Source organism: Erythranthe guttata, chromosome 3 (genome assembly GCF_056151865.1).
Source record: "Erythranthe guttata isolate IM_541 chromosome 3, IM_541, whole genome shotgun sequence".
In the NCBI taxonomy this organism is placed as follows: domain Eukaryota; kingdom Viridiplantae; phylum Streptophyta; class Magnoliopsida; order Lamiales; family Phrymaceae; genus Erythranthe; species Erythranthe guttata.
In genome coordinates this window covers 10,437,987-10,510,075 of record NC_142535.1, presented here as the reverse complement: position 1 = coordinate 10,510,075, position 72,089 = coordinate 10,437,987, and the positions used below count along the sequence as shown (strand labels likewise).

The window sequence follows — 72,089 nt, the reverse complement described above, 5'->3', positions numbered from 1 at the left end:
GTCCATGCCTTACCTCGGGACCCGCAATGAGGCCTGGTAAACGAGATCATTCGTACCTCGGGACCCGGAATGGGCATGGGAAACGAGATCGTTCTTATTTCGGTGACTTGAGTGAGTTAAAACTACTCAACCCTAAAAGCCCATTAAGGGCGGAAGTCCCAAATAAGGAAAGAGTTAGGTAAAAAACCTTAAAAGGAAAGTCTTGAACTTCAAAAAATAATGTCTCTATAAAAAGGGAATTCACTCAAACTCTTACAACTAAACATTCTTTTTTAAAACACACAAAACAAAATATATCTATATTTTCATACTTGATCGTTAGAGCTTCTACACTGCAAAACCCCTCCTGATAGATATTACGATTGATCAAGATTCCGGTGAAGCTCAAAGTTGAGATCACATCATCACCATCATCATCTGACGTCCCACTGACCATCTTTACCTTGCGAAAATCTTAGCCGGATCATTTGCGCCGTCTGTGGAAAATCATAACACCACTTGCTAGAAAGCTTATGTAAAGAGCAAGTGATCGGATATGAGTAAGATGTGGAGAAGGAAGGAGAAAGTTCGCTCACAATAAATTGCAGAAGGAAATGGATGATGCCCAAAAGCGAAATGATCGGCCTCACCAGAAACACCGCATATCACACCCAATCACCCCACTGAGATCGGATCTGCGCGGTAGGAGGCAATGCCTCCCCCAAGAGACTCAAGCCAGAGGCCATTCGAGTTCACATGAGGGAAATAGAAAGCACACTTATGATAAGTACAGAAAGCATTGACAAAATACGTTACGAAAGTGTTTTTTCTGCAACATTCCCCGAATAACATAAATGAAAATAGAAAAGTTGTAAAAAAAAATTATCCAAGGAAGAGGCATTAAAAGTGTATGCCTTAGGAATGGGAGAGACATTTCACCATAAGAGCCAATTGGCTCGGGATCAACTTCACCCAACTCAGCCATAATCCTTGGGGCTTGACATCCCGACACAATCAGTGATGATCACTGATAAAGTGGACCTCGAAGCAAGGTCATGCAGTAAGTTTTGATAAACGGTCCTCTATTCTATCTCCGGATCCTCCTTCACATACCTTCAAATCCCGGCATCACATCCTCAAGCAGATCTTCGCTGAGCTCTTGCCCACCCAACACAAACTAGATCCCTGATTGGTTTAGACGTTTCTGGGCGAATTCGATAGTCGAAGTAAAGAAAAAAATGAGCCAAGCCATTTGCTTCTCGGGTGAATGTAGTAGACTCGACAGTCGAACAAATAACCTACACACAAACTCTTGTATGAGTTTCTCACCTTCGAAGGAATGGGGAATAATTTAGTCCGTGAGGCTTCCTTCTCCTCCAAGGCATGAAAGAATCTTCCAACGGGTGTACCTGCAACGCCGGCAGGTGATCCCGGCGGGAAAGCTCCGACGATCAAGTTAGTTCTGTGTTTTTAGGATATTGTTGTTATAATAAAAGAGTGTATGTGCCTAAGATGATCGTCTTTGGGGGGGGGGGGGGGGGGGTTCCCTCTATTTATAGATGTCTCTTTCTTGGCCTCCAAGGTTTCCTTTTCTAGGGTTTTTCCATCCTCAAGTTATGTTTCTTGGGCCTTTACAATTTGGGCCTGCTTAGGGTTCGTGCACCTCTTATTCCTCCGATATTGTACTTCGGTAACTCTCAACACCGGTTGCGAGTTACGGTATTCCGAAGTCTTAGGTCGCTATCATTTGGGTTATAGTTAGGTATCTTTTCTCATTGTGGTGAGTCAACCCTTCTTAGTTCGTACTTATTTGCTTCGGTCATCATGGCCCGTATCAACTACTCCCCTCTACTCCATAAATATAAGACGAGTTCGCTATTCCCTTCTCGTTTTATAAGTATGGCGTACGAGATATTAACTAGCGCCCCCTCTACTTTCGGCGGATATACATGTGCTTCTTCTTCATTAATGACTCTGACATCAGGCGTAGGCGGTTCGAGTTCCCTAGGTCATTATTGCGAGATTTCAACGGGCGCCTTTTTGCTAAACTCGAGGCGTCCCTTTTTCGAATCTTGCCCGTTCATATGAGCTGTCAAGATTGATTCTCTCATTTCTTCCCTTCCTATAAATATTCGCTCTCTGCAAATTTTCAAAATTTTCCTCCCTTCCTACCTTCGTGCTGTCCCCCTTGGTAGTTTTCCGACGATCTGCTTTTCGAAAAAGAGTCCTTGCTTCCCGTGTCCGCCTTTCTCCCCAGCAAAGGTACTTCCTCTTTTTTTTTTATAAGTTCTGTCTTTCCTTGCCATTCCTACGTACATGTCTTTGTTTTCCCCCGATCCTTTTGGTCAAAAAATGACTGTCGAGCACTCTTCCGGGGAGGGGGGTGAGTATCCTGCCCTTACCATTTCTTCTAATGAAGTTATGCCTATTCCTTCCTCTTTAGAGGAAGGACCCTTTTTCTCCCCTTCGGGTAAGATTTTGAGGGGTTCAAAAAAGAGGGTTAGGGATGATCTTCTGTCCTCGGTGAGGAGTGGTTCTCCTTCACTGTCCGAGGGGCGAGATTCGGATGATCAGTAGGGGCCTAGTACTCTGAGTGAGATAGATTTGGTTAACTTAGCTCGTGACATAGGTCTTCCCGCTGACACCGAGCTATTCCTCCCTTCTCGGGACGAACGCCCGCTGAATCCCCTCCCGGGTTTCAGTACTTGGTTTTCAGAACAATTTTACTTCGGCCTATCTTTTCCCATTTCACCCTGGTTTTCCAAAATTGCCTAAATATGCAATGTGTCTCTTAACCAATTTCACCCTCATGCTATAATCATCATGACTGGGTTTCGCATGCTCTGTGCTTGGTCCGGGGTGATTCCCACTCCGGCTCGGTTCCGAAGTGTCATGGTGTTGAGAAACTCCAGTCCGTTCCATATCTCGATTGCTGCTCGCCCGGGCTATAAAGTGCTAATGCCACCCAATAAGACAGATGGGTGGCAAGGCCATTACTTCTTTGCTAAGGACCCCATCGACACTCCTTATCTATGTTCTTGGGTCGCTACTTTGCCCGAGAGAAAGAAAGGTAAACCCTTACCTATTGATGATTGGTTGTTGAAAATGATTGCTCACTTTCAACTGAGCTATGGTCTCCCTGATACCCTTACGAGTTTCCCGCCGATGCTCCGCCACTTCTGTTTTCACGACAATGGCACACATGCTTTAACTCAAGCAGACTTAGGTAGGCATAGATACACTGTTGGTCTTACCTCGATTTTCTTTGTTCGGACTTTTATTTCGCTGTTTTTTACTCTGTTATACTACACTATTTAACACTGATGGTCGCTTACCCTATTTTCTTTATCTCATGGACATATCTAAGGATGAAGAGAATGTTCTGAGGCAGTAAACCGGCCACTCGCCCTTCCGAGCCGGAGCCTGGGTTTCAGGCATCCGACTTTCAGCGTCCGCTGGCTGTTGACTCCGACAAGAGGCAACCGGAAGATGGTGCCTCCAAGACAAAGACCGTAAAGAAGAGTGTTGGGCCTGCTCGCCTGCGAGGTGGATCGCGAACTGAGGATTCTGATCCTCCTCAGCAATCATCAGCCTTGGTCATGGCCTCTTCGTCGTCCCCTACTGCTGCTGAGGAGATCTTGGAAAAAGAGCCTTCCTCGAAGAAGAGGAAAGCAGATCAAGTCCTTGGGCCGATTGGCTCACATCCCCTCCCCAACTTTGCACTCCATCTCTGCCAGAACGTAGAGAATGCCATAGCCGTGTGTCGGGCTCTGGCTTTTCTGCGAGATGTTGCTTTTCTATCGCTCAATGAGCAAAGGTGACCGACTCGAGCTGCTGTTGCACAACATTACTCAGGTCGGTAACTGTCAAGCTTGTGTATACAAACAAAGCGATACTTTGTATTTTTCAACTGTTTTCGTCTGATTCTCCTTGTATGTATAGCATTTCGCTATTGCTTTCTCGGGTCCGCTAGGATGGGACGACGTCTCGCGCGAGGCGTATGACAATCAGAAGAAAGAAGTTACCCAACTTCGGAAGGAGATCCGAGCTCTGAAGGAGAGCTTAGCGTTGGCGGAGTCGTCTAAAGAGGGGTTGTTTGCGGAGGTGAGGCGAGAGCGGGAAGAGAAAAAGGTCCTGCAGGCAGAGAAGAACTCATTGGCGTCTCATAATGCCAGTCTGGAAGAGAAGCTAAAAGTGGTGACCAACGAGCTCTTTGCCGCCGGGGTGCAGGCGTCTTCCAACTTCACCGAGGGTGTGAAAGAAGGGCATATGCTGTTTCTGGGGTCGTCAGAAGGGTTCCGTTTTATACAGGAATTTGTTCGCCGCTTCTTTCATCGTCTATGGCGTTCAACAACCTTTACTTGGGAAGCCTCGAACTTAGCTCGCTTTTTCTTTTATGCTGCCATTAAGGCTGTTCAAAAACAGTTGGGCGGCGCTGGCATCGAGTTCCCGCTGATTGAAGCTGATCTGGCCGAAGACCTTCCGGACGACGAGATTCCGGGTTTCGAAGGGGATGTGAACGAAGACCCCGACCTAGAATGGTGGAAACAGGTGTACCGGGAACTCGTTGAGGGTTTCTCTCGGCAAGGAACATCATCGGTGATCATTACCGATTATGTTGGGGATGTAGAGACCGTTGAGGCGGTGGCCAGTCTGAACGAGGCGCGATCAAATACTGCCTTAACCCCATCTCCTCCTGCCGAAAACCCAAATGAGGCGAGGGCGGAGCCATCCGAGACGTGAGACGAGAATGCTTGAGCTATATGTTTATAGCTGTATTTTTGAACCATGTATTTTAAACCATGTACTTTTCGATTTCACCTCTATTCCCTGTCTCCGAACAATGCTTATATAATTTCGTATTTTTCCTTTAGCACCTCATTTATTTGGCTTATGTTTTATTCTATGTCTTTATTCATGTCTTTATGTACCTTAGTATTTTCATATATTCATCGTGTTGCTAGATAGTTGTCGATTCGAAGAACCCTTTCTTATCAGCTCGGTTATTAGTTCTTCGGACTTTCTGAATTGACCTTTCTGCAGACTTTAGTCATTCTTGTTTTAATGCGGCAGTCATTTTTAGACTTCAGTGATTCCTTCGAGTCTGCCTATTTGGATCATGTTGTGTCTTAATTTAGCTTGGTTCGATGGTTCATTTCATATTTAGGTCAACACGGTCGTCTGGCCTGGTATTAATTCGTCTCGATCTTTCGACTTACTATTAGGCTCGATTTAACGACTCGTTTCATAGTTAGGCTCGCTCGATTTCTCGACTCGTTAATAACTTGGCTCGATTTAACGACTCGTTTCGTATTTAGGTTCGCTCGATTTCTCGACTCATTAATAGTTTGGCTCGATTTAATGACTCGTTTCATAGTTAGGTTCGCTCGATTTCTCGACTCGTTAATAGTTTGGCTCGATTTAACGACTCGTTTAATAGAAAATAAATGACAAAGATTTTTATAATGTGAAAACCCTCCAAATAAGGAGAGAAAAAACCACGGGGCCTAGCCCAGCTCGGAAATCGTGTGTTTATTGATGGTACTTGATTACAAAATATGTTCTCCCTTTCTTCCTTTTTTTTTTTTTTTTTTTTTTTTTTTTTTTTTTTTTTTTTTTTAACGCGAATAAGCGTTTCAAATGGACTATGTTCCATGCTCGTGGAAGTGCTTTGCCTTCCATGTCTGCTAACTCGTATCCACCTCCAGCTAAGCATTTGGTGACCGCATACGGACCTTCCCAATTGGCTTCTAACTTGCCCGTGTTTTTGAGAGCGTCTGCTCGGCGAAGGACCAGATCGCCAATCTGGAAAGTGCAAGACCGGACTCCTCTGTCGTACTGGGCTTTGATCAAGTTTTTACTTCGTTCCATATGTAGGTAGGCCTCCTCCCGTAAGTCAAAGACTTCGTCCAAACGTTGTTTTTCTCGTTATCAAACGTTGCTATGCGGAGTGTGTCCATTGCCACCTCGACCGGGATAACGGCTTCAGTTCCATAAGTCAATCGAAACGGTGTTTCGCCAGTAGCTGTTATGGCAGTTGTCCGGTAGGACCATAGGACCGATGGTATCTCGTCTACCCAACTTCCTCCCAGCTCATCTATCCTTTTTTTGAGACCATTGACGATGGTTCGGTTCTTGGATTCCACTTGCCCGTTGGCTTAAGGATGTGCGACTGCCACGAATTTTTGTGTGATTTTCATTTCCTCGCACCAAGCTCGAATTTTCTTCCCATTGAATTAGGTGCCGTTATCTGACACAAGGATCCGAAGTAAGCCAAAACGGCAGCAGATATTCTTCCATATAAAGTGCATGACTTCATCCTCCGATATTTTTGATAAGGTCTCTGCTTCGACCCACTTGGTGAAGTAGTCCACCGCGACAATGAGGAACTTCTTCCTGCCTCTTGTTTGCCGAAAAGGTCCTACCAAATCGATGCCCCATTGCGCGAAGGGGCATGGAGCACTCATGATGATCATTTCCTCTCTAGGTTTATGGATGAGTGGGGCAAACTTCTGGCACTGTCTACATCGTTGGACATGGCGATGAGCATCTTTCTTCATGTCGGGCCAGTAATACCCAACTCGGTGTAATTTGTGTACGAGCGCCCGGGCTCCCCCATGCTCACCGCAGCCTCCTCTATGTACCTCGTTGAGGACATGCTCTACCTCTTTCTTTCCCAAACACCTCGCATCCCCCGTGGTGAAATTTCTTTTGTATAGTATTCCGTGTCGCACATAGAAATGCCGGGCTTTGTATGCCAAGCGATGCTGCTCTCTGGCCTTTCCAACCCGTTCTCCTCGAAAGTATGCGAATAACGGAGTTCGCCAATCGACTTCTTCTTCTTCGAGTATCTTGATTCCAGGGGTTGGGTTAGGAGCAATGAGAATGGATATCTTCCTTTCAACGCAGTCGACAACCGACGACCCAACTTTGGCGAGGAAATCAGCTCGCTGGTTGTTGTTCTTCGGGATCTGACGGACGGTACGGGCCTCAAAGGCTTCTTGCACAACCCTTGCTTTACTTACATAGCTCCGCATTCTGTCATTCTTTATTTCGTAGTCCCCTTGTAATTGATGTGTTACAAGCTGGGAATCAGAATTTACTTGTATTACTCGGGCGCCGAGTTCTTGGGCGATTTCCATACCTCGGATGACAGTCTCGTATTCTGCCTCATTATAGGAGACTCGTGGTAATTTAATAGCGAATTCAAGCTCCACTCCCGTGGGATCGATGATTATGACTCCTGCTCCTGCTCCTGACGCCGTAGAGGGCCCATCTACATAGACTTTCCATTCCTTCTCGATAGGTATTCTGGTAGTTTCTCGGAGAGAGTCCACCAGTGCTTGTCCTTTTACTGAAGTACGGGGCTGATACTGAATCTCGTATTGTCCCAACTCAACAGCCCATTTAACAATTCGCCTAGATGCCGTCGGTTGGCCTAGAGTTTGACGGAGTTGCAAGCTCGTGCGAATTACAATGGTGTGCGATAGGAAATAAGGCCGGAGCCGCCGCGTGGTAAGGACCAATGCCTAAGCAATTTTTTCGACTTCGGAGTATTTGGTTTCCGAGCTGGTTAAAATCTTGCTAATGTAGTAAACTAGCAATTGCCGGTTATTTACCTCTTTGAACAAGACTGAGCTAACAGCTTCATCTCCCACGGATAGGTATACGAAAAGTGTCTCGCTTCTTTCGGAAGTACTGAGGATGGGTAGGCGAGATAGCGATACCTTTAACGCCTCGAAGGCGAGCTGGCACTCGTCAGACCATTCGAACCGGACGACCTTTCTTAAGACTTTGAAGAAGGGTAAGCTTTTATCGGCCATTCGCGATATGAAGCGAGCCAAAGCCACCATTTTTCCTGCTAGGGACTGTACCTCTTTAATGGAACGAGGTGGCGTCATCCGGAGTATTGCCTCTACTTTGTCGTGATTCACCTTAATGCCTTCTTGTGTAATTACATATCCAAGAAATTTTCCAGCCTTAACCCCAAATGCACATTTTTCAGGGTTAAGCTTCATCCTATAAAGGCGAAGAGTGGCAAATGTTTCAGCCAAATTGGTGAGGTGTTTCGAATGTTTTTTGCTTTTAACTAGCATGTCATCCACGTAGACTTCTATACTACGCCCGAGCTGGACCTGGAACATCTTATCCATCAAACTTTGGTACGTAGCCCCTGCATTCTTTAAACCGAACGGCATCACCACATAGCAGTAGGTACCAGTAGTTGTGATGAAGCTGACTGCGGATTGGTCTTTCTCGTCCAATGAGATCTGGTGGTATCCTTGCGAGACATCCATCATGTTGAGTAATTCACACCCGGCCGTAGCGTCTACGAGCTGATCTATACGAGGTAAGGGTTAATCATCCATAGGGCATGCCTTGTTCAAGTCTCGAAAGTCAATGCACATTCGCCACTACCCAGTGGCTTTCGGGACCAGTACTGCATTAGATAACCATGTGGGGAACTGAACTTCCCGAATATGTCCGATGTTCAAAAGTCACTGGACCTCTCGCTTAATGATTTCATCTTTTTCAGTCCCGAAGTGTCGTCGCTTTTGTTTGATGGGTTTGCATTCGGGCTTCAGATTGAGCCTATGCACAGCGGTACGAGGTGCGATGCCCGCCAGGTTGCTCGATTGCCATGCGAAAACATCCATATTAGATCCCAACAATGTTACTAGCTCATCTCGGAAGGGCGGCTCCAAGTCCTTACTTATTCGGGTTTGTTTAGACGTCCCAGGGACCAGGTCGATTGTCATTAGCTCGTCCATTGGCTGTACATGGGTGAGTTTTGTTGGCCGAAAACCTACACGCAAGTGCACGTATCGTACAAGTAATAAAGTGGATTTTTAAGTCCAAGTATCGATCCCACAGAGAATATTTAATTACTTAATCCTAGACGCTAAATTCTAGCAATTGTTATCAAGCCCACCCTACACAGTCGAAAGATGATTAATAAACTAAAGCAATTAAAAAGACAAAAACAAGAAAGCAATTAAAACGAAGATTTAATCAGATAAAACGAGCCTAGGATTTTATTCTTCCCCCTATGTGATTATTATTCCCCCAATTCCTTCAATTATGCAAGCAATTAATCCGGATTATTAACCTGAGATGCTAAAATAATCATAACCCGCTTCCGCGTGTATCACGATTCTAATACTCTAGATTTAATTACTATATTCCTATGCAATTAATTCTAGAACACAGCATTAAGCACAAATCTCAATAATGGCTACCTAAGAGATTAACTATATTCCTATGTTAATACCACAAAAGCTCTTCTACCACAGTTCTAATTATTAACCCGATCTTCCGATTCATGCGATTAACAATAACATAAAAGCACATAAGTTGATCAAGTTCATGCACTTAATAAAACAAGTAGAAGAAATAATCCGGAATTAAAACTTGCATAAAATCATAGAATTGGGTTCATAAATCCCACATAGGGTTCCAAATAAAATCCTAGAAATAAATAATTTAGCTACTCATGATTGAAGCAAAAACGCAAATAAAATAAGTCATAAACGATAAATCTATGCTTAGAGTCTTCGAATTCTTCGTCTTCGTTATTGCTTTGTTGCTCTCGAAATTGCGTAAAAAGATCCCCAATTGTGTGCTTGGGTTGGTCTTATATAGGGTGAAGAACTTGGGGAAGAAGGCAGTTTCCTTGTGCAATTAAAATTCCTTTACTGCGCAACTTCGGAGTCTCGGACGGGGTCCCACAATTTGAACTAACACTGGGACGGGGGTCCGAGCTTTAAATCTTAAGAATTTTGATTTATTTACTTTTGGCCCATATTTTCTCCAAAATTGCAGTTTTGACCCCATACTTTTCCAATTCTTCAATTTGTACCTAAAATGCAATAAATCAACTTTTTAAGCACCAATTATCATTAAAACACACCAAAAGCTCAAATAAAAAGATAAGATAAAGTGTAAAAATATACACTTAACACACCCCCAAACTTGAACTTTTGCTTGTCCTCAAGCAAAATATACCAATAAGCAAATACCTCAACTATAACATCTCATCACATAGATCAATGATCAACTTCACGTTTTCAGAACTTGTAATTATAATGACAATTCTTAGGCATTCGCAAGCTCAAAATTCAACAACACTTAGTCACTCACCATTACCAAAAACCACAATTCATACAATTGCTTCAAGCATCCAATATTTGCAAATTAAAGATAGAAAGAATGTATACTTACATGGATATGCTTGACTCCAAATACTCACCAAATTATTCTACTCTACAAATATCGAACATTAAGCTATTGGGATCATTGGGGCTTTGTGGCTTTCATTTGTTAGGCTCTTTGGTTCGAGGTAGGAAATATGGGTATATGTAGCTATTTTTCTTGAATTTAGGTGATTACGCCAAAATTTGAAAGATAGGCGTTTGAAACAAGGAATTCACCTCTACGGACTTTAATAAACTCGATTCTCAAAAGTTCAAAAGTCTCCACTTTTGCTTTTGAGACAATGGATCGAGTTTTCAAAAATAATTCAACAACTAGTCCTTATTTCTCCCTTCTAGTCTTTTCTTCTTCTCTTTTTCTCTTTCTCTTTTTCTTTTTTTTTTTTTTTTTTTTTTTTTTTTTTTTTTTTTTTAATATATATATAGAAGCATAGATATTTGTCTTCTTTTTTTTTTTTTTCTTTTTTTTTTCTCTTTTTTTTTCGAAGAAGAAGGACCTTATAAAAATTTTCGACCGAACTTCAAGGGTTAATTTTTTTTCAAGAGTCTCCACTTTTCTACCTTATACACATGGCTAAAAGAAAGAACACCTTTTCTCCGAGGCTCAAATCAAGGTTCTAAGGGTAATTTCGATAAAAAAGTCGGCTTGAAAGGCTCAAACGGTTCAAAGAAGGCCCAAATCATATCCCAAATCACTCATTACTCAATACTTTGTATCATAAATTTCCTAAGGTGAGTTCTAAAACCGAACATAGCATGATCTAGCACAAATTGATTCCAAATTTAAAATACAAAACATTCAACCAAAGCAATGCACAAAATGTGATTCCTAGCAATAATTCGCTTCTAAGTTCCGTTGAATCGAAAGCTAAACAAACATCAAATCCTTATCACACAAAACAAGCAATTTCATCATCAAACATTGATCATCTCTCATCATCATAAATCATCGATGCATTCGACTCAAGCAATTTTTTTTTTTTTATATTCCGGAAAAAAAACGATAAAAGCAATAAAAACAAATAAAACCTAATGCATGCAAACTAAAACAAATAAGCACAAAAATAACATGTTTTTCACCCCCAAACTTAAAATTTTCGTTGCCCTCAACGAATTTAGCACAAAGTTTAAGGATAGAAAACACCTAATTTTTAGTCGGAGTCGATGTGATCGGGGTGCTCCTCCCTAGTTCTCTCACGCTCGTCCTCATTGGGCGGTGGCACTTTTCTTTCCCTTTCCCTTCCCTTTGGAAGATGATGCTTCGCTCGTGCGGCCTCTTTTGTTGGATGACATAGTTGAGAGAGAGGTTGGAATAGATTCGGTGAGAATTGGTTGACAATCAAACTCAAAATTTGGGTGGAGCAAATTGTCGAACACCTTGTGGGTGTGCCTTGAAAGAGTAGATTTTGGAGAATTTGGTTTGATTTTCTAGATTCCTTTTGTGTGTGAGAGTTTGAGAGAAGGAAAGAGGAGGGTTTAGGAAATAATGGGGGAAAAAAATCGATTTTTTTAAAGTTAAAACGCCCTAAAAATAGTCAGACGGTCGTCCCGGTTTTTGTGCTGATTTTCGGACGGCCGTCCCACAATTACACCTAGTTGTCGGACGGCCGTCCCATGGGCAGAGATGAAAATTTCTTCGTTCTGTTTCCTAGACGGCCGTCTGGGATTTTGCTTGCAATTTCGGACGGCCGTCTGGACCCCCTGACCACGTTTTCGACCCTGAGAATTAAAATTCAAATAGATTAATTAGAATGCATGCCTATGACAATAAAAACGAAACGAAAAATTAAAGAAAACTACGAAAACATAACGCTCGGGTTGCCTCCCGAGAAGCGCTAAGTTTAAAGTCTTCAGCCGGACGTTGCTTCTTTAATTTCAAGCAAAAGTGACCGAAGTCCCTTGGCAATATTCACTCGCTTCCCAATATGGTTTGAGCCGGCTCCGCTTCACGTTGAACGTACGATTTGAATCTCGCTCCTTTATTTTGACCACCTCGTGAGGAATAATTTCTTGGACAATACACGACCGCGACCACTTTGATTTGCGCTTCCTTGGAAATAACCAAAGACGGGATTTGCACAATAACACAAATTGTCCTTTGTGCAATTCCTTTTTGATTTTATCCTTACGACCACAATAGCTTGACTCATTCTTCTCTCGTGACTTGCTCGAGTCTTTGGGTGGCAACAACTTCCTTGCATTCTCATCGTCGTTAAGACCTCGACTCGTATGACTTTCTCTCGGAGGAGTTAAAATTGAGTCCATGAAGTAAACTTGCTCCGTCCGATTCCTGTTTCTGCCATCATCTCCCGCGCTCAAAGATACTTTCCCATTGTCCAAGTTCAAAACATCAAATTTTTCATGAGTTGTAAAATCCATAAGTTCAATAGAAAAACAATCATTATTATCACATGGATTTTTATTAGCACTAAAAACATTAAATTTGATTGTTTGATCATGAACAGTCATTGTAAGATCACCACTAGCACAATCAATTAGCGTTTTCGACGTGGCTAAAAACGGTCTCCCTACGATAAGAGGTATCTCCCTATCCTCATCTATATCAAGTATAACGAAATCGACAGGGAAGATAAATTTATTGACTTTCACTAGCACATTCTCTAAAATACCTTTTGGGTAAACTAAAGATCTAACGGCTAATTGAAGAGTTATAGCCGTCGGTTCAATTTCTCCTAACCCAAGATTTTTAAAAGTAGAGTACGGCATAAGATTAATGCTAGCGCCTAAATCAATGAGCGATCTAAAATTTTTACCTCCTATAGTACAAGGAATAGTAAACTTACCTGGATCGCCGAGTTTTTGTGGAAGAGGCCGAGTAAGAATTGCACTAATTTGCTCCGTGAGTTGGATCATCTCGTTCCCTTGCAATTTCTTACTTTTCTTCACGAGGTCCTTTAGGAACTTCACCCACTTTGGCATCTTTTGAAGTGCTTCAATGAACGGAATATTTATGCGAATTTCCTTCAACTTGGCCAAAAAAAATTTATATTCGGCATCGAGCTTCTTCTTTATAAACTTTTGAGGATAAGGAATTGGAGGGACTTGTGAAGCCACCGTTGATGGTGGCACTTCATGAGTTGATATTTTTTCCTCATTGACTTTCGGCTTCTCGATTACCGTGTTTCTCTTCTCTTTTCGTGGGGCTTCCTCCAATTGCTTACCGTTCTTCAAGGTGACTGCTTGGCACGTCTCGACCTCAATCTTTTTCGTTAGCAATCTTTGTGGATATGGGATTGGCTCGACCCATTCGGCTACAGTGACTTGCGGCTTGACTTGAATGTCTTCTTTTTTCTCGATCTTGACATCGATAGCTTGGCACGTCTCGAACTTTTGCTTTCGAGGATCTTCCATATTCGATGGCAATGCTCCTTGCGGACGGTTCTCTTGATTCAAAGCTAATTGAGCGAGTTGATTCTCCAAATTTCGCAACGAGGCTTGGGTAGCGGTCATGAATTGGGCCAATATCTCATCCGTGTTTGATTTTTGGGCCGGTGGATTGTTGCCTTGAAAGCTTTGTTGAGGAGGGGCTTGATTTTGGAATTGACCTAGAGGTCTTTGATATCCTTGGCCTTGTTGATTTCCTCCATATTGCCCTTGAGATCTCCACCCTTGATTTTGGAATTGGCGAGGCGCGTTGTTGACGTAGTTGAGCGACTCCACATCTTGTTGGCATTGGAGCGTGTAGTGATTTCCACCGCAAATTTCACAACATGGAGATTCAACGGCTTAGACTTGTTGTGGTGGATTTGCTTTGATATGATGTAGAAGGAGTTGATTTTGTTGAGCAATTTGGGTCACTTGAGCTTGAAGGCCCGTAATTGCATCTAATTCCAACACTCCGGGAACTTTCTTGGCTCCACTCACCGTCCTTTCGCTTGACTTGGCAAACCGATTTTGTGCAATTTGATTTAACATGATAAAAGCATCCGGTATCGATTGACTCATAAAATTACCTCCGGTTGATGCATCTAAAACGGTTTGTGCATTCTCATTAATCCCTTGGTAGAAGATGTGGATTTGCCGCCATTGTTCGACTCCATGTGTTGGACACTGCCGCAAAAGAGTTTTAAATCTGTCCCATGCCTCGTATAATTGCTCGCCTTGCTCTTGGTCAAAATTATGAATTTCTCGTCGGATTCTCTCGTCCTTCTCTGGTGAGCTGTAAACTTTCATGAAAAGGTTGAGGAGTTGAGGCCACGACGAGATAGAGTGGGGGGCTTGGGACATCAACCACTGGCGAGCTCTTCCTTGTAAGGAGTGCTTGAAGATAAATAATTGAAGCGCCTCTTGGGAAACGCCGTTTTGACGGTGGGAATTACAGGTATCTAGAAAATTGACAATGTGAAGATGGGGAACTTCACCCGCCAATCCACTAAATAGCCCGTTATTTTGGAGCATCTCAAGAGGCCTTGCTTGATCTCAAAATTGTGCGCCTCAATGGGTGGATATTGGATGCTCGGGCAGAATCCGTCATGAGTCGGGATTATGTAGTCTTGAAGTGCCCGTGGCCTAGCTGCTGGCTGTAATGGAAGTTGAAGGGGTGGGTCTTGGATTTGGTTCCCGTTGGCATTGAGTAAATTACCCTCAACGCGTCTGCGTTCTTCGTCCTCCATTCTATTGTTTGCGCTTTGAAGTCTCCTAGCGGCTCGAAAAGTGCGTTCGATTTCGGGATCAAACGGTTCTCTAGCAAGATCGAGTCTCCTGCGCATACAACGTACCTAAAACAAAAGTAAAATAAAACGAAAATTAAATGGGTGAATCGTGAAAATTGTTCAAATCTAGAGCTAGAATAAAATAAATAATTAAAATATTCCCCGGCAACGGCGCCAAAAACTTGTTGGCCGAAAACCTACACGCAAGTGCACGTATCGTACAAGTAATAAAGTGGATTTTTAAGTCCAAGTATCGATCCCACAGAGAATATTTAATTACTTAATCCTAGACACTAAATTCTAGCAATTGTTATTAAGCCCACCCTACACAGTCGAAAGATGATTAATAAACTAAAGCAATTAAAAAGACAAAAACAAGAAAGTAATTAAAACGAAGATTTAATCAGATAAAACGAGCCTAGGATTTTATTCTTCCCCCTATGTGATTATTATTCCCCCAATTCCTTCAATTATGCAAGCAATTAACCCAGATTATTAACCTGAGATGCTAAAATAATCATAACCCGCTTCCGCGTGTATCACGATTCTAATACTCTAGATTCAATTACTATATTCCTATGCAATTAATTCTAGAACACAACATTAAGCACAAATCTCAATAATGGCTACCTAAGAGATTAACTATATTCCTTTGTTAATACCACAAAGGCTCTTCTACCACAGTTCTAATTATTAACCCGATCTTCCGATTCATGCAATTAACAATAACATAAAAGCACATAAGTTGATCAAGTTCATGCACTTAATAAAACAAGTAGAAGAAATAATCCGGAATTAAAACTTGCATAAAATCATAGAATTGGGTTCATAAATCCCACATAGGGTTCCAAATAAAATCCTAGAAATAAATAATTTAGCTACTCATGATTGAAGCAAAAACGCAAATAAAATAAGTCATAAACGATAAATCTATGCTTAGAGTCTTCGAATTCTTCGTCTTCGTTATTGCTTTGTTGCTCTCGAAATTGCGTAAAAAGATCCCCAATTGTGTGCTTGGGTTGGTCTTATATAGGGTGAAGAACTTGGGGAAGAAGGCAGTTTCCTTGTGCAATTAAAATTCCTTTACTGCGCAACTTCGGAGTCTCGGACGGGGGTCCCACAATTTGAACTAAAACTGGGACGGGGGTCCGAGCTTTAAATCTTCAGAATTTTGATTTTTTCACTTTTGGCCCATATTTTCTCCAAAATTGCAGTTTGACCCCATACTTTTCCAATTCTTCAATTTGTACCTAAAATACAATAAATCAAGTTTTTAAGCACCAATTATCATTAAAACACACCAAAATCTCAAATAAAAAGATACGATAAAGTGTAAAAATATACACTTAACAACTTTATCTTCAGGATCGATTCGGGGGCGTTTTTCGTCTCCCATATCTTCCTTAGCGAAAATGCCGAGGCGTCCTTTTTCTGCCATCTTGACAACCTCGACATAACAGGATCTCGACTCGGCTTGGTCACCTTTAACTTCCCCTATTACCCCATTCACAGGGAACTTGAGCTTTTGATGTATAGTAGAGGGGACCGCCCGGAATATATGCATCATGGGTCGGCCTATCACGATGTTATACGAGGTGGGGGACCCTTCCACAATCACGAAATTGACGGTCTGTGTCCGCGTGTGAGGTGGCGTCCCGATGGTGACCGGGATTTTAACCTGCCAGATTGGTGTCAGAGATCCTCCCGTGAATCCGAATATCGAGGTCGTAACTGGGAAGATTGGAAGATCGAGCTCCATCTGTCGGGAACAATCATAGGAGATAACATCAACAGAGCTCCCCGAGTCGACGAAAGCGCGAGCAACGTCATATCCGCCCACGTTAATTCTGATAAGGAGAGGGTCGCAATGAAAATCATCAAGGTCTACGGTGTCCTCTGGTCCAAACGAGATAGGGGGATACTTATGACATGCCCTCGCAGAGATCTGACAGATCTCATGTTTGTTCTTAATATCACCGAGGTGGCGCCTCCTAGCTCGGTGGGTCTCTCCTCCCGTGGGTCCTCCCGAGATCATTTGGATATATCCTCGTTTTGGCATCGGAGGTGGGGATGGAAGGCATCGGAGGTGGGGGTGGAACCCGGGCCGGATTTTGTTCCCCGTCGGGAATCTATTTTTACAAAATCCCCGATTTTGTTGTCTCTGATAAGACGCTCCACCTCGTCTTTCAAATGCGAACATTCATCCGTTGTGTGACCATTCTCATTTTGGAAGCAGCAAAAGGTACCCAAAGAAGGACTTCGGTGGGGCTCCTCTCGGGCAAACCGGGGCCAACGCAAGTCATTTCTCTTCTCAACCGCGCATAAGACATTAGATAAAGGGGCTGTGAGGAGCAGATATGACTGATATCGAGGGCCTTTAACGTCTGGGGCGCCATTTCAGCCAAGAGGGGTTATTTCCCTTTCCTCGTCTCGCTTGACCTTAAGCTCATGGCCTGGTCAGATTCTTCTGTCTTTTGTTGCCGAGCCTCTTCTAGGTTGATGAATCTGGACGCCCTCCCTAACAAGTTGTTGAAATCAGGTGACTGTTCCAATGCCAGGGCTCGAAAAAATTCATCGTCTTTGAGTCCTTGCGACAGGGCAGCCATTAGTACTTCGTCACTAGTGGTGGGAACCTCTAGAGTCGCCGAGGTGAAACGCTTAATATAGTTTCGGAGACTCTCCTTCTCCCTTTGTCGAATGCTGAATAACGAAAGCGAATTTTTCTTGCATTTTTTCGAGCTGGCGAACTGATTCATGAAGGCTTTGGTAAACTTGTTAGAGTAGGTGACCAACAAGCCAACATGTGGTTGTGTTCTCTCGTATTTATTATGGTAATAAACGAACCTTTATTCGTATTAATGATAAATCACCTTGGCATTCTATATCTTTGTCCCTTTGTCACAAGCATAGATATAGTCCTTACAGTTATTACAAGTACTAGTAATTGATCGTTAGGATCGTGAGATATTAACTTAAGTATTATAACTATTAAACGTGTTCCTAGTCGAAGGGTTACGCCACCAATGAGGATATCGGCCTTTCCCATTAGAAGACTAGCACTTAGTGTATGTGTACAACATCTCATCAGTAAACGGTATTGTGATATCGGCATGCATAAGTGGGTGCTCTTAAGTTGACGAGTTCACTGAACTCCCTCACCTTAGAAATCTCTAAGTGGTTCCCAATAATCGAGTAGAGATATCTATGGTATAGTTGTACACCATTTGTCCTTATGACCTAGACATCACCGTGACTTCACTAGAGGACCAGCTGTATCGTGACCTGTCCCTGAGTTCCACCGAGGACCATCCCAAGGGCCAGTGTTCGTGCAGTCCGAAATCTAGTGGGAGGTCTGTGCATTGTAGTCGGGGATTCGATCGCTAGAATAGTCTTGGATGTCCTGTGTGTTCTGATAGTTTGTAATCATTCTAAGTCTCTGGCCAGAGCTGACTAAGTGATGATTAGAGAATTCGATTCTCTAAGTCATGCACGTAAGGATTACAACGCTTAGAACAATCGCACCGTCATTGAACAAATAAAGAGCTCTCGATGAACCAATGCCTCTAGTTCAATCGGGACATATGAATCGAAGGGACTGTACTGTACGTTAGCTATATCTGAAGGTTCTTGCAGGCACTTCATTTGTATCTAGGGAATCATGACGCGTAGTTGCTAGACGCCAATCTTGATTCGTTGGGTGATTAAGGTGAAACGAGTTTCATCTTAATCGTAACTCTAAGGGGACGAGTTTTGACCACAAAATGGTTGTGGGCCCACGGCTAGCTTACACCTGAACCATCGAGGGTCACACTGCTCGTGCACATGAGATCTTTGAATAAACGGTCAAAGGTAAAATATGTTTATCTTTGCATGATTGGAAGTCAATATGATTGGGTCCAACATTTGTAATTTGGAATTATGAATGAGAATAAGAAAAGGAAAAGAATAGGCGAACATCTTAGTGGACTTTCTAAATCGGGAAGTTTCAAAATTTAGAAAGTGCACTGAATTAGGGTTTCCACTTTTGGAAAGTTAGAAATCGAGAGTTGGCACTCGTAATGACGAGGACATTATAATGATTCCGAAAATGTAATCGTTACATATTTCCAATCATTAAATTGAGAGGGACGAGCAAGTAAAGGAACTAACGAACTTAAGCTGTTGGGCCCGGTCCAACTTAAGCCCGTTAGGGTTTTATGCAAGACACTATAAATACAAGATTTATAGGTCTTACAAATATACACAACACGTCCAAAAACCCTAGCCGCTCCCTCTCTCACGCTCGGCCATCTCCCCTCGGCCACCGCGCCGTCGTCGCCGGAAAATCGCCGGAATCGGCCATCCGTTGGCCGATCCCTTTCGGTATTCTTTTTCCTTCTTTCTTTTCTTCCGTTTTTCTAAGTATTACTTGTCTAGTGCCACGTATTTAGTAGATCGAAGTATACGAGGTGAAATCCAAGAGGAGGAAGATCGAAGAATCGAAGATGCGAGAAGGCAATTCTGAAAAACTGCTCTCGGATTTTCTGCGCTGTCCAGCGAGAAAATTCGCCATAAATCAAACATTGATCGGATGGACGTGAAATTTTGACACAAGCTTTAAGACTCATAAATATACATTCTTCCAGAAGGAATTGTCCATCCAGTAAATAAGAATGGAGATATTGAAGTCGGAACAAGGCTGTAATTTCAGATCAGCAAACAGGTTGGATCAATAGGAGTGGGAAGAGCAGCTGGCCATCTTCTCGAGTCTTCGTTCGATTGATGCTTCAAGGACAGCACGTGAATCACACGCGCCGCCGTAGCTCGGATCATCGCCGTTGCTGCCCCTGATTGCACGGATTGGTTTCCGTGGCAATCCAGCTTTGCTTAGTGCGCCTACCTCACGCTTCAAGAGGTAATGTTTCGAATCTATTGTCATTCGATTCGGTTACGTTTAAATTAATATATGCATGTTCGTTTTAATAAGAAAATTGTATGATTTTATGTGACTACATGAAATTGGTTTTATTATTGCGAGCATGATTATTTGATTTAAACGCGAGCATGCTAATTGATTTAATTTCGATTAAGTAATTAAGCATGTTGTTGTTTTAATTTTGCTGGAAGCGCAAAGGTACGCAATTAATTGATTTCAATTAACGGGCATGTGTTTATGTGTTTTAAACTCGTTTGAATCGCATAAAATTTTTATTTTCCGCTACGTACACGTGCCCGAAACCCAACAAAACTGTCCAAAGGAATGTATGCTTCCCGGCGGCAATAGGCCGAACCAGGCCTGAGCTGGTCCAGCCAGAGTAGTGACGAAAGCGCGGCACTTTACCCCCTCAGTAAGCTGGTGGAGAGAAGCCGTGTTGTTAAATCGTCTCAAGTGCTCAGCTGGATCTGACGTACCGTTGTATTCGAACAAAATAGGTCGATAGTTGGGTGGTATAGGATCATCGTTGATGTCTTTGGCAAACGGACTAGTTCCCTCGGGAGTCCGTATTAGGCCGCTTCGCAGGGCCTTCAGTTCGCTTATGTCTCGTCTTAAGCTGTCGACCTCGGTCCGGACATCCTGACTGTCACCTCTTTTACTTTCTGAGTAACTATCGCACTCGTTTTCAGCTCGCTCTTCGTTTGTGGGGCGCGTGAGGTCTCGTTTGGGTCTATTCTCTTGGGGTGAAGACTGGGCATAGTTCCTGATGGCCGCAGTGATCATAGCTTCTACCTTGCTCTTAGTATACACGCGCTCGTTTGTGGGGGCGGGGCCGGGATAGGAGATGCAACCGATTTCTTAGGAGCGAGGTCGCCAGGACGAAATTCAAATGAGTGACTATCAGAGAGGGGGAAAGTTTGGCCCTCTTTCATGGGTGTAATTGTGCTGCCTCCCGATCTACCTTTCCGAGCAGGTGATGATTCAGTAATGGGTGCCTCGCGAGCTGTTGCGTCTAATTCTTTTTGCATGTTCCGGATAATGGTGTCTCCTTGTTCCATTTTCTCTACGTCTATGGCTCAGATCTGGACTTCCGGGGGTAGATATGGTGTTTCTTCCGGAAGTTGTGTACTCAAGAATCCAGGTCTTTTCCCACAGACGGCGCCACTTGATTTAGTCCGTGAGGCTTCCTTCTCCTCCAAGGCACGAAAGAATCTTCCAACGGGTGTACCTGCAACGCCGGCAGGTGATCCCGGCGGGAAAGCTCCGACGATCAAGTTAGTTCTGTGTTTTTAGGATATTGTTGTTATAATAAAAGAGTGTATGTGCCTAAGATGATCGTCTTTTTTTTTGGGGGGGGGGGGGGGGGGGGGGGTTCCCTCTATATATAGAGATGTCTCTTTCTTGGCCTCCAAGGTTTCCTTTTCTAGGGTTTTTCCTTCCTCAAGTTATGTTTCTTGGGCCTTTACAATTTGGGCCTGCTTAGGGTTCGTGCACCTCTTATTCCTCCGATATTGTACTTCGGTTACTCTGAACACCGGTTGCGAGTTACGGTATTCCGAAGTCTTAGGTCGCTATCATTTGGGTTATATTTCGGTATCTTTTCTCATTGTGGCGAGTCAGCCCTTCTTAGTTCGTACTTATTTGCTTCAGTCAGAATGGCCCGTATCAGGGAAATAATCGGTAGCCCTCTTTGATTCCTTCATTAAAACTGCGGACACATGTAATCCAGCCTCAAAAGGCTCATGGTTGATTTCCTTAATCTTATCCCCCAGCTCGGCGTTCCGTATTTCCAACGATTCTTTCTCCGCCTTAAGAACCAATTTGTCCTCTTGTTCTCTCTACATGTCCTCAAATAAAACGTTTCTCGAAGACTCGTCTAAGGCTAAGCTCTCTTTTAATGCTTGAACCTCTTTTCGGAGTTGTATGACTTATTTTTTCCGTTTGACATATGCTTCGTGAAGAACTCCACCTCGGCCGTCTGGGCTCGAAAAGGCAATAGAAGATTCTTACAAACAAAGCATGTAAAGATCAGTACAAAAAATATCAAGAATGAGAGACGTTCCTCGATAAAAAAAATAGAGAGAGAGAGAGAGAGAGAGAGAGAGAGAGAGAGAGAGAGAGAGAGAGAGAGAGAGAGAGAGAGAGAGAGAGAGAGAGAGAGAGAGAGAGAGAGAGAGAGAGAGAGAGAGAGAGAGAGAGAGAGAGAGAGAGAGAGAGAGAGAGAGAGAGAGAGAGAGATAGAGAGAGAGAGAGACGTACACAAGCCAAACCTGAGTTATGGTATAAAGTAGCAGCTCGAAATGAGCATCATCATCCATGCATCTGCCGGAAATACTCCACATCTAAGGGGAATGCCACAACTCGACAAGCTTCTATGGCGTTCCTCGCGATTTGACAACGGTGAAGGGCAAAGTTAGGAAGAGGATGTGACCCGATGGGACCAAGAGGGTTGTCCATCCGCTTTTTCTTACTCGCCTCAGCCAGAGGAGTTTCATTCTCTTTAGCCAAAGTGAGTCGAAACGGGCTGGTTGTCGGTGCGGGAAATAGAGAAGCAACAGGCTCAAACCATGTTTGCAAAGTCTAGTTCAACCTCGGAGCAAATTGGGCCAGGAGGCTTCTTCCCGGCGGTTATAGATTTTGGCCCTTGGTCTTCTGAGATCCTTTTTCAAGGATCCGCTGCCAAGGGATGGTGGAAATCTGAAGCGTAGAAGTAAGGCTTGGCCTATCGGCCGAGTAGCGGCCTTTTTACCTCGGAACATGCTTTTCATCCTTAAATCTACAATAAAACGAGAAAAGAAGCTTGAAAATAAATTATAAAAAGGAAAAATAATTAGGGACCTACATATGCCAAAAATCCTACCAAGTGCAACTTGCGACATAACTTGGGTTTTGTTATTACGGAAGTAAAAGTGACGCGATAATGGAGTGCATTTAACGAGCAAAACTCAGGTAAGCCAAAATTCGGTTGGAAGTAAGTTATGGTTTGTCAACCAATCGTCAACAAGATGGGATTTGCCTCTCCTCTTCTCGGGTAAAGTAAAAGATTGAAGATATGGTGTATCTGAAGGATTTTTCACAAAGAAATAGTGACCTTTCACCCATCATTTTTGTTCGGACGCATTATGAACTTGAAATGAGGACGGGAAGAGATAGAGAAATGACTTGAGTTTTTTAAAACCATAACAATCGTGAAACGAATTGGGGAAGGTATGAATCCAGACCAGGCACAAGGCATTCGAAAATCGGTCATCATTACAATTGAATTATGATGAAATTGATTTAAAGATCCCTCGTAAATTTGCGCAATCTCGGTAAAGTAAGGGGAGATTGGAAATGAAAGACCATAATAAAACTGCTCAGAAAGCCAAGTGCTATAACACGGAGGAGGTATGTGAGGACGATCAAAAGGTAAAGGAAGGACTAAGTCGAAATCCGAGAGGAGATACATACATCCCTAATTAAATTTACGAGGTCAATATTCGTTAAGGTACTACGCCACTATTGATCCCGGGGGCTCCTTTCCTTGGAAAGACCTTGAGAACCTCCCTTAGGGAAATCTGGAAAATTTCCTCGAAGGAAGTACTGAGATTATTCCTTGCGGAGATCTTGAAGATTTTATATGGAAGAATCACGAAAACCTAAATTCTGGCCTAGGGGATGGAAGGGACTACCCTAAGAGGAGACACCGGGGTGTCAAAATCAGCGTCATCATCGCCCAAACAACGAAGAGGAGCAGTTTTATCGGCTAGGTTTGATAAAGAATGTCAAATTGGATTCGAATGCGAAATAACTATCTAATTTGGAAAAGAGTTATTAATGGACATTAGTGGAAATATCGAAAGAAATTATGAAAAAATAAGGGTTTTCTACGAACTGAAATTTTATTCAAGTGTAACGGCGCAAGGAACAAGAAGCATGAGCAAAACATTTGAATCACGTCAAATTTCAGCAGTCCAACGTCGTTTAGATTCCTAAAAGTTCGTTTTTACTATTTTGGACAAGTTTTAGAAAATTAATATCAAATCATAGAAAAATTAGGATTCCGTCAATTGGGTTGTTCCCAAAATTACGAAATCTGCTAAAATTAGGCTATAAGTCGTTTTTGCCGTTTTTAATTTTTTCTTAGTTTAATTAGGGTTTTCAATTTTATTAGTATAAATTATGACTATTCGTGGGTTGGGTTGGTTGATTATCGGCCATCTAACCAACCCGACCCACCAAACGACTTTTGTAAATATTAAGAACCTTTATCGACCCAACATATATGGGTTGGGTGGGGTTGGAAAATTAATTTTGTCGGTCGGTTATGGGTTGGTTGATGGGTAAAGCGTATCTAGAAAAACAATTCACACTAATATTTAAACATAATTAGTAAAACAATAATAAAATAAAAAATTAAAATTTCAACTTAACATAATTGTATAACAATAGTACAATAAAAATCCAAAAAAATGTGACCATGTGTCTTAAATTTAACATAAATAATTAAATATATCATAAAATTCAAAATACGGTAGAGCGAGCATATTTAAATTTTCTTTTTTCTTTTTTATTTATTTAGGATGAACTAATCAATAATTTAAAATGTACTTAAGTCCTCATTTTTCCAACTTCCAATGCTCAGAATGAAAAATAGAAACTTGCATCAATGATCTACCCGATAAATTAAATTTTACATAAAAATACAATAATAATAATAAATTTCATATATTAATCGTCAGGCAACAAAGTTGTCAAGAATATCAATTTAACCAACAAAAGTTCACCAAAGACCACATTCACAAACTTTTTAGGTCAAAGGCTTTTTTTAAAACAAAAATATTAAACTAAATAAAATACTATATAAAAATTTAATGTATAAATTTTAAATAAAAAATACTAATAATAATAAATAAATAAATTTGGTTGGCCGATAATACCCAACAAACTGGCTTTTTAGCATATTACAAACTAACAACCCGACCCAACTAACATGGGTTGGTTGACATTATCGACCCACCTTTGATGGGTTGGTTGATGGTTGATCAACATCCAAAAAATATTGGTAGAAAATGGGTTGGTTGGTGGGTAAAACTAACCCAATGAACACTAGTATAAATAGCTGTCTTAGGACTTTATTTTGAGAAGAATTTCGAATTTTAATGAAAACCTTTATAGTTTTCTCTATTTTCTGGTGGATTCCAGAGTTTTCGGTGGATTTCGAATATTAGTTTTTGGGTCAGTGAGGAATTTATTACGAATTTTCAAAACTCCCTCCCATGTTCTGGATTTTAAATTGAGTGATTGTGCCATTTTATTTATTTCTCCCCAATGGTCAAGCATCTTTCAAACTGTTAAGTGAGTGATTTAGACCCACGGTAGATGGTATGGTATTATTTTGGGGTTATTTGCATGAATAGTTTAAGAGGAATTAAATTTTAAAGTTTCTGCACTGAATCTGTCTGAATTTGCAGTAAGTCCATCATACCTAGTTATTTTCTAGTCATGCATGTAGTATGTATTTGTGTTAATTGTTTTATTAGGGTTTAATATAGTATGATCTCTCTCCCTCTGATTTAAAAAGAAAAAAAAATGACGTAAATTTATATCCACGAAAATCATTTTTTGTAAAAAAGTCTTCCGCTGAGATTACATATAATAAGAGTAATCGAGAGAGGGGTGCCACACATGGGTGGTATCAGAGCAACGATCCCGGAATTCTCCATACTACCTAAAGATCTTCACGATTCTCAAAGCACGACTCCAGCTGAGCACTCAGGCATGTATATGTTTTATGTGAATTCTTTATGGCTAATGTAAATTGTTTGTATATGTTTAAGTATTAAAATGTCGGGAGAAAGAACTCGAGCTCAAAATGTCGCTAACGATCCTCACAAAATGAACAAATCAACCGCCTTGTTAACCCACAAAACCGAAACCCTCATCCACCTCCTCCTCTTCCCCCACCTAGAAATACTGCCCCACAAGCCACCTACGAGCGATTCTTGAAAATGCATCCTACCGAATTCCACGGCGGCCCAAGTCCAACTGTTGCCGAGGAATGGATCAAATCCCTTGAAGTTATCTTCGAATACATGGTGATGAACGACAGCGACCGAATCCATTGCGCACTATTCTTGTTGAAAAACGAAGCCCGAAATTGGTGGGAAGGCGCAAAGAGTGGGATCGATCTAGCAAATACCAATTGGGAAGCTTTCAAAGTTATTTTCTTCGAAAAGTACTTTTCCAAGAATGTCCGAGCAGAAAAGCTTAACGAGTTTATCGAGCTCAAACAAGGAAATCTAACCGTTGCTGAATTCACTCGTCGTTTCTAGCAAGGAAGCCTCTACGCACTCTTCATATCCAAAGACGACACTGAGAAAATGAATCACTACCTAAGGGGCCTCAACCCGATAATCAAGCGCGACGTTCGACTAACCTCCGCTTCTACTTTCCGCAGAGTAGTGGATAAAGCCTTGGAAGTTGAACAAGATGAGATGGAAATCCGACAATGGAGACCTCCTCGCGATGCCTCTTCTCGACCAAGGAAGAAACCGTACCTCAACAACGCCAAAGGAAAGTAACCGATCAACCAAGCAACCGTGACCCCGAGCAACAAACTCTTTTGCCCTAAATGCAATCGAGAGCACTCAGACGATTGTGTTGCCGGAACCAACCACTGTTTTCGATGCAAGAAGCCCAGACACATGGTCCGAGACTGCCCTATCGCCCCGAGACAAGTGCCGGGACGAGTATTTTAAGAGGAATTATTTTTTAAACTTTAAGAGGAATTAATTTTTAAAGTTTCTGCACTGAATCTGTCCGAATTTGCATTAAGTCCATCATACCTAGTTATTTTCTAGTCATGCATGTAGTATGTATTTCTGTTAATTGTTTTATTAGGGTTTAGTATAATGTGACATCTCTCCCTCTGATTTAAAAAGAAAAAAATTTATACCCACGAAAATCATTTTTTTTTAAATGTCTTCCGCTGAGATTACATATAATAAGAGTAATCGAGAGAGGGGTGCCACAGAAAATGTGAGAGATTGAGTCATTCTTTGTGCCACAAAGGTGGCAGTGAGTTGAATTAACGGGGAAGATGAGGCCAAGTCTGGATTGGGTAGGAATGATATTGTTTATGATCTTCCAGAAAAGAAGCTTATGCATGTTGTGAAGTTTGGCGCTCCAAAGTTGTTGGGGATCGGGTACGTGTACGCAGCGGAAAACAAAAAAAATATATGAAAAACGATTTCATTCATATAAACACTACTCGATAATAGCAATTAATTACGTACCTTAACGCTTCTAGCGAAATATAAATTACAACATGCGTATTAATTCGATAATTAAAACATGTAGCATGCTCGCAATAAAACATAATTCACATACAAACGATTTCACGAAAACGTTCAAGCAAAATCATACATAAAAAAATTCATGAAAACGTTCAATGTTTAATTTAATCTAATTAAATTAAAACCTAATTCATAATGGATCCGAAATGTTACCTCTTGAAGCGTGAGGCGAGTTCTCGGACTGAAGCAAACTGCCACGGAAACTAATCCGTGCAGTCAGAAGGAGAAGTGGTGGCGGACGCGCGGATCAGCGGTGGCGCGTGAGATCCACGTGCTTTCTTCGGGCGGCGCATGAGAGCGCGTGCGTCGGTGGTTCGACGGCGGCGTTTCGGCAGATTGACTCATTTCTCTTCCTCCTCTCGGATTTCACCTCGTATACCAAGTTCTACTTAATACGGACGCAAAAGTTAGAATTAACGGAAGAATAAAGAAAAAAAGAATAGTTCTACCAATGTTAATCGGCGCGTGGGGCACCGATTTCCGACGACGGGGCGGCGACGGCGGAGGGGAGGCAACGGCCGTGTGAGAGGTTAGCGGCTAGGGTTTCTTGGTGTGTGTTGTGTGTGCGCAAGACCTATAAATCTTGTATTTATAGTGTCATGTATAAAAGCCCTAACGGGCTTAAATTGGAATGGGCCCAACAACATAAGTTCGTTAGTCTTTCTTCGGTCGTTTCTCACAACTCAATGATTGGAAATTTATAACGACTATATTTTCGGAATCATTGAAACGTCCTCCTTAGTACGAATGCCAATTCTTAATTTCCAATTTCTAAAAGTGGAAACCCTAATTAAGTGGACCTTGTAAATTTCGAAATTTTCCAATTTAGAAAGTTCACTAAGATGTTCGCCTAGTTCTTTTCATTTTCTTATTCTCATTCATAATTTCAAATTACGAATGTTGGACTCAATCATATCGACTTCCAATTATGCAAAGATTAAACTTTTTTATCTTTGACCGTTTATTCAAAGAACTCGAGTGCAGGAGCAGTGTGACCCTCGATGGTTCAGGTGTAAGCTAGCCGTGGGTCTACAACTCTTTGTGGTTTACACTCGTCCCTAGAGTTAAATTAAGAATGAAGCTCGTTTCAACTTAATCATCTAACGAATCAAGATTTGTGTCTAGTAACTACGCGTCATGATTCCCTAGATACAAATGAGGTGCCTGCAAGAACCATTTGATATCGTTAAAATACAGTACGATCCCTTTGATTCATACGTCCCGATTGAACTAGAGGCATTGGTTCATCAAGACCTCCTTACTAGTTCAATAACTGTGAGATCGTTCTAAGTGTTGTAATCGGAACATGCATGTATTAGAGAATCGAATTCCCTAATCATCACTTAGTCAGCTCTGGCTAGAGACTTTAAGATTACAAACTATGAGAACACACAGGACATCCAAGACTATTCTAGCGATTGAATCCCCGACAACAATGCACAGACCTCCCACTAGATTTCGGACTGCACGAACACTAGCCTTGGGGCGGTCCTCGGTTGAACTCAGGGACAGGTCAGGATACAACTTGTCCTCTAGTGAAGTCACGGTGATGTCTAGGTCTTAAGGACTAATGGGTTACAACTCTACCATAGAGATCTCTACTCGATTACTGAGAACCACTTAGAGATTTCTAGGGTGAGGGAGTTCATTGAACTCATCAACTTACGAGCACCCACTTATGCATACCGATATCACAATACCGTTTACTGATGAGACGCAGTACACATACACTAAGTGCTAGTCTCTTAATGGGAAAGGCCGATATCCTCATTGGTGGCGTAACCTTCGACTAAGAACATGGTTTAACAGTTATAATACTTAAGTAAATATCTCATGATCCTAACATATCAATTACAAGTAATTGTAATAACTGCAAGGACTATATCTATGTTTGAACAATGGACAAAGGTATAGAATGCCAGGGTGTTTTATCACTAATACGAAAAATGATTATTTATTACAAGAATAAATGTAAAGACCACATCCACAAGTAGGCTTGTTGGTCACCTACTCTAACAATCTCCCACTTGACCTAAAGCCAACTACCCAAAAATCGTAATCCCATCGACTCTCGATGTTTCTCGTGGACCAACCTTGGTAAAGGCTTCGTGAAGGGGTCTGCAACGTTATCTTCCGAGATGAATCGTTTACTTTGACTTCATCTCTATCAATGATCTCTCGGATCACATGATACTTCCTCAGAATATGCTTGGACTTCTGATGAGACCTCGGCTCCTTAGATTGCGCCACGGCTCCGATGTTATCGCAGTACAACGGTACTGGCTTATTAGCATTAGGAATGACACCCAACTCTTGGATGACTTTCCTTATCCCAAGTCCTTTCTTTTGCAGCTTCGAACGCTGCAAGATACTCAGCTTTGGTAGTGGAATCGGCCGTCGTGCTTTTCTTGGAACTCTTCCAACACACGACACCACCATTAAGCTTGAATATAAATCCGGAGTTTAACTTTGAGTCATCCACGTCTAATTTCAACTCGGCACCCCTATATACCAAAAATATATCCTTAGTCCTTCGCAAGTACTTGAGGATATCTTTCACATCCTTCTAGTGAGCTGGACCGGGGTTTGACTGATATATGCTTGTGACACTCACATGAGCCGCAATATTGGTCTAGTACATAGCATGGTCATACATTATGCTTCATATGGCAGAAGCATAATGTGTCATTTTCATCTCCTCGATTTCACATGACCATGGATTTCGAGAGACGAACCCTATGGGACATTGGCAAGAATCCCTTCTTGGATTCTTCCATGCTAAACTGTTTCATAACGGTGCCTATGTACAGGGTTTGGGATAAACCAAGCATCTTCCGTGCTCTATCTCTATAGATACGTATTCCCAATACGTAAGATGCTTCTCCCACATCCTTCATTGAGAAACGTGTGGACAACCAAACTTTTGTCTGTTGCAACATTCCCACATCATTCCCAATGAGTAGAATGTCATCGACATAAAGCACCAAAAATATCACTGCCTCCCATTAACCTTCTTGTATACACAAGGTTCCTCCGGGTTCTTCTCAAAATCAAACTCATTGATAGTTGAGTCGAACCTTATGTTCCAACTACGGGATACCTGTTTTAATCCATAAATGGATCGCTGGAGTTTGTAAACCTTTTGCTCACTTCCAGAGGATATGAAGCCTTCCGGCTGTGCCATGTAAATTTCTTCATCAATGTCTCCAATAAGGAAAGCGGTCTTCACATCCATTTACCATATCTCATAGTCGTACCACGTGGCTATGGCTAGCAAAATCCTAATGGACTTCACCGTAGCAGCTGGTGAAAAGGTTTCCTCATAGTCAACACCTTGCCTTTGAGTATATCCTTTCGCTACCAATCTAGCTTTATAGGTCGATACATTTCCATCCACTCCAATTTTCTTCTTATAGATCCACTTACAGCATATGAGAACTATTCCCTAAGGTGGGTCTACCAAGGTCCATACCTTGTTGGAGTACATGGAGTCCATTTCGGATTTCATGGTATTTAGCCAATGTCCCATGTCCGTATCCGATACGGCCTCATTGTATGTTCTTGGATCTTGTTCAAGTTCAACATGATCTTCATCATTTTCGAGGAGGAATAACCTATCAGGAATTTTCTGAACTCTTTCGGATCTGCGTACTGAAGGTTCAGGAGGTATATCAGTGGATTGTTGTATTGTCTCGATTACTTGTTGTTGTGCTTGAACTTCACTTTGCGGTTCTTGAACTACTTCAAGTTTTATCATGTTACCTTTTCTATCTGATAGAAACTCCCTTTCTAGAAATGTGGCATTTCTCGAAACAAACGTTTTTGCTTCCTTAACATAATAGAATCCGTATCCCATTGAGTCATCGGGATACCCCACAAAGTACCATAAGTCGGATTTACTATCCAATCGTTTCACATAAGCGACAGCCCTATATCTTAATATGTTTGATGTTGGGCTTCCGAGAATGCCAAAGTTAGTATGGTGTGGATTTAACTGCTTTGATGTTAACTCTATTCGGCAAATACGCGGCAGTGCGAAGTGTGTGACCCCATAAGTATGCCGGTAAGTTGGTGAACCCCATCATTGATCAAACCATGTCTAACAAGGTTCTATTATGACGTATGGAAACTCCATTAAGTTGAGGAGTTCTAGGTGGAGTCCATTAAGATTGTATTTCATTCTCTTTTAGATAGTCAATGAACTCGATGCTCAAGTATTCTCCACCACGATCGGATCGTAGTTTCTTAATACTTCGACCGAGTTGTTTCTCTACTCCGTGTCTAAAAACTTTGAACTTTTCAAATGTTTCGGACTTGTACTTCATCAAGTACACGTACACACACCTAGAGTAATCATCGGTAAAGGTAGCGAAGTAGTTGTAACCACCCTTTGAACTAACACTTAGTGGACCACATACCTCTGTATGGATCAAATCCAAAAGACCTTCGGCCCGCTCCATTTTCTCTTTGTAGGGTAACTTGGTCATTTTCCCTTTAAGGAAGGACTCACAAGTTTGTAGTGATTTCACGTCATCCAAAGTGAACAATCCTTCACTAACAAAATTGTTCATCCTTCTTAAAGAGAAATGACCTAATCTAGCGTGCCAAAGAGGTGCGGGATTTTGATCTATGTTCTTACGTTTTGCTGATATAACATTAATAGGTATTTCACTTGGATTTAGTACATATAAGTTGTTTAATAGTCGTCCCTTGCAAATCACATTTTCATTCTCTTGTATAATGCAAATCGAATTTTCAAAAACAAAAGTAAACCTTCAATATCGAAAACGTGAATAGAAATAAGGTTTCTAATGAGAGACAGAACAAATAAACAATCATTCAAAACAATAGGAAAACTAGAATCCAAAATTTTTAAGTAAATAGTCTCAATTACTTCAGCAGCAAATCTTGCTCCATTCCCCATCCTTAGGTAGGTCTCACCCGCTCTAAGCTTTCCACTTCTTATCATTAGCTGCAAATTATTGCATGGGTGTGAGTCACAGCCCGTATCTAATACCCAAGAAGAATAATTTACAGACAAATTTACGTCAATGAAATACGTATCATTTTCAGAACGTTTTTGCTTTAGGTAAGCCTTGCAGTAGCGGCGCCAATGCCCTTTCTTTCCATAGTGAGGGCAAGCATCATCAGCTTGCTTGCTGAGTTTCGCTATAGGGCCCCTACTACCTTCACCCACTTCGAACTTACTGTTTGTGAAGGGAACTCTTTCATTTCTCTTCTTTTGGGGAGAACTCTTCTTCCCAGAAGTAGCAGCAACGAGAACAGATTTCTCTTTCTTGATGGTGGACTTGAAACTAACTAACATGTTCATTAACACATCCAAGGGATGATCAAGTTTGTTCATGTTGAAGTTCACTATGAACGATTCATATGAACTAGGAAGGGACAACAAGATCAAATCCAATGAGAGCTCGGCAGGGAGGGTGACGTCAAGGTTCACTAGCTTCTCAAGGAGAGTGATCATCTTGAGACAGTGCTCGTGGACCGAAGCCCTTTCGAGCAGTCTCGCCGTGGTCAACTCCTTAGTAGCAGCGTACCTAGACGCCCTAATATTCTCACTATACATGCTATCGAGATGAACCTTCATGTCGAAAGCATGCAAGTGAGACTCATATTTCCTCGCAAGGGCAGGCTCCATGGCTGCTATCATGTAGCATCTAGCATGAGTATCGTCCTTCTTCCATGCTTCATAAGTTTCCTTTTCAGCATCAGTCGCGTGTCAGGTATAGTAGCAGGAAGTCTCTCATTTAGCACATAGAGACGCCCCTCAACGGTGAGAACAAGTTTTAGACTACGTAACCAATCTAGGTAGTTTGGGCCATTGAGTTTTTGGTCGAGGATTGACATTATGGGATTCTTAGACATGATTATCTAAGAGGTTAGAGAAGAGGATTGTTAGAGATTTGCATTAAATAATTTTACAATTAAATATTTGGACTTTTTTTATTTAATTGTTCTCCCACTAGTTTTACCGAGTTCCACTTCCCTCGAGTAGACAAACCAGAAAACCAATTTTTCTTTAATGGGCTTTAGGTCCAATAGACAAATATAACCCGTAGTTAATCTAACCCGGTTATATTTGCCCAAAGGTAGATCAGAATCAATCATATAGTAATTTTCCTCACACTTGATATTGACATAAGTTAATCTCGCGAATTCAAAATCTTCGTGTGTCAAGTCTAACCTACCAATCAAAGATGCTCATAGAACTTAATTATACCGAACTAATGCAGTCCATAGTTAATCTAGCCGACCACGTTAATCCAGCATAACCTTTCCTATGGCTACCTTCATCGTTGTGTTAATTGATCAACAACTTACCTTACTATAGTACTCCCCGCTAACACGGCTTACTGCACTATTGCAAGGGGCTACACGTAATTCAACCGTTGGCAGAAGGAAAGAAAAATTCAACAGATTGATTTTTCTTTATAGCTTGAAATAATTCTTAAGTAAATTAAACATAAGAGATTTTTTAAAAATTTGTATCTCATCAGAAGGTTTGGTATGGTCAATGTGATTCCTACATCTTTAAAGGTATATGGAAACGCATATTGTCCTAAGAGAAACATACGACCGAACTATATAATTAATTACATTAATTAATCACCGGGTTTTTCAAAATAATTATAGGACCTCAACTAGCATATATAAATCAAATAATGTTGAGGTACCAATAAATAAGTTGAAGTATAACCAATATTATATGTGTGTTCTATTAATTAAAATCAATTAGACAATTTAAATTAATTAATTAATCTAACACCTATTTACTAAAATAGATGATTGTTGAATCGATTATCTAATTGAGTTTAACTGAAAATAAATTTCCAAAAATTAAAAAAGAATTGTTTTAAATTTAATTTTAGAAATCTGAAATAAATTTATTTTTTTTCAGTGAACCGGTTTGGCCCGACCAGTCTAACCGGTTCGGATCGAAATGGTCCGGTTCAGTCCGGTCCAGCTGGGTGAATCAGTGGGTCGAGTCAGTCAGACCCAGAACCGGTCTGACCGACACGAATCCACGTCGATTCGGTCAGTTGGATCGAAAGGAACCATCGAACCGGCCGGTCCGACCGGTTCGATCCGAACAAAATTAAAATAGCATTTTGAATTAAATTTGAGATCTGATTTTCCAATTTAAAACAATTTTAAAGCTGGAAAAATTCTAAACAATATTTCAAAAATATTATAAACTTTCGAAAACACCCAATTAAATAATACAACAATCACAATTTTAATAAATCGAAAATGCATTAAAATTAAGCAAAATTTATTAACGCAATTAATTGCGCAACGAGCTCTGATACCACTGTTGGGGATCAGACACGAGTACGTAGTGGAAAAAAAATTATATGAAAAACAAATTCATTCATATAAACACGTCCTCGATAATAGAAATTAATTACGTACCTTAACGCTTCCAACGAAATATAAATTACAACATGCGTATTAATTCAATAATTAAAGCATGCAGCATGCTCGCAATAAAACATAATTCACATAGAAACGATTTCACGAAAACGTTCAAGAAAAATTATACATAAAAAATTTCATGAAAAGATTCAATGTTTAATTTAATCTAATTAAATTAAAACCTAATTTATAACGGATCCGAAAAGTTACCTCTTAAAGCGTGAGGCGAGTTCTTAAATTGAAGCAAACTGCCACGGAAACAATTTTGTGCAGGCGGGAAGAGCAGCGGCAACGGACGCACGAATCAGCGGCGGCGCGTGAGATCCACGCGCTGTCTTCGGGCGGCGTGTGAGGGCGCGTGCGTCGGTAGTTAGGCGATGGTGTTTCGGCATATTGACTCATTTGTCTTCCTCCTCTCGGATTTCACCTCATATACCAATTTATACTAAATACGTGGCACTAGACACGCAAAAGTTAGAATTAACGGAAGAATAAAGCAAAAATGAATAGTTTTACCAATGTTAATCGGTGCGTGGGGCACCGATTTCTGGCGACGAGGCGGCGACGGCGGAGAGAGGCAACGGCCGTGTGAGAGGTGAGCGGCTAGGGTTTCGTGGTGTGTGTTGTGTGTGTGCAAGACCTATAAATATTTTATTTATAGTGTCTTGTATAAAAGCCCTAACGGGCTTAAGTTGACTGGGCCCAACAGCTAAAGTTCATTAATTTTTGTTCGCTCGTTTCCCAAAACTCAATGATTGGAAATTTATAACGATTATATTTTCGGAATCATTGAAACGTCCTCGTCATTACGAATGCCATTTCTCGATTTCCAATTTCTAAAAGTTGAAACCCTAATTAAGTGGACCTTCCAAATTTGGAAACTTTCCAATTTAGAAAGTTCACTAAGATGTTCGCCTAGTTCTTTTCCTTTTCTTATTCTCATTCATAATTCCAAATTACGAATGTTGGACTCAATCATATCGACTTCCAATTATGCAAAGATTAAACATTTTTATCTTTGGTCGTTTATTCAAAGAACTCGAGTGCACGAGTAGTGTGACCCTCGATGGTTGAGGTGTAAGCTAGTCGTGGGTCCACAACTCTTTAATGTTTACACTCGTCCTTAGAGTTACAACTAAGATGAAGCTCGTTTCAACATAATCACCCAACGAATAAAGATTGGCGTCTAGCAACTACGCGTCAAGCAACTACGCGTCATGATTCCCTAGATACAAATTAAATGCCTGCAAGAACCATTTGATATAGTCAACGTACAGTACGATCCCTTCGATACATATGTCCCGATTGAACTAGAGGCATTATGGTTCATCGAGACCTCTTTATTAGTTCAGTAAATGTGCGATTGTTCTAAGTGTTGTAATCGGTACGTGCATGAATTAGGGAATCGAATTCCCTAATCATCACTTAGTCAGCTCCAGCCAGAGACTTTAAGATTACAAACTATGAGAACAAACATAACATCCAAGACTATTCTAGCGATCGAATCCCCGACTACAATGCATAGACCTCACACTATATTTTGGACTGCACAAACACTGGCCCTTGGGGCGGTCCTCGGTGGAACTCTGAGACAGGTCACGATACAGCTGGTCCTCTAGTGAAGTCACGGTGATGTCTAGGTCTTAAGTACTACTGTACAACTATACCATAGACATCTCTACTCGATTATTGAGAACCACTTAGAGATTTCTAGGGTGCAGGGAGTTCAGTGAACTCGTTAACTTACGAGCACCCACTTATGCATGCCAATATCACAATACCGTTTACTGATGAGACGCAGTACACATACACTAAGTCACTACAAGAAAAAGACTTTTTGACAACACACGGTACGCTTGTTAAAATCTATAGACTATGCACGCGTGAACGTGGTAGACGGACATGTTGTTAAAGCCGTAGGGGTTTAACAACGTGCGACGCGGGTTGCGGTTGCATTATAGCAGCAAGCACATTACGTTGTGATAAGGTATTTACAATATGCGTTTGTATGTTGTAACAGACCTTATAACTAGCCACCGTGGCATCTTGTAGTAGAGTTTCGACAAGATTCGTTTGCACCTTGTCAAATGATTTACTATTAGAAAAAAAAATATTTTAATAAATCGAAATCAGCATGTACAGAAGTCAAATTTTCGATAAATATCGATGCAAAACAATTTGAAATAAGCAAAAATCCTTTGAACACAAAATTATCCAACAATACTATAATCACGTATTTTGCAGTAACAAAAACAAAACTAATTTATTTTAGTTCAAACTATCTTAAAGTCTCCCATTGTTGAAAAACCTCAACATTGCTTTACCGTATAACTCAATCAGGTTTTTGGATGCCAAGTGCTCTAATAGTTCACAAAATAGGGTGAAAATAGCAACAAGTGTTGTTAACTAGTGTCGAAATAAATAAAAAATATTAAGAAAAAAATAGAAAAATCAATCACGAAAACATTCACACTTACTCCATATCCACTAGCTGAATTCTGATATACACTATCTGTAATAAAAAAAAATGTATTTGGTTAGACTTATGTACTAAAATTATGATAATATCACTAATAATATGGTGCTATGAAGCTGAACAACGCGTAGAACATGAATCACCTAAAAAGCATATCATCGGATACAATCACTAACTCACTATATGCAATTTTTTCTAGTTGTAGAAACCATAGAAATCTCACCAGATGAATCTTCCCTTCAGGGATTTATTAGCGGAATTAGAGTATCTGCAGATCAATTCTTTATGTTCATGACCAATCCAATCCAACAATCTCCTGTGAACACATAACCTAGTTTTAGGAACATTTAATATTTAGCATTTAACAAATACTAGAAAAAAATATTATAAAAAATACAAGACATTAAATATCTAGAAGAATCACTAATATTGTTTCCTTCTAAAATCAACATAAGTTAGAAGAGAAGCACAACCATCTAAAATTAAGGTCGGGGTCACATGCTGACATCACACTATTACTTATAAATATCTTTGAAACCATTTTCTCTGATTTATGCATTACCAGTTCAATCAAAATATATGGATTTACGTTAATATTAAGCAACAATAATCAAATAAACCATAAAATTTTATTAAAAAATGAAGCAGATAGAATGAAATCTCTCACCATGTGCAAAAATAAACTTTATATCCAGATCTCAAAAGATGAAAGTTGAGTCGGGATTCCTGAGAAACAAAAACAGTGGAGATGAAAAAAAAAAAAAACCCCAGTCAAATTTGTTAAAAGACATTCAACTAAACAAAACTACATAATGTCCTTACGAAAATCCCTTAAAACGAAATTAGTGTACACTTGAATTCAATTTAGGAATAAAATTAGGGCTTTCAGCAAAAACCGAACAGATCAAGGAGAGAGAGTAGAAGTGAATTACCTTAGTTGACAACGAATTAGTAGTGGGCGCGACGGTAGTTGTGGTGGAGTCCCAAATGGCCGGAGTCCAACCAAAATTTACATGAGAGCGAAAGAGATCGAGAGGTAGAAGTTAATTACCTGCAAATTAGCGGTATTGCAAATGGGGGAAATTCCGGACGGTGGTGGTGAGAGAGAGGTGGATTTGATTACCGGCGGTGATTGTTCGGAAAGAATAAAACTGCAAAATTCGGCCAGAATTTGTGCAAGAAAGCGAAATCGAGAGAGAATAAAGCGGAAGAGAGGCATTAATTACATTGGAAGAATATTGGTGGTGGTGATGGAAATTTTGGATTGTGGCAGGTGGTGTAAGGGATTTTTGACATTGGGGTGAAGAAAATGGAAAATTTAGGGTTTTTATTCTTGAGAAGAGAAGTTTGACAGAGAGAGACGTGTTAGGCCGGTTGGGTGAAAACTAGAATGACAAGAGGAAAAAATAATTTTTTTATCGGGCCTTAGATTTTTTTTCTCGTATTTTGTCTATAGTATGTATTTTTTAAATTTAATTTATTTTACTTTATGCCTCTTAAAAACTTATGGATATCGAATATTTAAAAAAAAATATTATATCGTTATTATATATTCATATTCAAATTAGTTTACAACATGTTCATGTAACTTGTTGTATTTAAAAGGAATTTACAACATACATTGAAATCTTGTAGTATATATTTTATACTTACAGCGTGCATTTGTGTCTTGTTATATGTAAATATTTTTATGACACGCAAGTGCATGTTGCAGTGCTTATTTTTTGCAACGTGCGTAAAAGGCATGTTGTAAAATATAACTTGTTGATATTATTGACAACCTACAGTAAAAACATGTTGTGAAATATACAATATGACAACGTGCTTTTACCGCATGTTATAAAATGCAAGTTGTTAAAAGTCAATTTTCTTGTAGTGAGTGCTAGTCTCTTATGAGAAAGGCCGATATCCTCATTGGTGGCGTAACCCTTCGACTAGGAACATGGTTTAACAGTTATAATAATTAATTAAATATCTCACGATCCTAAACGATCAATTACAAGTAATTGTAATAACTGTAAGGACTATATCTATGTTTGAACAAGGGACAAAGATATAGAATGCCAAAGTGTTTTATCACTAATACGAAAAATGATTATTTATTACAAGAGCAAATGAAAAGACCACAGCCACAAGTTGGCTTGTTGGTCACCTATTCTAACAAAAACTTCCTCCAGTTGAAATGCGAAAGGAGGAGGCAGGCTCAAAGCGAGCAAATTGAATTGTTTGATATGCACTCTTAGAGGTAAAAAGCCCTGACTTGGAGGGCTTCCAAAAGAGTGTTTAAGGCAAGGCCACAGGGAAGATATGGATTTTTAAGATCTCATTACTTACATCAACTGGGAAGAGGTAGTGAAGGAGATCTTGATTCCATAGAAAACTCCCTGCAAAGAAAAGGTATTTCATTGATGAGAGGTTGTGAGGGGAAAGGGATGCGGGGGGAATGAAGCTACTGATGGTTGGAATCCAAGGATCAGGCCAGATTTTGAGAGAACAAACGAGGGTCAATTAGATGGAATAAACCCGGTTTTTTTTTTTACTTGAAAATGTCCTTCAGAACTAGGTATCAGATTGAGGACAAGAGTGATATTCAACAAATCTTGATTTCTAAGGTACTTAGAGGAGAGCAGTTGTACCCTGAGATTATTCGGTTTGGAGGCAATATTCCAGGAATTTTTGGAGAATAGGGCCAAATTGCAATTACTCATTATTTTAAACCCTAATCCACCAACACATTTAAGGAGACAATTGAGTCCGAGCTTTTCAACATGAGAGAGTTACCTTTACTATTCTTACCCCACCATAATTTTCTAATGTTTGTGTCAAGCTTATCAAATATCCTCTTGGGTATCAAGAAGATTGACATAGAGTATGATGGTAAAGCTTGAGCCACATATTTGACAATAATGATTCTATCAGCTTGGGATAGATTTCTAGCTCTCCAACCACATAACTTGTTACCAAGATTTTCAGAGAGTTTCTTAAAGGTTGAATATCTGGTCTTTTGGTGACGAAAGGGGAGGCCAAGGTGCTTAGAATTATGGTCACGTTCCTTAAAATTCAAGATGTTCATAATGGCAATCTTGTCTTGGGGGTCAGTGTTTCTGCTGAAATGAATAACAGATTTCGAATTGTTTGGATGTTGATTGGACCAGAGAGAAAAGGTGTCAATGATTTGTTTAATGCAGAGAGCATCTTTGGTAGAAGCTCTACAAAAATTGACAAGGTCATCTGCATAGAGAAGATAGTGAATGGATGGGCTGGTTCTGGATATTTTTATACCTTTGAAATGGCCATTGCTTTCCTCCCTACTAAGCAATCTGGAAAGAAGTTCAATATAAATAATAAAGAGAGAATGGGAGAGAGGGTCTCCATGTCTAACACTTCTTGAGGGTTTCAGATTGCTATAGAGAGCACCGTTGATAAGAAATGACATGCTAGAGTTGGAGATGCATTCCGTAACCCATTTGATAAAAGTCCTGCATAAGCCAAGAGATGTGAGTATGCAGTTGAGAAGGCCATTCAAGTCTATCAAAAGCTTTTGCAAGATCAATTTTTATAGCCATAAGAGCATTTCTTCCCTTTTTCTTGTGGAGATGATTCATGATTTCATGGGTGATGATGATGTTGTCTTGTATGTTCCTCCAATTTACAAAAGCCATCTGCAATGGATAGATAAAGGAATCTAAGTGAGACTTGAGTATGTGTGCAATAATTTTGGAAATAATCTTATATGTAACATTGCAAAGACTGATTGGCCTAAAGTGATCAACTCTATAGACATTGGAGTTTTTTTGGAATGAGGGCAATGAAGGTGTGATTAAAAGATTTTAAAAGAAATTCATTTTTTAAGAAGTGTTGGACAGCAAGAATGAAAGTTGTTTTTGTAGTTTTTCAAAAACTTTTAAAGAAAATAGGGGAGAGGCCATCTGGACCAGGACTCTTTTTCGAGCCAAATGAGAAGAGAGTTTTTTTTATGGTTTTGTGACAAGGGATAGTGACAAGATCATAATTGCATTGACTGGAAATGACATTGGTGAACAGGCCATCAAAGTTGGGAGGAAAAGGTGTTTCATTTGGAGGGAACTCAGTTTGAAAGAGAGCGTCGTAGAAACTCAAAAAAATAGAGCCAATCTTGTCCCAACTGGTGAAGACCTCACTGTTCAAATGTTTAATGGAGTTGATTCTGTTGTTTCTTGAATGAAGGATGGTGGTGAGATGAAAATAGCTGGAGTTAGCATCTTCTTCACTTAACCACTTGTCCTTAGATTTTTTATGCCAAAAATTCTCCAGGTTTTTGTATAAAACATGAAGAGCAATTTGCAAGTTCTCGTCCAAAGTCAGATTATCCGCAAATTGCTCTTCCTTTTGAGTTCTTTCAATTTCATATTTTGTGTGATCAATTTTTGAGTGAATGTTCCCAAAGTGTGTAGAGTTCCATTGCTTGAGAGCCTTTCTGAGATTCTTGGTTATGGAATGGAGTTTGAAGAGAGGGGAGCCATGGACTGGTTGGTTCCAACTTGAGTAAACAATATTAGAGCAAGAGGGGTCTGTAAACCACATGGCTTCGAATTTGAATGGTTTCGTGATGTTTTTTGGGTCAATCAAGGAATTTAAAAGAAGAGGAGTGTGGTCCGAAGAGATAGTGGGGAGGTGGGTGATCTTAGCATGAGGGAAAGCCGTGAGCCAAAGGGGGTTAGGAACACCTCTATCAAACCTTTCTTGGATATTAGCCAAACCAACTCTTGTATTATTCCATGTGAATGGTCTGCCATGAAAACCAAGGTCTAGAAGGCCAAGGTTGTTGAAAAGGGAGGAGAGACAGTGTTTAGAGTTGGAGGCAAAAGGAAGACCACCGTGTTTTTCGTTTTGGGAAGTGACAGCTGTAAAGTCACCGATGAGTAACCAAGGATCGTTGATGGCATAAGCGATACTGGACAACATGTCCCAGGATAGGGTTTTACCTTCCGAAGAACAAGGACGGTAGACCCCAGTAAAGAACCAAGAAGGGGAGATTGAATCAGATAAAATGAGAATGTGAATGAGAAAATTGTTATGGGAGAGAACATGGAGTTTGATATGATCACTCCATGCAAGAAAGAGACCGCCAGAAGTACCAACGGGGGGAACGCAGAAAGAGTTTGGGAGGGAGGAGGAGGAGAGAACTTTTGTAATTGAGGTTTTAACTTCACAGAGAAAGACAAGGTCAGGACGAGAAGCCCTCAAGAGAAACTTGAGGGCGCGAATTGCCTTGGGTTTGGCTAACCCTTGGCAATTCCAGGAGATTGTTTTCATAGGAATTATTCCCTCGACCCCTTGGGGTCTGTAGGTTTGTGAGCAGTGCTCGAGTTTTTTGATTTGTTTACTGTGGTTTTGATGAATTCTTCTTCTTTGATCTCATCAATGATGACTAAGGTTCTGGCACTTTTGTGGAGAGATGGGGTGCCATCAGATGATCTCGCAATCGAGAAAATCTTCCTCCCAGTATTGTAGTCATTAAGCGATGATATTGAGAATTTCATAGTGTGTGTTGTGAGCTCATGGTCTGGCTGCGGGGATCTAAGGGGTAAGAATGGTGATGGGTTATGGTAGGTGTTTTCATGGGGACCAGACAAGGATAGAAACATTATGTCTGGGAAGTCTGATTTGAGTTTTTTTGATTGGTTTTTATAGACGTTTCTTTTGCCAACGGATTAATTATGCTCATTGGAAGGACCAGGAGAATTTAAGTAAGAAGACCAATTAGGCAAGTGGCCCATTTAAATCTGCTCAGAGGTTAAAATGTAACAGCCCGCATTTTCATAAGCATTTATATATGATTATATTGAAAATATAGTAAATACGAATATACGTGCATTTCATGAACCGAGTAGCAATTTATACGTTCTCTATGTGTTTATGTGATTTAGATACATTATAGTATTTTTAGAAGTAGACATTATTATTAATTGAGTAGTTGATTCTAATTATGTGATTTAATGAATTATGTGCTTTAGTCCATGGATTTTAATGATGTGCTTTAATTGATAATTAATCTAGGATTGAAATGATGTGATTAATTGGTATCCTAATTATAATTTATGAATTATATGTTTTAGTGTGTGTGTATTGGCCGTGTGTTGTGTGTGAGGGGAAAGAGGATTACCCCCTAAGTTTATTAATTACTAAGGACTCCCCTCTTCTCTTCTATATTGCTAAGAAGCCCCAAGGTATATTCTCCCAAATTGCTAATAAAACCCCAATGTCTTTTATATTGCTAATAAGGGCCTCATCTCCCCTATAAATAAACCCCTCCTCTTCACATTCTCTTCACACCAAAAACGTCAGCCAAAAGGCCCTCTCCTCTCCCTCTCCTCTCCCTCTCCATCGATCAAACACAGCCCCAAAGAAGAACTATCTTCTTCCCCTTCGAGTCAAGAAGCTCCCATCAAAGCCCCTTCCTCTTCTCTCTTCGATTCCTCTCCTCCTCTCGAAAAGAGAAACTCCATCTTCTTTCTTCAAGAAACAGCCCCTTCACATCCTTTAAACTCAGCCCCAATGCCATCCAAGAACATCCAAGCCAAACCCGCCGAAAAAGCCACCGAGCCTTTGGTTTTCTTACCCCTCCATCTTCGATTTCTTGCTCTTGGGTAAGGACGTTTGTCTTTACTGAAATAATAACCTAATTAATATAAATTATATGGGTTTTAATGAATTATATGTTAGTGGTATTAATTTTGGGCTTTAGAAGTTAAAGTTCTTGATGAACACTTCTTGAATTTCAGTTTCGTAGCTTCTGATTGTATTGCATGTCTCATCGGGTAATCCCTAAGATAAAATTATGAAATTTGATGGTAGTCTAGATCTTTTGGTTAGCTTCATGTGGATATAAATTGTGCATAAATCGGATTTGTATTGAGTGAGTTATGAATCGTTTTCTGAATCTGCACAGTTTCGGAGTCATCCACGAATTATGTGTTAAATAGCTTTTTATACTACTCTTATTGAAGTGATTTCACTCGAATATGATTATGTACTTATGAAACTAATATTCTACGAAATTTGGTAATTTTTGGATTAAGTGATGAATTATTTGGTATTTTTAAAGTTAGTGGATCTGTTCTGAATTTCTGCTTATGTTACCGCACTAAATTGATTATATCTCTTACATAGGTGAGTTTCTTCATAAACTGTTTTAACCCTATAAACTAGACGTAGATATGAACATGTGTTCAAAATTTCATCAGGTTTGGATCTACGGTTTAGGAGATATGAATTTCTGAAGTTGTAGTGCCTAAACTGCCAGATCTGTTTTGATCAAAGATGTAGATATAGATTACTAATGAATTTTCAGGTTTTCAGTCTCGGAGTTTACTGCATGTTTCACAGATGCCCTGTTTTCCAAAAATCACTAAAGTTTATGGGTAACTAGATATTTCTGTTCTCTTTAATTTGATATATTTTAATCATCAATCAGATTTCAGATGATTAAGATATGAATTATTTACTAAACCTGCACAGTTTTTGAGTCAGCTGAGGATTTGCTTTTAAAATCGATGTTTTTCCTAGTTAACTTCTTTAATTCCACTTGGAATGGATTTAGAACTTATAAAACCAGTCTTCGACAAAGGTGTGCAGTGTTTTAACAAAAGGGTGATTTATTGGGTATTTTTAAAGTGGTTGGTTCTGTTTCTGAAAGTGTGACCATACTACTGTACTGTTTCACTTATTTCTCTTAGGCTACTGTTTATTTTGGAAAACTGTTTTAAAAGAGTCTTTTCCACTGATACAGGAGTATTTTGTTAAAGTTTCAGAATTTTTGAAGTTATGGTCTAAGAGAAATGTATTTTTAAAGTTAAAAGTGTCAAAACTGTCCGATTTTCCTAAAAGGTAAACTACTTGAATTAAAGGGTCCTTTGTGAGCATGGTTTTGTGAGCATGGTTTAAACTCTTGAGGCATAACTTAACGTAACAATTGAAGATAGATGAAATTTCCCATGAGTATTGAGCTACATCTAAGAAATATTCTTAGACTAATCTAGGATTAAAACCATAAGTTGTTCGTTGAACTTACTATGTACTAGTACCTATAATGAATTAGATTTCCCGATAATTCTTTAAATAGGAAGCGTTGAATTTCATTATGTGTATCTGAATTATGTGATTTACTCTTGTGAGGTTTAAGTATGTATATGTACAAATATATTTATACGAATATCGATAGTTTAGACCTATGATGTTATAGGCGTACTCCCCTCGGGTTGAGGAAACTTATAACTCATAGTTATAAATTAGAGTATATACGTATATGTATAAGTATATAAATACGGAGAAGTGCCTATGTGTGTATGCGTGTAAAAGTATATGTGTCTTTATTACTAATGTTTAATCTATATGTTCTTACTAGTGTTTCGGAAATTGCTTCCGTTTTTATGATTTGATTATCAAGTTATGTGATTTAACTCCTTCGAATTATGTGAAAGACGTACTTGAAATTGTTACTGTTGATTTAAATGGTGTATTAAGATCTTCAATTTACGTGCATTCCTCGAGTCATTAAATGGTTGCATGGTCTAGTATAGAAGAGTCGAAACAGTGACGTTGCTCCGATGAATAGACACGGGATACGGCGGGCCGGTATCCCAAAATGACAAGTTACTATAGACTGCAGGGTGGGTAGCTCTCACCAAAGACCGGGCTCAGTATAAAAAACGTCTATTGTCGATGCTTACGTTAGGGTTTTGATAGGGATCCCGTCATACGCATCTACGCATAAAAATAATTTTGGAAGAAAAACGATTTTCAAAAGATTTTAAAAGAAATTTCAAAAGGGACTTTTTGCCTAAATCAGATTTGCAAGTAAATTGTGAATTAAATTACAAGAATGATTCCCATAATGATTTTAAGCAGTTTTTGAAACAAAACTATATTTTCGTTGTAAAGCTCTCGATTTCAAGAGAAAATATGTTATGTGCTTATATGTGTATTTATGTGATTGAATATGTGTGACGTGTTTGTATTTCATTAGTTACGATGATGGATAGAGATAATATAATTCGTTGGAAAGAACATAGACGAATACTTTAGGACTCCCATAGGTCGTGAGAGATACGATGAGAGAGGCGTGAGTTCGTTAGACTAAGACTAATGTCCTTACTGAGCTAGTGGTTGGGCTCATGCTTTTATGCAAATTATCTTTTCAGGTTCTCCAAACTACGTAGGAGGCCGGCGGAGAGGAGTTCGAGGAATCACGAGCCTTGGTGCCTAGATTATTTTACTCGTATTTTCTACGCAACGTTTTATCGAAAAACTAATCACATAGTATAATCTTATTTTGTACTCTGATTGGAACCCAGTCTATTAAACGGGGGTATCTTAAATAAAGTTTATTTCCTTCCGCTGTCTTACGAGTGTTTTCTAAACCCCGGTGATGTTTGATGTGGATTATTCCGCCACCTCGAGATTATTTTCAAAATCCCGTTCATGTTATGGTACACTCTCTATGAAAAATCTTATTTTCTGATTGTGGGTTAGATTTGAAGTAAAGGGAAATGGTTCACAAATTTTAAAGTGGTTTTTCTCAAAGTTCAAATTTGTTCCAAACGTTTTTAATAAAGTCCGTGTTTTTCTAAAATTTCTTTTAAATCATTGAGGGTGCTACATAAAATTTCACGACTCCACGAACATGGTATGGTATACCTTTAGGGCCCTTTTGGTTTGCATTATTAGGCATGATGGGATATGTTGTACCCCATAGTACAATATTTGGTTCAAAGGTTTTGCCATCCTTGACATCCGGCCCCACTGATTTAATCACCCATTTGATTTATTAGTTATCAAGCCAATTTTGGCTTGACAGTTTATCCCTTCAATTATCCCACCATTACACCCATGTGAATTTTCGAAAATACCCTTACATCATACAAAAATTACAAATTTATAAAAGAACTAAATTAATTTATATTTATATATAATTTTTTATGTCCTATTTTGCAACCATTTTTTTCTAATTACTTTAACACTAAATATCGGGTAGCACAATCATAATCTACTATATCTATATTTTTTTTAATTATTATTGTTATTATGTTATCTCCTATTTTCCAACATAAATTCTCTAAAAAAATTGCTTCATTTATTTAATGATCAATTTCATATTATGACAATTAAGTTTTAAAAGTTTTTTTTTTTGAATGAGTTTGTATTATTAAATTTGTATAAATGTTAAAGTTGCTACCGATATCACTAATAAATTTTATTATAATTGTTATTATCATGTAATAAACTAATCATTATTTTCATTTGAAATGATATCTTGTGCGATAAATGCTAGTTATATATAAATACTCAATTCACCATTATATTGTATTGTGATAGCTATTTGATTAGTATACTAATTATCACATCAAACTCACGATTAATTACACAAAAAATGCATGAACATCTAAACGGAAAAAAAAAATACTCAGATTAGTTCAACTAATTCCGTAAACACAGATTTGTGCAAATATACCCTCATGTATATCATATTGAAAATTACTACAAAAGTATCGGAGAAATGACTACAAAAATATCGAAGAAATGAAGATCATTAAAAAATAATGTTAGTGCATGACCAAATTAATTATCCATAATGACCAAATTAACATGTACACGTGGGATAACGAGTTTGAAATACCACACATATTACATATGGAGATACAAAGCAGTCCAAAGTCTAAACAATAAGGGCATTATAGTCATTTTACAAATAATCCCACATTAAACTGGTTTATCAGCTATACAAAACACGGTATTGTTCATCATGGGATTATTAGTTTCAGCCCAATACAACCAACCAAACGACATACTTAGTATTGTGAATCAACAGTTTAATCCCAATACTACATATCCCATCCATACCTATCTATCTAACCCACCCAACCAAAAGAGCCCTTAGTTTTTATTTTAAGGGTAAATTACACCCACACTCCTGAGGTATGCTTAGATAATTTTTAGGTCCCTATGGTATCGATAATTACACTCATCCCCTGAAACGTAGTTAGAAACTCTAACGGGATAATGCATTGGATACATTATTCTGATAGGGTTCTAATGAACTATTACTTTTAGCTAGTGGTGGAGTTAACAGAGAGTTATGGGGAGTTATGGGGTGAAATGACTCCCCCAATATTTCTTAAATCACCCATAACTCTTTGTTGTCTTCACCAGCTCCTGAAACCAATAGTCCGTTAGAACTCTATCGTAATAACGTATCCAATAATCCCATTAGAGTTTATAACTACGTTTCAAGGGGTGAGTGTAATTATCGATACCACATGGACCTTAAAGTTATTTAAGCATACCTCATGGGTGTGGGTGTAATTTACCCTTATTTTAAATATTATTTTAAGTAGACGCAAACAATTTATTTTTCTCTAATAAATAAGAAAAGCCCGACGTATTGGATCAACAAAAAACTACTGAAGTGTATTGCATCAACAAAAAAATACTTAAACACTTGGTTAAATGTTGGCAAAGCAACTTCCACAAGTAATCAATTCCATGGACAACTGGATCTACGTATCAGCAACTTGCAAAGGAACTCACGAATACATATATACGCTGAATCTGCGATGTACTCATACGAAAAAATATATACATTACATCTCGAATAAATCTCCCTCCGGTATCCACATTTTCAAGACAATTCTCCTAAAACAGTCGGGAATACCAAAATAAAATTAAACGCCTACGCAATTCCATTGTAAAGGAAAACATTCAATCTTATTTCCTATTCATTTTTCCGAAACATATCCGAGAACAGTTTCTCTACAGTAGAGCAAATATTAACCAAAAGTATGTTTTAGAAAATTTACATCACCTGCATTAACAATCAGATTATGATTTCGTAACTAATCCAGTGACCATGTAATACTTATTTCCTTTGACATGATTACAGGAGGCTCCAGAGCAAGTATCCGAATCTATAATTATACTACCCACCTCAAAACCGAAAAAAGAAAAAATAAATAAATAAATTCAGACAGATTGTATCACCACTGTCCAACACAACGTCTATTAATGGTGAATATGACAACGTGTAAAGCTGTCTAACCGTTGACTATTTGTTCTTTCTTTCAGACTTGATAGCCTCGTACGACACCATAATTTCCTTGAATTTTGCTTCAGCAAACTCTGCAGACAAAACAAATACGCCTCAGCTAATGCAATTGTGACCAATCAGATGAAAGATGAACAGTTGATAGTATATATATTTATTGAGTTCACTACCTTTCTTATTCTGATTCTGGTCGGGGTGAAATTGCTTTGCCTTCGTTCTGAACGCTGACTGTAAATAAACAACGGGTTATAGGAAGTGGTAGACAGAGTTATCAGATAAACGTCAATAACAAAAATAAGCTCGGAGTGTAATTAATAGCAGAAAGGATCATAGACGCAAAATGTAACTAGACAATAATTAATAAAAATATTTCATATATTGAAAAATAGCGAGAGAACATATGTGCCCTTGAACTCTTCCATTCAAGTGATATTTTAGGATAAAAATATTTAACCTTCAATCTTTCATCGTATTTTTTAACCAATTAATTAATCCACAGTCATAGCAATTGGTGAAGTACAATCGTTGGATGATAAACTAGAATTATTGGAGCTCATTCACATGAAACTATATCGTGATCAAAACTTACAAATTCGTAAAGTTCATTTCCGATTCTATTTGCTTAGTGATGATCAATGTGTTGAGCAGCATATACCAAATGATTTTCATCATCAACTTCATTGTATTAGAGATATACGCATCCTTATCAGTGAAAAACTAATAATTCAGTAGGTTTTTACCGAGTCGGGATCAGAAGAAACTATTACTTAAGCGAGGTTATTAAATTATCGAGTATTAATTTATCGAGGTTCTACTGTATATATGTCTTTTGCATCATTGGAATAATTAATAAACCAGCAATTCTCCCCGTGCGACGCACGGGGTAGCATTGCAAAAATGAAGAAAATTTAAATATATGATACTTCAACTGTATTAAAAAATAAATCATCATCAGCGTGTGTAAGAGAGAGAGAAAGAGTTAAAAAAAACACTATCCGAAAGGATTAGGATCTTGCTGGCGGATTTGAAAATCTGATTTGCTATGAAAGTCATTAGTGAAAAAGGACTGAAAAATAGGAGATAAAAAAAGTATTAATGATTATTAATTTTACAAAAATTACAAATATGCCATTAGAATTTCTTAGGTCGCCAAGCCTCGACCAACAAGGTTGGTAGAAAAAACATTTTGATGGTTACCTAAAAAAATTACAGTTTAGTTCAAGTGTAATGATGTAGTAGACAAAAGTACAACTATTTGCATTGTTGGAATATTTGTGCAATTGCATCGGATAATAAGTTTTCATTTGCTGTCAGTTAAATGATACACATGCATAAGAATAGTTAAGAAACATTAGCAAGTACCTTTATCTCGTCATCTGTGTAGGGTTTCGTCCTCAGCCTGCAAAAAAGAGGAGGACATAGGCAAAGTGATGAACTTACGCATGCAAGAGTTGTTCATCATACAGATGCAAGTATTATTAAATTCCGCCTCGTTAAGGCAGTGATATGATCCAATCAAGAGAATAAAGATAATACATGCAAAATGTTACACAAGCAGTATGTAACAGCTTTAAAGACACACAGACGGAATAGTATACGAGCATATGAACTTTTTTATGTCACGATAGCATGCCATTGCCGCATAAAATCCTTATCAATACTTGATTAATAAGCTGATATGACATAACGGATCTCCCTAATATAGCTCAAATTCTCGAACTAAATACCAAGAATTTTCCTCATATTGTTAGTGTCCACAGCTCAAAATGACAGGAATTAGAACATAGCTATTATTTCTTAATCCCTAACCAACAAAAGGTCTCTGTCACTTGAATTCTTAAATTTATTGGGGTTGCATCTAAATCTACACTGAAGATGCTACTACAAAATTTGAAATGCAAAATATTTATCATTATGTTTTGCGTAAATTACGGCCACCCCCCGAGGTAAGGTCAAATTACGAAAAATGCCCTCCTATTCGGGTAATTACAATCACCCATCAACTATGAATATTCACGTCCACCCTTACGGTGTCAAATTTAGTGGAATTTTCTAAATTATATGGAATATTCTCCAGTTTGTACCCATTTTACCCCATTCGAGCTCCACATTTTGAAACAATTTGAAACAAGATGTGTGCTTGTAAATATTCAACTATGAATATTCTACAAATTGGAGAACATTCCACGGAATCTAGAAGATTATGTTGAACTTGACAACATAAGTGTGGGCGTGTAAGAAGAATCACAGTTAGAGAGGTGGTTGTAATTACCCAAGCAGGAGGGGTTTTTTTCATAATTTGACCTTACATCAGGGGTGGCCATAATTTACCCCTATGTTTTAATGATTATTGTTTCTTCAAATGTTCTATGTGTTTCACAACTAATGGTACAAGAACAAGTAGATATGGTGACTTTATTTGATAGTAATCCCATGCCCCCAACTGCGACTAGTTACTTCAAAAACTCTATGAAGTTTGACACACTCACTACTATATCCACTATCTATGACAAAACAATATTGACAAGAGAATTACATTAGAAAATGTCTTCCAGAATACAACAAATCATTTCTTTACATCAAAAGATTCAAACACATTTTCATTCCCCACCCGTTCTCCAACCCTTAGATGTTTTTTTGTAGAATGCCAGAAATAATAGTAAATATTGTCTTAGTTTTTCCTCAAAATTTGTGATTGAAAACCTTTCCATGCAGTAACACAAGCAAGTAATAATTTTTCAAAGACTGAAAATAGCAAGATGATCTCTAACTAGGACAAAGCAAATTAAAGATGCCTTAATTAATTCATTTTCAACTTGTGCCTTAATTAATTCATTTTCAACTTGTGCCCAAAGTATTTTTTTGGAAGATAATTTTTTCTTTCCGTTTACGTAGTCTCAACCATGCCCAAAGTAGCAGCGAAAACACTGGAAACTTGCAGGGAATAAAATGTCGACAGCTGTATATCTCTGCTGCCAGCTTATGTGTTAAAAGCGCTTTAACTCTTGTTCTTTTCTTTTTTAAATTTTTTTCCCTACTTAAAGAAAATGATGGGGCTGCACACTTTACTATGTTTCTTGTCGATCAAAAGTTTAGCTGTAGTATCTCGTATTTGGAGAATAACGCACCTGTCAAGGCCAAGGACTGAATAATGATGTGATAACGGAGCTCTTGAATTGGGAGTAGGAGTCCCCTTAAAACCATTATTGTAATCTCTGAACGAGGAATCTGCTTTCCAGTACCAATCGTTCCTCTGAGAACGCTGATTGTATGCACTTTCACCATTTTCTTGCCAGCTCTCGTAACCCCTTCTAAACTTGTTTCTCTCTCTGTTAAATACACTTTGCATCCGCCGAATTCGCTCCTACAAAAAGCATAACAACTTATCTATATGCTAAATAATTTACTTACATTACCAAAATTTCTAGGACCCGATCAGCAGTCCTTAGCAATCGTACTAGACTGCAATTTGAATAGCATTTTGATAATTTCCATCTTGGTTTTGTTTATAAAGCATATTGGTCTCTGAATAAGTCAAATACTAGTATTCTTTTTATCCTAGTAGAGTTGGCTTTTCAGAAAAAGTTCACTAAATATTTATGCAATTTCAGTATTATAAAACCAAAGTCAATAAATCAGTCCCCCGTTTTTTTTTCTCTGAATCTCTTTTAGGTCTAGAAGTTTTCGAGCTTCATCTTACCTGCTGGACAGTTTCAATTTAACAGCTATCTACACGAGTATAAATGACGTCACCCTTCTCAAATAAATGATAAGTTCCTAAATTGTCTTCATTCTACAAGATTAGGCAGCCATCAAAATTTAAAAAGAATAAAAGAAAGACATATTAAAGAGACGGATCCAACAGACAACACTAGATAAGCAGAAAACGTTAAAGCTAGAATAATGGTCAATTTTATAAAATGATAAGTATCTGTACATGTAGTCAACTGTGTACGAAACAAAAAAAAAAAAAAAAAAAAAAAAAAAAACAAGTATGAATAAGATACCTAAACAGTGAATAAAAACAGCTTCAAAATAAATCTCACCACTCTCTCCATTTCTTCTTCGTATTTTTCTTGCATACGACGATTATATCTTCTCCATGCATCCTCTTGAAAATCAGTTCGAAAAGAACGACTACTCTTCCGAGATGACTGAGACCTGCTCGACTTTTTACGGTTCATTAAAGTTCAAGGTCAGTGTAAGTTAATGAAAAACAATGATCTATATCGGTCATGAAAGAAAACATTTGTTATCCACACGGAAGTGCACTTCTATATTCACTTGCACCACTGAAAGATAAATAAATTAATACTAGAATGCCAACGATTACCTGCGAGTATACCCGATCAGTAGTCCTTAGTAATCTGGTAACCTGCGACATATATATAAAAATTACCAAAAAAATGAAAATAAATGCAGTACATCTATGATGCAGATAAATCATAATTAAAAATAGAAAGCCTTAATCTAAGATATATTTGCATAGATGCAATAAAAATTCAAATTATTTCATTATTTTTCACCGTTAGATGGTTATGTTCTAATGAAAACAAAATCACGCTATTATTGACATGTATTATTTTTTGTGTTAGCTCAAGCAAGATAATATCGCCCCAACGATGCATATGTCTCTACAGTGATTTTGGTTGCTCAACTGATTGCTTATATACTCTAACGGCATTTGCTACACCCAAAATTAAGCTTGTATTTTATACAGGGAGATCTTCAGTACAGTGCCACTTTCTCCATCTTAATTCTTCCTTTAAATTCAAAACTGGATATTTGCTAGAGATATGTGAATGGAAGATAAGCTATAGGAAAAGGCCATGTCTCTAATGCTGAACATGTAAGAATGTTATGATAAAACGATTCTGTGGAAAAAAACGGGCGTGCCACTTGAAGGACACTATCCATTGTGGATTTTTACATCTTTATATGCATTATATGCACCATAAGAAAACGATCAACGAAGACCACATCCAACCAACTATTTGATTTCCCCAAACACATTTCTAAACTCGAGAAACTTTCGTTAAAAAGCATATTAAAAGGAATCTAAATACTTATCAGCTATTGACTCATATTCAACATTGCAGAAAACATACCACAAAACAACATACCACAAAACAGCTATCAAATCCCAAAAGCTAGCAATGTCCTGCCAAAACCCTCAAATCTTTTTCACGGAATCAATTTCATCACCCTTTCCATAGGAACTTCGAAATCCACGAACCAAACAGAACCTAAATGTACACAACAGCAAAATCTACAAAACTTCGATGCAATCTTCATATACATCTACCAGAGAAGGATGTCATAAAACCGGATGTTTCATAGAACTCCTCTACTCTGCACATCCTAACGTTGAATACCCTTTATTAACTGGCACCGTCACTTTGATCCGAATTGGGTCTTCTTAAACTGGCAGGTAAAGTTCTAAAGAGCCTAAAAACTGTTTCGGGTGAAATTTCAATATTCGAAACAACCGATTTCTCAAACCTGCACATTGACTTATAAATTACAGTGCTCTGAAATTTTTAAATTCTGTACAATATTAACATGTTTATCGTCATTGACTCATTGTCGATTAACTAAACATACCTAAATATGTTCATATTAAACACAAATAATCAATAAGCCCTAATAATTATCAAAAACCCTAAACTAAATGTCATTACTTACTACGGCGTGCAATTTTCCAAAACAAAACACTTCAATGAAGATGAATTAAATCAATATTTAAAAAAAAAAAAAAAAAAAAAAAAAAAAAAAAAAAAGCAGATAGCTTACAGCGACTCTGGTGAGAGTAGCTCCTATTAATCCAAAAACTAGAATTCGCCATAGTTTAATGCCTTCTTCTTTTTCCTGATAATCTCTCTTTGGTTGCGCCCATGTATTATTCCGTTTATCGCCTTCTTCCTCTTTGTTCATTCCTTTTTTTTTTTTTTAGGGGTGTTTGGCTCCTGGATCAACTCAATCCAATAATTTCGAACGATTGATGATTTTGAAACTCCAGTTGATTGAATTCATAATCTCGAAACCATCTTCAACTCACTTTCATGGAACGCTAAAGTTAAAAAGAAAAAAAAAAAAAAATTATACCGCCTTCGAAAAAGAATAGATTGTTCTTTTTTTTCTTTTTTTTTTTTCTCTTTTTTTGGGGACCTTTTCTTCTCTGAGGAGGAGTCTCCGTGGTGTGGTGATTTCTAATTATTTTTGTTTTTCTTTTTTCTTTTTTTGAGAAAATGAATGTTGATTTGTAATTGCATACGTTCGAGATAAATTAATGGGTAATTGCAAATAGACCCATGACAAGGGCACTTAATTAAAAGAGGGACATCCAATTTTTTTGTGTATCAAATAAATCCAATTCATTCAAACTTATTTGCAAATAAAAAAAATCCTTTCATATATACCAAAAAAAATTACCCACAATTCATTGAAACCCAATTCAACTCCAATTTCATGATTTACACCCCAATTTAGCCCAATTTCATCAATTAACCAATTTTAACCCTAATTTCAATTTTGATCCCAATTTTAACCCTAATTCTTATCAATTCCACCCATTATACTCTAACTTCCTTAATATTAAACATTGACCCCGGATTTAAACAAATATATCACATTAACCCCCAAAACTTTTTTTTTTTGCAGAAAATAATTTTTTTTTTGAAATATTTTTTTACCGGCCAGATTCCGGCGTTGACTTTTTTTTTATTTATAATTTTGTTTTTTCTTAAAAAAAATATTTTAATTAATTTTACTGTCTTGGCTGCTAAATTACTGTCTCCGACAGCTATTTAACTGTCGGAGACAGTAATTTAACTGTTAATTGACTCTTTTTTTGTTTTTTCTTCAAAATTTTTTTAATTAATATTACTGTACTCGTTGCTAAATTATTGTCTCCAGCAGTTATTTAACTGTCGGAGATAGTAATTTAACTGTTAATTGAATTTTTTATTCTTAAAAAAAATATTTTTAATTAATATTACTATATTCGTTGCTAAATTACTGTCTCCGGCAATTATTTAACTGTCGGAGACAGTAATTTAACAGTTAATTGACTTTTTTTTTTTTATAATTTGGTTTTTTCTTAAAAAAAATATTTTAATTAATATTACTGCCTTGGATGTTAAATTACTGTTGGAAAATTACTGTCTCCAACAGTAATTTAACAGTCTTAGACAATAATATTAATAATATTACTATTCGGAATAATAATATTCATAATATTACTGTCCCAAACAGTAATAATACTGTCTGAGACAGTAATTTAGTAGCCAAGACAGTAATATTAATTAAAATATTTTTTTTCTAAGAAAAACAATTCAAAAAAAAAAAAAAAAAAAAAGTCAACGCCGGAGACCGGCGGTCAACGGTGGTTGACCGGTCGGAAAAACAAATCAAAGAAAAAAAAAAATCAGAAAAAAAAAAGTCAACGCTGGAGACCGGCGGTCAACGCCGGAATCTGGCCGGAAAAAAAAAACATTTCAGAAAAAAAATTATTTTCTGAAAAAAAAAAGTTTTGGGGGTTAATGTGATATATTTGTTTAAATCCGGGGTCAATGTGTAATATTAAGGAAGTAAGAGCATAATGGGTTGAATTGATAAAAATTATTTTATTGAGGGTATTTTAGACTAAACACGTGGGGATGGGCTTAATTAAGAGACTGTTTTTTTTGTGGACTAAAATGCATTGAAGTCCCATGTGATGGGCGTTTTTGCCATTTGCCCTAAATTAATAATCTCGTATAAATAATAGGGCAAATGGCAAAAGGCCCATCACATGGGACTTCAATGCATTTTGGTCCACAAAAAAAATAGTCTCTCAATTAAGCGCATCCCCATGTCTTTAGTCTAAAATACCCTCAATATATAATTCTTATCAATTCCACCCATTATGATCTAACTTCCTTCATATTACACATTGACCCCGAATTTAAACAAATATATCACACTAACCCTCAAAACGTTTTTTTTTAGAAAATAATTTTTTTTCTGAAATGTCCAGATTCCGGCGTTGACTTTTTTTTTTTTTTTTTTTTTTGAAAACTTTTTTTTTCCTGAATTTTTTTCCGGTCGGTCAACCACCGTTGACTGCCGGTCTCCGGCGTTGACTTTTTTTTTTTTTTGAATTTTTTTTTCTTAGAAGGAAAAAATATTTTAATTAATATTATTGTTTTAGCTACTAAATTACTGTCTCTAACAGTAATATTACTGTTTGGGACAGTAATATTATGAATATTATTTTTTCCAAACAGTAATATTATGAATATTATTTTTCCGAACAGTAATATTATTAATATTATTGTCTAAGACAGTTAAATTACTGTTGAAGACAGTAATTTAGCATTTAAGGCAGTACTATTAATTAAAATATTTTTTTTAAGAAAAAAATGAAAAAAAGTCAATTAACAGTTAAATTACTGTCTCCGACAGTTAAATAACTGCTCGAGATAGTAATTTAGCAAACAAATACAGTAATATTAATTAAAAATATTTTTTTTAAGAATAAAAAAATCAATTAACAGTTAAATCACTGTTTCCAACAGTTAAATAACTGCTGGAGACAGTAATTTATCAACGAATACAGTAATATTAATTAAAATATTTTTGAAGGAAAAAAAAAAAGTAAATTAACAGCTAAATTACTGTCTCCGGCAGTTAAATAACTGCCGGAGACAGTAATTTAACAGCCAAGACAGTAATATTAATTAAAAAAAAATTAAGAAAAAAAATTATAAAAAAAAAAAAAAAAAAAGTCAACGCCGGAGACCGGCGGTCTCCGGCGGTCAGCGCCGGAATCTGGCCGGAAAAAAAACATTTTAGAAAAAAAAAATATTTTCTGAAAAAAAATTTGGGGGGTTAATGTGATATATTTGTTTAAATCCGGGGTCAATGTGTAATATTAAGGAAGTTAGAGCATAATGGGTGGAAAGAATTATGGTTAAAATTGGGGTCAAAATTGAAATTAGGGTTAAAATTGGTTAATTGATGAAATTGGGGTGTAAATCATGAAATTTGAGTTGAATTGGGTTTCAATGAATTGGGGGTAATTTTGGTATATATAAAAGGATTTTCCTTATTTGCAAATAAGTTTGAATGGGGTGGATTTATTTGAAAGACAAAAAAGTTGGATGTCCCTCTTTTAATTAAGTGCCCTTGTCATGGGCCTATTTGCCATTACCCCTAAATAATATTTTTTCGCAATTTCTTTTTCGTGACAACTTACCACCAAAGTCCTATACATATAATTTTGAAGGGAGGTTTTTTCAAAAGTCTTTTTTATATTTTAGTAAGTCTGGAAAAAGATTACTAATTATCACTTACTATAGTAACAACTGACAATTACTCAAAAATCGCCAAAGAAATGGTTACCATTATATTGGTTACGGTGTTAGTATCGTGTCACTACGATGGTGGTATTGTTTTTTCCATTACGACGGTAATGTCATGATGTGCCATAGTTAATAATTTATTATTATTATTTTGTAATTTTGAAAATTACAATTTAGTCCTATAAAGTTAGATTATTTAAATTAAACCAATCTGTTTTTTTCCTTTTATAAAGAAGGCTAATTATGTCATTTCACCCTGAAAATAGAATAAAAATTCGCACGATCAGCGAGTGATAGACACGATTTGCCTCCAGGGGTCCGGATGCCTTGACTTTGTTAACACAGGGGGGAGTTAGTGAGTTTTTTTTTCACAGTGGGGTATTTGACAATTAGAGATTACACAGGGGTGGTATTTGCAATTAGCTCGCATGTTTATTAAGTATCAACAATATGGTGTTTCTACAATGAGATCCTGTGTTCTAAACTTTTACCTATTTTTTCTCCATTTATGTATTGTCCCAAATACCCTTTTTACAATTATTATTTTAAAAAAATCAGTAATTATAAATTATTAATGAAATGTCAATTATTTTAAATATATATTTATTGTTGAATTAAAATTTATAACGTCAATTATATCATTATTCTTAAAAATCATTAAACCACCCATCCAAAATTGCATCAACCTGAATTCGAACTTGTGACCATCTGAAAACATACAAGAATACTTACCATTAAGACACAACACATAATTGACAATAAACTAACAATACGGATATATATCAAAAAGCTACAATTTATAATGGTTATAAAACTTATATAAATGATGTTAAATAAATTATTAATTCTCATATAATAATAATAATAATAATAATAATAATAATTATTATTATTATTATTATTATTATTATTATTATTATTATTATTATTATTATTATTATTATTATTATTATTATTATTATTATTATTATTATTATTATTATTATTATTATTATTATTATTATTATTATTATTATTATTATTATTATTATTATTATTATTATTATTATTATTATTAAAAATATCCCATACTAACAAATCTTTATATAATATAATTTAAAAATCTAAGGAAATGTTGTTCAAGTCGTGTAATTTAAAAATTAATTTCGAAAGAATTTGAAGTTTGAATTGAATCGTAAATTGTAAGATTTAATTAAATCGTAATATTTGAATCAATTAAACTCATGCGTTTTCAATTCAAAAACAATATTCAAAGATTTGATCGATTAAGCTCAACTCATTTCAATTCGTAGACAATATTCAAATATTTGAATCGGTTAAACTCAATAATTTACAATAGCGTATTAATCAATCTGTGTATAGTTAAAGTTTAGTAACCTTTTTTTTATTGAATTTTATCATAAAAAATAATAAAATTTAATTGGTAAAAATCGTAAGATTTAATCGGTTCATGGTTAGATTAAATCTTACGATTTACGATCTGATTCTTACGATTTTACGAATTAAATTATTATTTTGTTGTTAAAATTGAATTAAAAGGATAGTAGACTTTAATTATAAATAGTTAACTCGATTAATACGTTCTTGTCAGTGGTTGAACTTAATCGATTCAAATTTTTGAATAATATTTACAAATTAAAAGGATTTGCGCTTAATTGATTCAAATCATACGCTTTAATTAATCTTATGATTTGATTCTTGCGTAATTTAGGAATTATTTTTTTATGATAAAATTGAATTAAAAATGTATTACACTTTAATTTACAATAGTTAATTTGATTAAGACGTTCTTGTCAATAGTTGAGCGCGCTAATGAATCGATTCAAATATTTGAATAATGTTTACGAATTGAAAGGACTTGAGCTTAATTGGTTCAAATATTACGATTTGATAAAATATTATGATTTACGATTAGGTTCTTACATGTGTTAGGAATTAAATTTATTATTTTTTATGACAAAATTGAATTAAAAAGATATTAGACATTACTTATAAATAGTCAAATCAATTTTGTAACATGTTATGTCAATAGTTAAGCAACCGATTCAAATATTTGAATAATGTTTACTAATTGAAAGTGTTTGTACTTCATCGATTCAAATCTTACTAGTTGATTAAATAAAATATTAAAAGAAAATTGACAATATAGTATTTGTAGTATATAATTTTATTTTAAAGTAAGAAAACTACTAATTGGAATGAGTTATAATTTTTTCTTCTTCTAAATAAACATATTATTTTATTTTTTATTTGGATTTGCCACACTATCGATTAAATAACATAAGTGAGTTTGAATTAAGTTATGCATTTTTTTTATTTAATTGAGCATTCTTTACATTTTTAAATGGTGGAGTTTATTAATACTTCTAATATTATATAATTAATGATAGATGTTTGGCGTATTGAACTGCAATTCTTTATATTTTTCAAACTTTATTTTATTAAATTTGTTAATAATTTATTTAATACCATTTAATAATAATGAATGTTGCAATTAATATTTGCATTAACCGTATTTATACAATTATGGTTAAATATTTCATAATAAGTTAATGGCTTGGATGGTTAGGAGTGATAAATGTATAAAGAGGTCACAAGTTCTATATCTAATTAATGCATTTTTTTCGATTATTTATCAAATTAAACTCAGTCACAATGAATTTAAATTAATTATTTAATTAAAATATAGTAGGTGGTAAATTAGACAATTCAATGTTAATTAATTTTATATTAATTTAATAAAAAAATAATCAAAGGATAATTTGGTAAAGTACTTCATCTTTTAGAACATAAGCCATGTTATTTTCCTAGGGTCTAGATTTAATCTTAGAAAATTAATGGTGATTAATGCATATCTCAAATAAGTTTAGAACATGAGTGGTCTCATCCTAGAAAGACTCTCAACAATAATATAAAGCTTATCAACTTCATTTTTTTTTTATAATGACAGAAATAACAAATTGTTGCTGCTGTTTAGCAGATTTGCCAGTGAGCTTGGAATATCTGACTATGGCAAAATAGTGAAATTTTGTTCCGATCTTCTATTTTTTGTTAGAGATTAAAAAATAATAATAAATAAATAAATAAAGATCTACAATTCGATCAATTTTATACAGGACTCGAAACCATCGAATCTCTCATAGGAGTCATACATGGATGCAGTGGAGTTCGAGGCGGCATAGGGGTCTCGCTTCCGATGCCATATCTGGATGTTTCCCTAATTTCAAAGATTATATCAGAAACCTTAAAATCCAAAAACCAAAAATAAATAAATAAATATTCCAATTATTATTATAATTTATAAGCCTACCTGAATGGTGTGGAAACATTGACATTATCCGAAATATAACTGCGATCAACTGCACAAAATTGTCAATACCGAAATATGATTACGTGGGAGTCAAAACGAAATCAAGAAGAAAAAGAAAGGGGAATTGAGAGGAGGAGAACTTGCCTGTAACAACTTTCATTTGCGACTCTAATTCAACACGAACCGTTGAACCTTTAACTTCTACTACTCGTCCCTTGCTTCCCTTATAATGGCCGACACGAATTTTAACCGCAGCTCCAACTAAACCTCTTGCACCACCTCCATTCCTCCCTCCAACTGTCCAATTCAAGTTAATATTATAAATATAAAAAAAATGCAGAAAATTTAGTTTTCTTTTATAGAAATTACTTACAATTATTTACGGGGCCAGGGCCTCCTCTAGGTGGTCTCATCGAATATTGTGGGGCACAAGATGGCGTTCTGAGATGCGCAAATCTCGATATCAATGTGTTACCCTAAATAAAAAAGGTCGAAGTCAAAGTCAAAGTCAAATCAGTGAAAACTCGAGAACACGAAAATAATATTTATCCATACATGGCGATCGCTGTTCGAAGGAGATCCACCCACAATCATACAAGACCCGGATTTAACGCAAATAAAGCCATTATGCTCAAGGTGGTGACGGTCATGAATAAACAAGACTCCTTTGTATATATGTTGAACTGGACCTTGTTTACCCTGAAAAAGTAGTAATAAAGTTGAATATTATATGATCATCACAATACAACCAAAACATTAATTTTTACTAATAAACGGTAAGTAAGGTTTGAGAAGCGCACCCTACACGGACCCTCGAGAATCTTTACAACATCTTTCACGGATACTGTGTTCTTGTATTGGTCCGTTGCAAAAATCTTCCTAAATATCTTCTGTTTAATATCTCTCAACATCACAAGGGAAACTTCAGGGCATTCCGGAACACCCTTAAGAACCTGAGTAGAAACCATAAAGCAAGTTAATAGAACAACAAACGAATCAATAGTATTTGTTGGCTTCTATTTATTCGGGCTAACCTGGAAAGCATCGCTCAACACACGTATAATCAAGCCAAAGCTATTGTCCCTGCACGTTTAATAACTCTCATTTGAAAAAACCCAATAGTGAAAAACTGGAAAATAAATAAAATTTTCATGAAAGAGAAAAAACGCACTCAAGTAGCACAAGGTCATGAAGCTCGTAATCCCCGATCCTAGTAACACCTGATGTTATTTCAGAGCTTTCCACAATGTTATCCGCAAAGACACGAGACTACGTATAGCAAAAATAGCAACAGAGTCAGTACTTGCACGAAGAAAAAAAAATGGACAACTAAAGTACTTAAGAAGATAACATACAAGCTCCTTGGTTGTGTCTGAAACTATGTTCACCATGTGACCTTCAACTGAAACCACCATACCAGTTGCACCCGCACCCTCTGAAGCACCAGATACGACCTTTACATGATTTCCGGTTCGAAAGTACTTGCAGAGGTCTTTGTCACTTATAGCAAGAGTTTTCTGAAAATTAGAACGTGCAATATGGTTATTATCACCATCCAAACATAAAATTCAAGATATCGTGTGGAAAAGCTAAATTCTGTTTTTACTCACAGGAAGGCCTTTTTCGTTTGGTTTAATATGTACAGAATCTTCCTCAACTTTTTCCACCCATCCTTGCAAGTTTTGAAGATCTCCCTTTACAACTACTGTTGGGTTTCGGGCACGCGTACGCAGCAGAAAACAAAAATTTTATGCGAATTAAACAACTTTAAAACACATAAGCACATGCCCGATAATTAAATCAATTAATGGCGTACCTTTGCGCTTCCAGCGAAATTAAAAACAACATACATTGCGTACCTTTGCGCTTCCAGCGAAATTAAAACAACATACATGCTTGATTACTTAATCGAAATTAAATCAATTAGCATGCTCGCGTTTAAATCAAATAATCATGCTCGCAATAATAAAACCATTTTCATGTAGTCACATAAAATCATACAAGTTTCTTATTAAAACGAACATGCATATATTAATTTAAACGTAACCGAATCGAATGACAATAGATTCGAAACATTACCTCTTGAAGCGTGAGGTAGGCGCACTAAGCAAAGCTAGATTGCAACGGAAACCAATCCGTGCAATCCGGGGCAGCAACGGCAATGATCCGAGCTACGGCGGCGCATGTGATTCACGCGCAGAGAAGATGGCTAGCTGCTCTTCCCACTCCTATTGATCCAACCTGTTTGCTGATCTGAAATTACAGCCTTACTCCGACTTCAGTATCTCCATGCGTATTTACTGGATGAACAATTCCTTCTGGACGATGGTAGATTTATGAGTCGTGAAGCTTCTGTCAAAATTTCACGTCCATCGGATGACCGGTTGATTTATGGCGAATTTTCTCGGTGGGCAGCGCAGAAAATCCGAGAGCAGTTTTTCGGAATTGCCTTCTCGCATCTTCGATTCTTCGATCTTCCTCCTCTTGGATTTCACCTCGTATACTTCGATCTACTAAACACGTGGCACTAGACACGTAATAGTCAGAATAACGGAAGAAAAGAAAGAAGGAAAGGAATACCGAAAGAGATCGGCCAACGGGTGGCCGATTCCGGCGAATTTCCGGCGACGGCGCGGTGGTGGTGGCCGTGGGAGAGGGTGGCTGATCGAGAGAGGCAGCGGCTAGGGTTATGAACGTGTGTTCTCTTAGTTGTGTGTGTGCAAGACCTATAAATCAAGTATTTATATGTCTTGCATAAAACCCTAACGGGCTTAAGTTGGACCGGGCCCAACAGCTTAAGCTCGTTAGTTCTTTTACTCGCTCGTCTCTCTCAATTCAATGATCGGAAAATTGCAACAATTACATTTTCGGAATCATTATAATATCCTCGTCATTACGAGTGTCAACTCTCATTTTCCAACTTTCCAAAAGTGGAAACCCTAGTTCAGTGCACTTTCTAAATTTGGAAACTTCCCGATTTAGAAAGTTCACTAACACGTTCGCCTATTCTTTTCCTTTTCTTATTCTCATTCATAATTCCAAATTACGAATGTTGGATCCAATCATATTGACCTCCAATCATGCAAAGATAAACTATTTTATCTCTGACCGTTTATTCAAAGATCTCATGTACACGAGCAGTGTGACCCTCGATGGTTCAGGTGTAAGCTAGCCGTGGGCCCACAATCCTTTGTGGTCAAAACTCGTCCCCTTAGAGTTACGATTAAGATGAAACTCTTTTCACCTTAATCACCCAACGAATCAAGATTGGCGTCTAGCAACTACGCGTCATGATTCCCTAGATACAAATGAAGTGCCTGCAAGAACCTTCAGATATAGTTAACGTACAGTACGGTCCCTTCGATACATATGTCCCGATCGAACTAGAGGCATTGGTTCATCGAGACCTCTTTATATGTTCGATGACGGTGCGATCGTTCCAAGTGTTGTAATCCTTACGTGCATGACTTAGAGAATCGAATTCTCTAATCATCACTTAGTCAGCTCTGGCCAGAGACTTAGAATGATTACAAACTTTCAGAACACACAGGACATCCAAGACTATTCTAGCGATCGAATCCCCGACTACAATGCACAGACCTCCCACTAGATTTCGGACTGCACGAACACTGGCCCTTGGGATGGTCCTCGGTGGAACTCAGGGACAGGTCACGATACAGCTGGTCCTCTAGTGAAGTCACGGTGATGTCTAGGTCATAAGGACTAATGGTGTACAACTATACCATAGATATCTCTACTCGATTATTGGGAACCACTTAGAGATTTCTAGGGTGAGGGAGTTCAGTGAACTCGTCAACTTACGAGCACCCACTTATGCATGCCGATATCACAATACCGTTTACTGATGAGATGCAGTACACATACACTAAGTGCTAGTCTCTTAATGGGAAAGGCCGATATCCTCATTAGTGGCGTAACCCTTCGACTAGGAACACGTTTAACAGTTATAATACTTGACTAAATATCTCACGATCCTAACGATCAATTACTAGTACTTGTAATAACTGTAAGGACTATATCTATGCTTGTGACAAAGGGACAAAGATATAGAATGCCAAGGTGTTTTATCATTAATACGAATAAAGGTTCGTTTATTACCATAATAAATACGAAAGACCACAGCCAAAAGTTGGCTTGTTGGTCACCTACTCCAACAACTACAACCCTATCACCCTTCATGAAATGACCTTTCTTTCTGTTTGCAACGAGTGTCGACAAACATGACATGTCACCATCCCCAGTTTCACCAGACTGCCGAAATTTCTCGAGTTCATCAAAAGTAGGTTTCACATTCTGAGTTCTGAGTGATTTCAGTAAGAAATTTTTATACAAGAAACCATCCTTGAACATCATCCCCTCAATTTTGTAAAAGGAATCACCCGAAGATGGATCTCGTTTAGTTTCTACACGAATACTTAGGTCCCTGGTCAAATAAATGAAAAAGTCAACTTTCGGGGGGAAGCAAGTAAGAATGAAAGAAACAAATAAAAAGATTTTGTAACAACTATACCTAGCTTCATTGATACTCATAAACCGCGCAGGTGGCTTAAATCCCTTCTTCTTTGGAACTTCCCTCCCTTCCTGAAACAAAGCCAGCATGTCATGTGTGTGTAATAGAATAAAGAAGACATAAGCAATGTTCATAATGGTCAAGATTTTAAAAACTCTAAACAGCAAATTACAAATACAAACCAGTTTATTAGCAAGGGCCTGCAAGTCAATCCTCGGGATTACTTTCACTGTTACTCTCTGCCGGACATTGTCAACATCTACAACCTAGCATATACAACAAAATAAACGAATCAGCCATAAGAAACCAAGAAACAAAATAAAGGAAAACAGGAAACAAAACAACAACAAAAAATACCACTGGGAAAATATACCTTTGCAAGATCCCCATTATATGTACCAATCTTCACTCTCACCCAGGTATCCCTAGAAATATCGAGTGATTTGCTTTCGGCTGAGAGAACATCTATCATCTCCTTTATAGGGACAAGCATTATTCTACCTGGATATATACTACGCATACCCTTAATAGCCTGTAGCAAAACATTCTCCGTAAATTTACAACCTAAAGAATCTGAAGAAGAAAAAGTACAATAAGAGTTATAAATTGATGCATACCTCCTTCACATGGGCCTCTTTATCTGCTTCTATGTATATATAGTTTTTTAGATGATCAATTGCTATGGCAGATCTAATTCGCAGCTCGGATCCCTTATCGATACACTTCTGCATAAGGGAAACTGCTATTTCCCTTTCACGACCAATCTACGTAGCACAAGGAACGGATCATATTAATTTGTATCCATATAAATCTTTTTCATTTAATTCACACATTAAAGAATTTCGTCAATCATACCGCACATTTCACCATCCATAATTTAGAATCCCTAATCGACGGCAATAGAGCTTGCTGTTCAACGTCTGTTGCCTCATCATCATACTCAACGTGAAGGCTCTTAGAATACCTCTTCTGAATTATTCTCTCGAATTCCTCAACGTCCTCTTCTTGCTCATCCTCTCGTGGAAGGAATGGACGACGATGAATTCGTCTATCATCCTCATCACGTATATCGTTGACAATAAAATCTATATAACAACATCAATGACCATAAGAATAACAGAGGATGATATCAAATATGAGCCAAAGTACAGAACTAAAATACAAACAATTCAGAAAATTCCAATTACAAGAGAATAAATTCTCAACTTGAAGCTCCTCAAAAATTTCCAATGTCATATTAAAAACGAATTAGAATCATTGATCAGTGTTGCAATTGTTACCATGACCAATTTCACTTCTCGTATGCTCTTAAACTAGCAAAATCACGCATTGTTTCTTCTCTTATTCCAATCGATAACAACAATTAGGCGTATTAACTCAAAATTCAAGTTCAATTTTATATACTGAGAGTATTATGATTAAATAGAAAATATTAAAAAAAAAAAACCCTAACCTTCTTCTCTGTCCTCATCGTCCTCCAACTCGTCGTCATCGTCATCCACAAGCGCCTCATCGTCAAAGAACTGTGACGCCGCCTTCCTACGCCGCTTCCCTCCTCCGGCGCCGCCACCGTAATCCTCGTCATCTTCGTCGTCGTCTTCCTCCGCATAATCATCTATAAGTTCCGATCGGCTCCTCTTGCGTTTCGTCTTCCCGCCGCCGTAGTCGTCGTCCGCCTCCTCATCTTCTTCATCAACACCGTCGTAGTCCTCGTAGTCTACGTCGTCTTCCTCCTCCGCGTAGTCGTCTCTCCGCCGCGCCATCGTGGTTGATAATTTGGGGTTTCTTCGCAAGTAGCGTGGAAAATAGTTGATGAAGGTTTTAAGGAAATTTTTAGTTTTCGAATAGAAGTTTTGGCGAGAGGTTCTCTCTTATTTATAGGTGATGAGAGAGGAGCATTCATTCGATTTACACACGTGGAAATAATATATCGACTTTTTTTTTTTAATTCAAGCTTTTTGCTGACGTGGCTTTACGAGGAATGCGGGCCGTGATATTTGGGCTTGGACAATCGTCGGGCCACCCCCGGCGTGTCACCTAGTGTTTTCAACTGTTTTGTAGGTTAACGAGTGGAGCGATCCCTTCGACTACCTCGGACGCGTGGCAAGGACTCTCGGCATTCCCGATATTGGGCTTGAAGATTCCCGGACTTAGAAGACCTGTGGGCTTCAAGACGATTGGGCTGACCCAACATTTTGGAGCAGCATCATTTTGGCGCCGTCTGTGGGAATGCAAACTAGATCACGTGTCATGAACGGAGGTGGTCAAGGCGATCCCAACCAACCGCCTCGAGGAAGCAACAGAGTCTCCAACCAACCGCCTCGAGGAAGCAACGGAGTCTCAGAGCCGCCTCGAGGTAGCGGCAGAGTTTCAGAGCCGCCTCGAGGTAGCGGCAGAGTCTTAGAGCTGCCTCGAGGAAGCGACGGAGTCTTAGAGCCGCCTCGAGGAGCGGTAGAGTCTTAGAGCCGCCTCGAGGAAGCGACGGAGTCACAGAGCCGCCTCGAGGAGCGGTAGAGTTTTAGAGCCGCCTCGAAGCAAAAGAACTTCGAGAGCGGCGAACGAAGAGGGTTAAGGTGATCCCAACCAACCGCCTCGAGGAAGAAACAGAGTCTCCAACCAACCGCCTCGAGGAAGCAACGGAGTCTCAGAGCCGCCTCGAGGTAGCGGCAGAGTTTCAGAGCCGCCTCGAGGTAGCGGCAGAGTCTTAGAGCTGCCTTGAGAAAGCGACGGAGTCTCAGAGCCGCCTCGAGGAGCGGTAGAGTCTTAGAGCCGCCTCGAGGAAGCGACGGAGTCACAAAGCCGCCTCGAGGAGCGGTAGAGTTTTAGAGCCGCCTCGAAGCAAAAGAACTTCGAGAGCGGCGAACGAAGAGGGTTAAGGCGATTCCAACCAACCGCCTCGAGGAAGCGACGGAGTCTCAGAGCCGCTTCGAGGACCGGTAGAGTCTTAGAGCTACCTCGAATGAAGAGTGGCCTCGAAGCAAAATAACTGCGGGAGCGGCCAACGAAGAGGATCAAGGCAATCCCAACCACTCGTTTCAAGGTAGCGGTGGAGTCTCTGAGCTGCCTCGAATGAAGAGTTGCCTCGAAGCAAAAGAACTACGAGAGCGGCGAACGAAGAGGGTTAAGGCGATCCCAACCAACCGCCTCGAGGAAGCGACGAAGTCTCAGTGCCGCCTCGAGGAGCGGTAGAGTCTCAGAGCTACCTCGAATGAAGAGTTGCCTCGAAGCAAAATAACTACGGGAGCGGCCAACGAAGAGGATCAAGACGATCCCAACCAGTCGCTTCAAGGTAGCGGTGGAGTCTCAGAGCTGCCTCGAATGAAGAGTTGCCTCGAAGCAAAAGAACTACGGGAGCGGCCAACGAAGAGGATCAAGGCGATCCCGACCACTCGCTTTAAGGAAGTGACAGAGTCTCAGTGCCTCCTCGAGGAAGCGACGGAGTCTCAGAGCCGCATCGAAACAAAAGAACTACGGGAGCGGCCAACGAAGAGGATCAAGGCGATCCCGACCACTCGTTTCAAGGTAGCGGTGGAGTCTCAGAGCTGCCTCGAAAGAAGAGTTGCCTCGAAGAAAAGATCTACGAGAGCGGCCAACGAAGAGGGTCAAGGCGATCCCAACCAACCGCCTCAAGGAAGCGACAAAGTCTCAGAGCCGCCTCGAGGAAGCGACGGAGTCTTAGAGCCACCTCGAGGAAGCGGCGGAGTCTCAGAGCCGCCTCGAAGAGCGGTAGAGTCTTAGAGCCACCTCGAAGCAAAAGAACTACGAGGGCGGCCAACGAAGAGGGTCAAGGCGATCCCAACCAACCGCTTCAAGGTAGCAGTGGAGTCTCAAAGCTGCGGAGAAGGAAAAGAACCACGGAAGCGGCCAACGAAGGTGGTTAGGGCAATCTCAACCAACCGCCTCGAAGTAGCGGCAGAGTCCCAGAGTCACCTCGAACGAAAAGAACTGCAGGAGCGGCCAACTAAGGTGGTCAAGGCAATCTCAACCAACCGCTTCAAGGTAACGCTAGAGTCATAGAGCCGCCTCGAAATAAGAGAACGACGGGAGCGGCCAACCTTGCGGGAACTTCAGCGCCGGTCATCTAGATGACTGCAGAGGAATTACAAGCCTTAATGGAGAAGACGACGGCCAGAGTAGCATCTTGGGCAGCGACGAACGTTGTAGCTCAGTATATCAATGCTCAAAGCACAACTGACTTTGTAGAAACTATTCATATGGGAAGCGATCCTACGGATTCCGTGCATGTCCATACCACTCCCCCAATTGTGGAGCTCCATGACTCAGACAAAAGAGTATCGCTCGACGGCCAAAGTTATTCCTCCGAACGGGCTCCTTGAAGATACGCTCATCACCAGTCGCTTCAGTGTAGCGCATCCTCAGATCGCGTGACTCGAAGATACGATCACCACCACTCGCCTCGGCGTAACACATCCTCAGACCGCGCGCCTCGAAGGGAAATTCGTCGCCAATCACAGCATCCACTAAGGCAAAGAGTATGAGCCCCTTCAAGGGAAAGAGCGACGCAAAGCCGTCAAACGAGAAGCGTTTATTCCCGGTCATATGACTATCGTCAAAGGCCTCGAGGCAGGGGACACCACGAACATGCACACCACCGCGAAAACTCCCTTCGAAACTAACTCGGAAGTAGAGATTCCCGACACCAATAAGCAAGAAGGCATCGACCAGGCTCCGACGACTGCAATTAAAAGAGTCCTCGGCGAGAAGTCTCGAGGTCGACGACCGCTCACTTTAGGGCATTGTCCACCCGAATTACCCACATTTATTCCTGCTATTATGGAAGAACTGTTGCCTCTCGGATTCAGGATCCCAATCTCCCCTAATTCGACGAAATCGGGGATCCCCAAGATCACTTAAATAAGTTTTACGCCAAGATTGACCTCTACGGTCTTAATAACGCAGCTCACTACAAGATATTTCGGACCACGCTAGCTGATCAGGTACAAATTTGGTTCAACGGCTTGCCCGAATCGTCCATAGACAATCTGGACCAACTAACGACGATTTCCCGTCACCAATACTCTGTAAGCAAGAAATACGCCAAAACTGGTCGTATCTCTTCAAGGTCATACAGCGGGACGAAGAGTCGCTCATGAATTACTTACAACAATTTGTCAAAGCAGTACATGAAGTGCCCCTCCTTAATCCTGAAATGTTAACCGACATACTGTAACACAATTTGAAGCATGTTCGTTTTCAAGGGTACATCGCAGGCCGGCCCCCTATGACCCTAGAAGAGCTCATAAATCGCACTAAGATGTACACCCGGACTTAGGAGACCTGTGGGCTTTAAGACCATTGGGCTGACCCAACATTTTGGAGCAACATCATTTCGGATTGAGGAGACTGCAGAGATAAGGGTACCCCTTAAGCGAAAGCGCGATGAGGAAAGCCACAACTATAATAGAAAAGAAGAGAGGTGTCCCGCCAAAAATCGCACATTCGAGAAGTTCTCACCTCTCAAGGATAAGCTTGTTGACATAATGATCATCGCAGAGCAGAACTGAATTCTTCAACCATCAAGATGGATGAAGGAGAATCCAAAACAAAAAAAATTTGGATGATTACTGTGAATACCACAGAGATCGAGGCCACACTACTGAGGAGTGTTTTCAGCTTATAATGAGAGTGCTCGGAACACTTGTCCACAACAAACACTTGAGAGAATTCCTAGAACAATCGCAATCCTGAAGAAATACTTTACTTAGTATTTACTATTGCCCCACGCGGGCCCTATGTAATTTCTTTTCAGCAATAAGTCGATGGCATACCGCCC

General features: G+C 38.6%; 3 protein-coding genes and 2 long non-coding RNA genes across 5 annotated transcripts; 1 reads left to right on the top strand and 4 right to left on the bottom strand.

The window, feature by feature from the left end:
- Nucleotides 1-36,715: 36,715 nt before the first annotated feature.
- On the bottom strand, nucleotides 36,716-38,424 carry LOC148771755 (uncharacterized). Its single transcript, XR_016030525.1, has 4 exons — nucleotides 37,961-38,424; nucleotides 37,696-37,754; nucleotides 37,252-37,344; nucleotides 36,716-37,064 (listed from the first exon to the last, which is right to left on the bottom strand). It is a non-coding gene; the product is annotated as an uncharacterized LOC148771755 (long non-coding RNA).
- A 2,498-nt stretch (nucleotides 38,425-40,922) lies between these two features.
- On the bottom strand, nucleotides 40,923-42,323 carry LOC148771754 (uncharacterized). The gene has a single exon (XM_088815211.1). The coding sequence runs from the start codon at nucleotides 42,321-42,323 to the stop codon at nucleotides 40,923-40,925; it is 1,401 nt and encodes a 466-aa protein (XP_088671337.1).
- A 497-nt stretch (nucleotides 42,324-42,820) lies between these two features.
- Nucleotides 42,821-46,414, top strand: LOC148771753 (uncharacterized). The gene is made up of 2 exons (XR_016030290.1): nucleotides 42,821-43,657; nucleotides 46,211-46,414. It is a non-coding gene; the product is annotated as an uncharacterized LOC148771753 (long non-coding RNA).
- Nucleotides 46,415-48,757: 2,343 nt separating this feature from the next.
- On the bottom strand, nucleotides 48,758-55,315 carry LOC105961565 (uncharacterized). The gene is made up of 7 exons (XM_088815505.1): nucleotides 54,904-55,315; nucleotides 53,444-53,485; nucleotides 53,157-53,279; nucleotides 52,239-52,474; nucleotides 50,473-50,509; nucleotides 49,281-49,338; nucleotides 48,758-49,184 (listed from the first exon to the last, which is right to left on the bottom strand). Exons 1-7 carry the CDS (start codon nucleotides 55,042-55,044, stop codon nucleotides 49,111-49,113), a joined length of 711 nt encoding a protein of 236 aa, XP_088671631.1. The 5' UTR covers nucleotides 55,045-55,315; the 3' UTR covers nucleotides 48,758-49,110.
- A 6,076-nt stretch (nucleotides 55,316-61,391) lies between these two features.
- Nucleotides 61,392-68,241, bottom strand: LOC105950790 (putative transcription elongation factor SPT5 homolog 1). The gene is made up of 17 exons (XM_088815503.1): nucleotides 67,749-68,241; nucleotides 67,151-67,380; nucleotides 66,913-67,059; nucleotides 66,669-66,827; nucleotides 66,478-66,561; nucleotides 66,296-66,366; nucleotides 65,935-66,208; nucleotides 63,375-63,458; nucleotides 63,120-63,281; nucleotides 62,936-63,033; nucleotides 62,799-62,847; nucleotides 62,565-62,717; nucleotides 62,320-62,463; nucleotides 62,138-62,240; nucleotides 61,909-62,061; nucleotides 61,765-61,813; nucleotides 61,392-61,671 (listed from the first exon to the last, which is right to left on the bottom strand). Exons 1-17 carry the CDS (start codon nucleotides 68,056-68,058, stop codon nucleotides 61,563-61,565), a joined length of 2,379 nt encoding a protein of 792 aa, XP_088671629.1. The 5' UTR covers nucleotides 68,059-68,241; the 3' UTR covers nucleotides 61,392-61,562.
- Between the last annotated feature and the right edge of the window lie 3,848 nt (nucleotides 68,242-72,089).

Coding starts and splice junctions, on each gene's coding strand:
- LOC148771754 (XM_088815211.1), bottom strand. CDS start 42,323: ATGAAAACAATCTCCTGGAATTGCCAAGGGTTAGCCAAACCCAAGGCA.
- LOC105961565 (XM_088815505.1), bottom strand. CDS start 55,044: ATGAACAAAGAGGAAGAAGGCGATAAACGGAATAATACATGGGCGCAA. Junction 53,280..53,443: donor CTGATCGGGTATACTCGCAG/GTAATCGTTGGC, acceptor AACCGTAAAAAG/TCGAGCAGGTCTCAGTCATC. Junction 50,510..52,238: donor TCAGTCCTTGGCCTTGACAG/GTGCGTTATTCT, acceptor TCTTTTTTGCAG/GCTGAGGACGAAACCCTACA.
- LOC105950790 (XM_088815503.1), bottom strand. CDS start 68,058: ATGGCGCGGCGGAGAGACGACTACGCGGAGGAGGAAGACGACGTAGAC. Junction 67,381..67,748: donor CGATGAGGACAGAGAAGAAG/GTTAGGGTTTTT, acceptor GTTGTTATATAG/ATTTTATTGTCAACGATATA. Junction 66,367..66,477: donor AGGCCCTTGCTAATAAACTG/GTTTGTATTTGT, acceptor GCTTTGTTTCAG/GAAGGGAGGGAAGTTCCAAA.